Source organism: Nomascus leucogenys, unplaced genomic scaffold (assembly GCF_006542625.1).
Source record: "Nomascus leucogenys isolate Asia unplaced genomic scaffold, Asia_NLE_v1 001012F_73339_qpd_obj, whole genome shotgun sequence".
In the NCBI taxonomy this organism is placed as follows: domain Eukaryota; kingdom Metazoa; phylum Chordata; class Mammalia; order Primates; family Hylobatidae; genus Nomascus; species Nomascus leucogenys.
Genome location: NW_022096598.1, coordinates 8645 through 73650, shown reverse-complemented (window position 1 = coordinate 73650; position 65006 = coordinate 8645). Strand labels below are relative to the sequence as shown.

Below are 65006 nucleotides of genomic sequence, written 5' to 3'. Positions count from 1 at the left end.
GTCACAACACTTCTCAGGATCAATTTTTTTTTTTTGAGACAGGGTCTTGCTCTATCTCCCAGGCTGAAGTCCAGTGATACAATCATAGCTCACTGCAACCTCTCAGGCTGAAATGATCCTCCCACCTCAGCCTCCCTAGTAGCTGGGATTCCTGGCTTATGCCACTACACATGGCTAATTTTTTGTATTTTTTTTTTTGTAGAGATGGGGTATCACCATGTTGCTCAGGCAGACTCAAACTCCTGGACTCAAGCAATCTGCCCACCTTGACCTCCCAAAATGCTGGACTACAGGCATGAGCCACTGCTCCTAGCTGGTCACATTCTTTAGCGACCTAAAAGATCTAGAAGTAGCTTTAACAGTTCAGTTTCAAACTTACTCATCAATTTACTGTCAATTGAATGAAATAACGAACTGACATATGCTAGCACTGACATTAATGGGGTGTCTTAGAAGGCACAAAATCTAACATGCATTGGGATTTTAAACATTATTTGTTTTTTAATCTTAAGATACAAAGCATGCTATTCTATGTAGCTTGGTCTCAATGTGCGCCTCCTTTTCAAGGTTAGTAACTCCTCTGCTGTGTTTCTGCTTCAGAAGGACCTGGGAAAATCCTTCCCTGAAACTTTGTGCATATCCCTACACTCAAATCTCACATTCCTTTTTTTTTCTTTTGGCTTTTGTGTACTTTAAGGAAGAGCCTACTCAAATCCCGAATCCTGTCTCAAAGTCTTGCATCCATTCCCATCTCCTACTGGTTCAACAATGTGAAGGTGTAGAAATGGTACCAACAAGAACAGATTTATTGGGTGGGAAATTTCTGCCCAGATATATGCAGAACTCTGGAGAAGATTAATGAAGTCAGCCCTCCATTCCCTGGGAAGCATCAGTATCTTGGGCATCCAGTTCTCCTGAAATGGACTTCCGGAATCACAGTGAGTTTCAGTGGGGGAAAAAAAAAAGCTGTTTTCTGAGGTACCAAGCCTAGCAATCGATCTTAATGATATGGGTTTATTATCCCATCACAAGATGCTCAGAAGCTTTAAAATTTAAAGTGAAACTAGACAGGCATCTTTTGAACAGTCATCTCAGAAGTGTGGTAAAGTGGTTTACACACCTAACCCCACCTCCTTCACAGGATAGCCCATTGCAATTAAGCTCTAGCTGGCTGTTTGTGAAAATCCAGCTGAGAAGCTCTTCTTTTAAACCTCTTCCCTAGGAACAGGTTAGATGGCAAGTTCCTATTCCCCAGAAGGGCCAGGCCTTCCCTCCCATCTCTCTCTGCTCTCTTGTACCTTGCTCATATATGCTGGCTGCTTGGTGACATTTCACCAAGTCAGAACATGAAGCACGTTAATAGTAAGCTCACATTTTCAAAATGTTAAAATCACACCACTCTCTAGGTACCAATTACTTCTTTCAAAGATAATTTCGAGGTACCTATGAGCCCCATACCTTGTGAAAACCTCACTGTTGCTTTAGATGTTTCCAGTTGTTGCCTCCCTTTCCCATGTTTCCCATGTGTGTCTGTGGAACTCAGCTCTAAAACCGGGACAGTCTGCAGCCATCATAAATGTAACAGTTCCTTATTGCACTTCACTCCAAAGACTAAGATTTCATATATCAGCTATGGGTAAAGCTGCTTCATTTTGTATTATTTTCATTAATTACTCCTGACAGGAATTTATAAACTGAAAAAGAATTTTTTTTTTTTTTTACAAATGAAAGCAAACCATTTTATTCAAAAATAAAGGAAGGAGAGACTGTTTAAAAAGAGTTTTGATGTTCTTTATGTGATATTTTAGCTATCATATTTAAGAACACATTAAACATTCTAAATTAGATTATTTTTGATCTAGCACTTTAGAAACCAGCTTAGCTCTACCAATATAGCATGAAAAGCCCAACTATCTTGAGCACATTTCCCACTATTTTTAGGATTCTAGAGTGATGTTAATTGTGGCTCATGGCAATGCTATTAGTGTACAGAATATTTCTAACTGCTCAGAGTAACATATGTAATAGTCCTGTGTCTGCCATGAGAAGACTTCCGGATCATCTATTTACAAGGCACATGATTGGGTTAGCTGGGAAGACATAGGACTGGGTTAGCAGAAACCAAAACAAGCTGCCTAAAACAAGCACAAAAAATCTGATGACTGGTTCAGCTGGAATTGACCTCAGTGTGAAGGAGTCCCTTTAGACTGTCAGGCTGATGTCTGCTGGCATGAGACAGTCTGGCCAAAGTTTAGTAGACCTTGCTACCTAACCGCCCAGCGTTCCACATTATACCCCTGTGGCCTTATCAGTACTCAACGTCAGGTTTTTAACATTCTGTGTAAATTCAACATATTTATTATATTAGTCACTTTTGGAAACAATTGCGATTTATTTAATTTTATTTTTTTGAGGCAGAGTCTCGCTCTGTTGCCCAGGCTGGAGTGCAGTGGCACAATCTCGGCTCACTGCAACCTATGCTGTCCCGGCTCAAGGGATTCTCCTGCCTCAGCCTCCTGAGTAGCTGAGACTTCAGGCATGTGCCATGATGCCCGGCTAATTTTTGTATTTTCAGTAGAGACAGGGTTCACCATGTTGCCCACACTGGTCTGAAACTCCTGACCTCAGGAGATCCACCTGCCTCAGCCTCCCAAAGTGCTGGGATAACAGGCATGAGCCACCACGCCCAGCCACAGTCACTTTTTAACAATAGAATGTTCACGTAATAATTTGGACATATACACCCTCCCAAGACTAAACCAGGAAGAAGTGGAATCCCTGAATAGACCAATAACAGGCTCTGAAATTGAGGCAATAATTAATAGCCTACCAACCAAAAACAGTCCAGGACCAGATGGATTCACAGACGACTTCTACCAGAGGTACAAGGAGGAGCTGGTACCATTCCTTCTGAAACTATTCCAATCGATAGAAAAAGAGGGAATCCTCCCTAACTCATTTTATGAGGCCAGCATCGTCCTGATACCAAAGCCTGGCAGAGACACAACAAAAAAAGAGAATTTTAGACTAATATCAGTGATGAACATCGATACAAAAATCCTCAATAAAATACTGGCAAACCTAATCCAGCAGCACATCAAAAAGCTTATCCACCATGATCAAGTGGGCTTCATCCCTGGGATGCAAGGCTGGTTCAACATACGCATATCAATAAATGTAATCCAGCATATAAACAGAACCAAAGACAAAAACCACATGATTATCTCAATAGATGTAGAAAAGGCCTTTGACAAAATTCAACAACCCTTCATGCTAAAAATTCTCAATAAATTAGGTATTGATGGGACATATCTCAAAAAAATAAGATCTACGACAAACCCACAGCCAATATCATACTGAATGGGCAAAAACTGGAAGCATTCCCTCTGAAAACTGGCACAAGACAGGGATGCCCTCTCTCACCACTCCTATTCAACATAGTGTTGGAAGTTCTGGCCAGGGCAATCAGGCAGGAGAAGGAAATAAAGGGTATTCAATTAGGAAAAGAGGAAGTCAAATTGCCCTGTTTGCAGATGACATGATTGTATATCTAGAAAACCCTATCGCTCAGCCCAAAATCTCCTTAAGCTGATAGGCAACTTCAGCAAAGTCTCAGGATACAAAATCAATGTGCAAAAATAACAAGCATTCTTATACACCAATAACAGACAAACAGAGAGCCAAATCATGAGTGAACTCCCATTCACAATTGCTTCAAAGAGAATAAAATACCAGGAATCCAACTTACAAGGATGCGAAGGACTTCTTCAAGGAGAACTACAAACCACTGCTCAATGAAATAAGAGGATACAAACAAATGGAAGATCATTCCATGCTCATGGGTAGGAAGAATCAATATCGTGAAAATGGCCATACTGCCCAAGGTAATTTATAATTCAATGCCAACCCATCAAGCTACCAATGACTTCTTCACAGAATTGGAAAAAACTACTTTAAAGTTCATATGGAACCAAAAAGAGCAGCCCGCATTGCCAAGTCAATCTAAGCCAAAAGAACAAAGCTGGAGGCATCACGCTACCTGACTTCAAACTATACTACAAGGCTACAGTAACCAAAACAGCATGGTACTGGTACCAAAACAGAGATATAGACCAATGGAACAGAACAGAGCCCTCAGAAATAATGCTGCATATCTACAACTATCTGATCTTTGACAAAACTGACAAAAACAACAAATGGGGAAAGAATTCCCTATTTAATAAATGGTGCTGGGAAAACTGGCTAGCCATATGTAGAAAGCTGAAACTAGATCCCTTCCTTACACTTTATACAAAAATTAATTCAAGATGGATTAAAGACTTAAATGTTAGACCTATAACTGTAAAAACCCTACAAGAAAACCTAGGCAATACCATTCGGGACATAGGCATGGGCAAGGACTTCATGTCTAAAACACCAAAAGCAATGGCAACAAAAGCCAAAATTGACAAATGGGATCTAATTAAACTAAAGAGCTTCTGCACAGCAAAAGAAACTACCATCAGAGTGAACAGGCAACATACAGAATGAGAGAAAATTTTTGCAATCTACTCATCTGACAAAGGGCTAATATCCAGAATCTACAATGAACTCAAACAAATTTACAAGAAAAAAACAAACAACCCCATCAACAAGTGGGTGATGGAAATGAACAGACACTTCTCAAAAGAAGACGTTTATGCAGCCAAAAAACACATGAAAAAATGCTCATCATCACTGGCCATCAGAGAAATGCAAATCAAAACCACAGTGAGATACCATCTCACACCAGTTAGAATGGCCATCCTTAAAAAGTCAGGAAACAACAGGTGCTGAGAGGATGTGGAGAAATAGGAAACTTTTACACTGTTGGTGGGACTGTAAACTAGTTCAACCATTGTGGAAGTCAGTGTGGCGATTCCTCAGGGATCTAGAACTAGAAATACCATTTGACCCAGCCATCCCATTACTGGGTATATACCCAAAGGATTATAAATCATGCTGCTATAAAGACACATGCACACGTATGTTTACTGCGGCATTATTCACAATAGCAAAGACTTGGAAGCAACCCAAATGTCCAACAATGATAGACTGGATTAAGAAAATGTGGCACATATACACCATGGAATACCACGCAGCCATAAAAAATGATGAGTTCATGTCCTTTATAGGGACATGGATGAAGCTGGAAACCATCATTCTCAGCAAACTATCACAAGGACAAAAAACCAAACACCGCATGTTCTCACTCATAGGTGGGAATTGAACAATGAGAACACATGGACACAGGAAGGGGAACATCACAACCGGGACTGTTGTGGGGTGGGGGAGGGGGGGGATAGCATTAGGAGATATACCTAATGCTAAATGATGAGTTAATGGGTGCAGCACACCAACATGGCACATGTATACATATGTAACAAACCCGCACGCTGTGCACATGTACCCTAAAACTTAAAGTATAATAAAAAAATTAGAATGCTAAAATCCAAAAAAAAAAATTAAAATTATCTTAGGCAATTTAGAAATGGCAACTGAGATGAGAGCTGCAGAGAGGCCTCTTATGGGAAGGTGAGGAGGGGTTACTTAGAATTGTTAAAGGGTGGGGGCAGGGGGAGTTTCAACACAATTTTCTTACTTTCTTGATTCCCTAATGCTCCAGTGTCTTGGACTTCTTGGTCTTCAGGCTATCCGAATGACCCAATTAGACAAGTTTTCCATCTTCCACTGATTCTTCACTGCCTCTCCACTATTTCTCTACCTCCGTTTGTTTCCTACACACTGCCACCTGTGGCCAGCAAGTTGACTAACAATGTACGTCTACTAACTTAATGGTCATGGATGTTAAATACTGTTAAATCCAGGAAACTGGTAAAGATTAAGTCTATAGCTAATGAGTGGCAGAACTAAGTCTAAACATGATCCTTGAGATTCCAAAATCAGTGGTCTCTATACGTATCATGTTGTCTCTAAGGCTCAATTACCATGAATGTATGTTATGGTAAATGGGACCAAATAATGTCACAGAAGAGTTATCAAAAGGAAGGTAAAATGAGGCAAGAAAAAAAGACAATGATAGGAAAAGCAATGCAAGCATCATATCTATTATTAAGGAAGAGCTCACAACATTTCCAGAAAGGCTTTCTAGGAACCAGCCTCGACTGAGGGCAGCACGAACAAGCACCATTTTCCAGGCCACCCCTTGCACCATCTTCATGATTTCCCACCAACCCTTTGAATTACTTTCTGAATCACCCTGATGCTGTCTTACACAGCGCATTTTTCAAAGTTCTCAGAAACAGGCTCTTACAGTTTTATTTCTTCTTTTAAAAAAAGTTCCCGGTTATCATGTTGTGAGTACTATTTAATCAGAATATACTTGAAAACAAAAGATTCTTTGTGGTTTTTTAACTCTTGGTGATTAATCCATTGTAGGCAGTATTTTAAAAAATGATGTAGGACAGGGAAACCAATATGAAATGGGTAGTCTTAAAAGCAGTTACTAGATACTGACCATCATTTTAGGAAAGACAGGCTATTTAACCCACTGTATGCTCCCAGGTAAATTTGTCTTCAATTCATGTTAAGTCAAATATGAAAGACCAAACTTGCCATCTCTCTATAATTGCTATCGTTTAAAAAATTCTGTTGGGAGACACCAAAACATAATATTTCTTATCCCCGTGCAGCATAATAAAAAATAGGATTCCCAGCTTTGGAAGTCCCAGCTTGGTAGAAAATACTTAACGTTTTCAAAGCCTTGATCTCTTCTTTTTCATGTACCTGATGCCTAAAAGGCAAAGAATAGAGTACCTCTGAGGCTTGATGTTGTCTACCGAGTATGTAAAAAAGTCTATAATTGGATACACAATAAAATACTAAAATAAAAAATATTTTAAAAGCAACAGGCATTCTAAAGGGTAATTTGACAACATGCACCAAAAATCTCAAGGCATTGCTCTTTGAGCCACAAAAGCACTTTTAGGACTATTCTAAGAGAACTACTGCACGAGGATATTAACCACAGGATTGTTTTTACTCATGACATTTTTGTCCCAGACAGAAGTTTATGATTTTTGAATGAATTCATTTTATCAGTCTTTTCCTTTCTAGCTTATGATTTTGAATGGATGAAAACGGCCTTGCTTTGCCATGTTGTTTTGATTTATGGGAGTTTATCCTCATAAATGGTATGAAAATATTTTTCCAGATCATTACTCAGTTTTATCAACACCATTTATTGAAAGTCCATCCTAATCTCCTTGATTTCTAATGCCACCTTTATCATGTATTACATTCCCATATATATTAAAGCCTGGTTTAATTTTTATACAGTCTGCTCAAGACTCAGTGTGCTTCTTTAACCTCAAGATTCATGCCATTCATCAACTCTAGAAAACATTCATCCTTTACCCTTTCAAATGTTACTTCTTCCCATTCTCACTGAGCTCAATTTCTAGGGAACACCTACTAGACATATTTTGGACCTTCTCATTCTATCTTCTGCATCTCTTAACCTCTTTCATATTTTCCATTTCTTTATCTGTCTGTACTGACTGTATGCTAGGTAATTTGCTTAGAAACTACCTTCAGCTGTAAATTTAATTTTTTTTTTTTTTGAGACAGAGTTTTGCTCTTGTTGCCCAGGCTGGAGTGCAGTGGCGTGATCTCAGCTCACTGCAACCTCTGTCTCCCAGGTTCAAATGATTCTCCTGCCTCAGCCTCCCAAGTAGCTGGGATTACGAGCACCCACCACCATGCCTGGCTAATTTTTATGTACTTATTTTTTTTTTTAGTAGAGATGGGGTTTCGCCATGTTGGCCAGGCTTGTCTCGAATTCCTGACCTCATGTGATCCACCCACCTCAGCCTCCCAAAGTGCTGGGATTACAGGTTTGAGCCACTGTAATTGGCCAAAATTTTTTTAAGTGTATATATTTTCTTTTACACCTAGCATATCTATGAGTCTTGTGTCTTGGGAAGGAGATTGTATTAACTCAGCCCATCATGCTGCTGGTACCAGGTCAGCATTTTAAAAATATTAATGGAAACAACCTAGATATCATTTGATAGGAGAAAAAAATATACATGTGCATAGATAAATGACTGGGAGACTATTCACCATACGTTAACTTGGTTATTTCTGAGAGGGAGGATAAACAATTTTAATTTTTTTTACTTTCTTCTTTAGATTTCTATGTTGAGTAATTTAATAGTTTTTTTAATTACTGAGATTACTATAAAGGTATCTTCATTTTTTTAAAAAAGAAAATGGGTCTCCAAGAGCATCAGTGGGAATTTAGAACAAAAATGAGATCTAACATTTATTCAACACTTTACAAGTACCAGATACTGTCCTAAGTATATTATATATATATATATATATATATATATATATCAGATCACTTAATCTTCAAAAGCACAAAAGACTGCTTTGTAAGGAAAGGTGGGACTTTAGGAAAAAAGGAGTAATAAAAATATTTTCCTAGAAAAATAGAAAAATGGCTAGGATGCCCTCAGTGGTATTAAATTTAAAAATTGTGTGTTTTGATGTATTATTCATTTTTATTTTTATATGTATTTATATTTCTATTTACTTGTATTTCTTTTTACTTATTTTTATTTATATTTTTACTTATTTCTTTATTTATAGACAAGGTCTCGATCTGTTGCCTAGGTTCGAATGCAGTGGCGCATTCACAGTTCACTGCAGCCTCCAGCAAACCTCCAATGTCAGCCTCCCAGGTAGCTGGGACCACAGGTGTGCACCATCACACCTGGTTAATATTTTATTATTTGTAGAGATGGAGTCTTGCTGTGTTGCCCAGGCTGGTCTCAAACTCCTGGGCTCAAGCAATCCTCCTGCCTTGGCATCCCCAAATGCTGGGATTACAGACATGAGCCACAGTGCCCAACCTATTTATTTATTTATTTATTTATTTATTTAATAAACACAAGGTCTCACTATGTTGCCCAGGCTGGTCTTGAACTCCTGGCCTCAAGCAATTCTCCAACCTTGGCCTCTCAAAATGTTGGGATTACAGGTATTAGCCACCGTGCCTGGCCTAAAAATAGTATTATATTTTTATATTATATAATTTTCAATTATGTAATGTGAGTACTCTGTACAGAAAATATGCCCTTAATTACATAGGAATAAACATTTGTTACACTGAGAAAAATCTAATAGAGCAAAAAATAAGAATTTGGAAAGAACATTACATACCCATGCATTCCTATGTTTATACATTCTTTCATATATTCATATATTCTTTTAACAGTATCCATGGTTCTGAGTTATGTGTACAAAACCATGACCTATATGTAATACAACTAACAACAGGCACTTACAATTCAAGGCATATTATATACAAATCTTTAACTTCTCATCATCAGATTCTGTTGTTTTCTTTCTGTTTTGACACATACTATGAACATAGCACTCAACTCACAGGCACTATGGAACACTTACTAAGCATAAAGTACTGTGAAATGTACTTTAAAAGATTCAGCAAACTACTCTCACTGTATCATCATAGAGTAAGTGTCTAATAATGAGGATATTTTGTTCACAAACTAAATCCCACTAAATGGGATTCAAAACAAATGTCCACAGAAATTTTATAGCAATACTGAAGTAGACTATATTTTCTGAACCTTAATCTAAAACACCGCATGTTCTCACTCATAGGTGGGAATTGAACAATGAGAACACACGGACACAGGAAGGGGAACATCACACTCCGGGGACTGTTGTGGGGTGGGGGGAGGGGGGTGGGATAGCATTAGGAGATATACCTAATGCTAAATGACGAGTTAATGGGTGCAGCACACCAACATGGCACAGGGATACATATGTAACAAACCTGCGCATTGTGCACATGTACCCTAAAACTTCAAATATAATAATAATAAAAAAAGCCATTAACCTTTATGAGGGTTCCAAAAAATGTTATAGTGTAGAAGAAAAGTCCTGCACTTAAAACCAAAAGACCTATGAATCAGGTGTGGGATCTTATGCAAGCCAATCATTCATATTGAGTTGCATTTTCCTTACCTATCATTTGAAAATAATGTTGTCTTCACTCCCTGGTAAGTATTAAATGTGAAAACTTATGAAAGCAAAATGATAAAACATGATTTGTTACTACTGTTATGACAATCAACATAAAAAATAAAACATACCCTGTATATATAAATAATACATAGAATAGGAGAAAAGTCGGATCCCCAAGCATGGCAATGTGATTATCAGATACATCTTTCCTCACAGTCTTCTATCACATCTAACAAGTGGCCTAGTGGTAAACTCTGCTTCTCAACCAAAAAGAAAGCAATCAACATTTTAAGGTGGTACTTTACCTCATCATAAATTCCTCAGACTTTGAACTGATAAGGTTAAGGCTGGACCACAGTGTATCTGCCACAGGCTTGTGCTCTTAAGGATGCAGGTACACAAGAAGCATTGCCATCTTATCAGAAGAAGAAAATGTCGTCTTCTAACAGCTTTATGACCCTTAGATATAGCAAACTACTTAGAAAAAAAGTAGCAGTTCACATTTAGCAGTACACATTTCTTTAGCTTGTAACTGGTTGCTTTTCCTTTTAGTGTCAGCTGGTGGTCCCTGCTGATTTGTAAACAGCAACCAAAAGACCTCAGGCCCATGTCTACTTCAATCCATTAATGATGCATAAAAGATTAAAATGTCCTGTGGTTTAAACTCCCATCTCCCAATTGCTTACCCTTAGCTTCATAGTCCACTACTTTTCCTGTGAACGTGCTAACCATTTTTATTGGCATTTAAAACTAATTTGGGCTCATTTTTCCTTTGTAAGCAGCTCCTCATACATAGGAATTTGGTCCCTTTACAAGGTTATACAACTAGATGGGACAGCAAGTAATTTACGTTACACAAGAGGCTAATAAGAGCTAACGAAACAATGCCCAAATTAGTAATTTTAATTTTTAAATATTTTCATTTTTTTTTTTCCTGAGATGGAGTTTTGTTCTTGTGGCCCAGGCTGGAGTGCAATGGCGTGACCTCAGCTCACTGCAACCTCCACCTCCTGGGTTCAAGCAATTCTCCTGCGTCAGCCTCCCAAGTAGCTAAGATTACAGGCGCCTGACACCATGCTTAGCTAATTTTTGTATTTTTAGTAGAGACGGGGTTTCACCATGTTGACCAGGCTGGTCTTGAACTCCTGACCTCGGATGGTCCACCTGCCTCAGCCTCCCAAAGTGCTGAGATTACAGGCATGAGCCACTGTGCCAGGCCAGTAGTTTCTATATAAAGCTTTATTTGCATATACTTAAGAGTATCACAAACGAGTTTATCATAGAATTGAAACACTGACAATATTTTAATTACTGAATTCCTACGAATTAGCTGTTCTTCAGGTTCAAATGCCAGCACTAATTTGAACTTCTTTGGGTCTATGACAATTTGCAAGCCATACAAACCCAAAGAGCTAATCTGTGATTTCTTAACTTGAGAAAATAATAATAACCACCACTGGAACCTACGTAGGTTTGTTGATTATTTAATATGACTTAATCTTGTGTTTGTATTTTTTTAAAAAAAGAGTCTTTCTCTTTCTAAACTATAATTCTTAGTCCAAGATGCAGCAAAGTAAAAAACACAATTCATGACCAATAATTTTATTAATCTAAATTTAAATGGAGAGTGTTCACTATCCCCATGACTGAGAAATCTTACCTGTTGCTGGAAAGATACTGGCCGATTTTCTCCTGATTGTTCCAGAGTAGACATGTAAAGTGAGCACACTGCCGTCACTGATGAAGGAAAAACTATGATTTAGTGCATCACTGTAGGACAATCAGATGCTCTATCAAGGAAAAACCTTAAAAAACACAGTCATTAGAATTTTCAACACCAGAGACACCCAGACTTAAGTTTGAATTCAATTTATATGACATAACTTTGTGAAGCAACTGAGATTACAATTACAAATACGGAGGGCTTGTTCCTACAAAGTGATTTCTCATTAGACAAAGTAAAAAGGACAAGGAGAAAGTTGGCTTTCCATTTCTGATACCTGGCTTCAGCTTCTGAAGTTAAACAACAACAAAATTGAGATGGATGAAACTTTGGGAAGAGACTAGTATTTTACAGATAAGGAAATGAAGGTCCAGACAAAAGACCTCCCAAAAGATATATAGCCTGTTAGGTCAGAGGCAGGATTAAAACTTTGATCCTTTTAACTTTCTATGGGTACTCGGTATGCCAGAATACGAATCCTATGCTGACATTCACTCTCTTTCCAACATGGCTTGTCATTCAGCAATATATCTTATTTATTTATTTATTTATTTGTTTATTTATTTATTTATTTATTTGTTCGAGACAGAGTCTTGCCCTGTCGCCCAAGCTGGAGTGCAGTGGCGTGATCTTGGCTCACTGCAACCTACGCCTCCCGGGTTCAAGCAATTCTCCCGCCTCAGCCTCCCGACTAGCTGGGACTACAGGTGCCTGCCACCGTGCCTGGCTAATTTTTGTATTTTTAGTAGAGACGGGGTTTCACCAGATTGACCAGGCTTGTCTCAAACTCCTGACCCTGTGATCTGCCCACCTCGGCCTCTCAAAGTGCTGGGATTACAGGCATGAGTCACCATGCTCAGCCAGCAATAATATACCTTTTAAACTCCAATTTCCCTAACAGAAAAAAAGTCGGTAACAACTACAATGATGATAAACTGGAAGAGAGAGTTGTACAAGTCTAGCTTAGATGATGAGGATCAATTAGATTCACACTGGATGAAAAGCAGAATTCGAGACATAAATTTACAAAGCACTTTCTAATGAATTATCTCATTTTTTTCTCTAAAAACAACTCAGGCAAAGAGTTTATCCCCACTTTACAGATAAGCCAATAACTCAGAGAAATAAAGTGAAATACCTGGTTATAGAAATCCAGCAGAAAAGTTTTCTAAAATCATAAAGTTCAGTTACTCATGAACAAATCTTACACGTTTGCATTACTTGGTTTAAAGAATAACAGTTTAGATACAGTTCCAAATTTAAGTATCATAAATATTCTAACATCAAAAAAACCTTATTAAACATTGTTATGCATTATCGATACCAATTTGGTTTTAGTTTTAAACAAAAGGAATTCTACTTCTTCCTTGTCCCCATATTGTACCATCCTCAAATCCTTTAACTAGACATGTCCAAAATCTCTCTTGGTTTTCAAACATGAAAATCACTACCAAATTCTAAAAACATTAATTCCTTTTATGACTGTCTTTATAGTAAAATAAAATAAGACAAGCTATGCCTTGACCTAGAGCAGAAGAGAAAAACCTCCACAGGAACTTCATGTAAAACAGGTACCTGGACTTATGTGAAGCTGAAAATATGCGATTCAAACAGAGCAAGTGAATAAGTGGCAAGTAGCTTACCTTCATGCTGCATCAAAGCTGCTTTCACAAAATCATTCAAAGGCCGCATATGCTCTTCTTTTGTGAAGAGAATATGATTGGCAATACTCTGAAGTATCTACACAATAAAACACGGTTATAAATAATCAGATTATTTATTGTATGAAGTCTATACATTAATATAGTCTTTAAAAAATATGAATTTTCTCATTGATATAATTTCGCTAGTAGTTAAAATCAATCATTCCTCATTCTATAAATTTTTTTAGGTGGTGTTTCTATTCTTCCCAGACATAATTATTATATTTACATGTAAACATACACATTAAAAATGTTCAATGTCTTTTAAAATAAAAAATCCTATAGTCTACATTCTAGTCTGTTTCAGAATGTCTAGAATGATTACAGAAAAAAGTATCTTCATGACACAAGACATCTGCTATAATAAAATGTTTTCTCATGAAAATAAGGTCCATCAGGTACCTAACTAAGGAATCCTTTGTAATATAAACAAAATAAAAACACGTAATTGAAAACCGTAGGGTATTTCAAATATAAATGTAAGAGTAAGTATTATAAGAAAAGCTGAAACTTTAGTTGGAAGGGGAACTTAAGATAGCTAGATTATCAAATAATTCACCTTTGACATTAACTTCAAGCCCCTTTTGATTCTAGGTGGTGGCTTTTTATCTAAAATCCCTGCTTCACATGGTGAGACAATGGCAGGATTGATAATCTGAGCAACATGGCACTTCCTACTGCACCGATGCTGTTCTGAGGGAAACGTTGGGTAACCACCTAAAAACAAAGAGTTGAGAATTGAGCATAAGGTTTGAATTAAAATAAGGACATGGGAACAAAGAGTTCAAAGGTCAAACTTTGCACAAAAACTCTGAATCAGTCAGTCCTAATGAATGACACATTTCTATTTGTTCTTCTCCCAAAACATGTGAAAATAAAGTTTCCTCTCAATTCTAGTCTTGTATATTAAAGTACAATTAAGGAATCTCAGAGGAAAGAAAAACCTCATGGATGATGTTTCATTAAACAAATTATTAGCACAACCCAAATAATTTGAATTAATATGCAGATCCCAGAATACAAAATCATCTCTAATGGGGAGAAGGCAATACTAACTTTCCACAAGGCAAAATGACTACCTTCAATCACAAGCATGTACAATTGGCCCTCTGTCTCAGCGAGTTCTGTGTCCACGGATTCAACCAACCATGGATTGAAAATATTTGCGGGAAAAAAAAGTAGGCTTTCATCTGTACTCAACATGTGCAGATTTTTCTTTGTTGTTATTCCTTAAACAATATGGTACAACAACTATTTATATAACATTTATATTGTATTAGATATTATAAGTAATCTAAAAATAATTTAAAATATATGGGAGGATGTGCATAGTCTATATGCAAATACTATGACATTTTGTATTAGGGACTTGAGTCTGTGGATTTTAGTGTTCATGGGAGTGAGATGCGGGCAAGAGTTTGCGGGTGATTCCTGGAACCAATCCCTGACAGATACTGAGAGACAACCGTATTATAAAGCTAGGTTTGGTCAAAGAAACATATGTAAATGCTTATTATACAGTCCATAGTGTTTAATCACTTTCTGATATGTGTCAATAAGTATTTATCATTAAAGTAGACTTAATTACTTCCTTTTCTTTTCTATCTCTCATGCTTGAATCAGGGAATCAATTGTTTCTTAGACTCAACACAATGAGTTTCTCAAATAATACCTTTATCTACCTAATCATAACATAAATGCAATCTGAGGCTTTATATATCTTATTTCCCAATAACTGTAGACTATTCTTCATAAACTGACAACACTAACTTCCCAAACATACCACTCTCACACATTTATTTTTCCTGAAAGTCTATCGGTCAAGAAAAAGTAGTAATAAAGATTAGTGTCTTTACATATTTCAAACACAAAAGTTTCACATCTAAAAAGTTTAAATACACATAAAATACAAGTACAAAGCTGTAATAAAGTAGTTATAATTCTCACAGTAAAACCCACTAATATTTGAAAGTCATTTTTTTTTTTAACCTTGTAAGACATTTTACATCATCATCTGCTGCTTGGTTTGATGTTCCCATAACCCAGTCTGTCAGGTATTCTACCATCTTATTCCTATAGAATGGTGGAGAAAAGAGAAACAGCAAACAATTTTTTTGAAGTCACACCACCCCCACCACCACCCCTTTAGTCATGTAAGATTACTTAGAGTGCAAATAATTTGGCAGATAACCCAGGTGACATGACACTTTATAAAAGGATACTGCTATCATAATGTAAAAGCCAGAAGGGAACAAGCAACGTGGATATTTATCCTCCATCATGGCCCTTAGTTATGTATCAGATTGGAAACAGAATCAAATTCTTAGCTCAATACAGCACAGTTTTAGAAAAAGGGAGGCTTGCCACAGGCACAAAGCTTATGGAAATTTGAGGAGAGACGTAGACAAAAACAAACGTGTAAACTGCTCTCTTTTTATGTCTTCCTTTCTACCAGTAACCAGATATCTACTCTATTTCTGTACTTCATTCGACGTATTAAGATTGACAAGACCCTACATTGCTCTTTGAGAACTCACCTAAATTTCATCTCTTGGCAAAATGAGAGTCATCTCTCCTTGACATCTTACTTCAACCACTGACGGTTTCGTTTTTATTTGAATTGCATGGACCATATTCCCAAGCACATGAACATACCTATACAGACACAGAGACAATAAAAAAATTATCAGATATAGACATAAGAGAAGGCATTCAAAATACTTTAATCATGAAATAAAATGAACTAAACATAAGTTTGAAAACAGTAAGATATTTATTTATATGAGAGCATATACAATTTCTGGTTACCTTATTGTCACACCCTAGTTTGTGTGCAGTAAAGAATGGCAAATTATTTTATCAATTACTATCAATATCAATGTGTAAGAGGTTTTTCTTATCTCTTAAAGTATGTTTCTGCTACATTTCAGTAGAAGTCTTACCTGACCATATTTAACATCATTGTTTCAATGCTAGTTGCTCTAGATGTTCAGAGCTGCCTTCAGTATGATTATCTAGCAGTTCTTCATTATAGCTAGGGTTTGCTCTACAAATTGAGTATTGGTATCAGTCAATAAAACCTATAGAGAGAACAAATATATTCATGATTTGCCATCAATGCCCAGAAGACAGACCCCTAGAGAGATGAAACTGATGATCTAAACACACAAATAGAGACATGCACCCACAGGCACACAGCCAAACAGGCATAACACAGACACTCATACCCATATACAAGGCACGTATACCCTCAGGACACACACACATCAGAGTTCCTAGAAGCAAGCTGATGTTCATTGAGATGATTCTTCTTTCTACAATTTTTGGACAATTTTTAAAACTGTGAGCACCTAATTTAAATAATCGAAAGAAAAAGGCTTCATTATTTCAAACAAGTCACTCTATTCATAGGGAAAGTGAAAATAAAAAACAGCACACTTTACCTGTCCTTGGGAGTCAAAAAACTTGCTGATAGTCTCCTTAATTTGTTAAATAGCACCAGATAAAGAGCAGGACTCAATTCTAGACCCACCAGGTCCTTATCATTGGTCCATATTTGAAGTACCACTTTCTCATGGTTACACACCATTAACGACAACAGCTGATCCATATATTTGCTGACAGGTGTATCTGCATTTCCCTCCAAGGACATCACGAAATCAGGAACTCTTATGTTCACTGACTGGACCCACGGGTGGGCTATAGGTTGCCAGGCCAGAATTACTTCTCTGCTGGAGGCACACTCCCCCAAGGGCACAAAGGAAGCCAGTCATGTTGATCCATGCCTGTAGGGAGTCTGTGTCAGATAAATCTATGGGTCCTCCTCCACTCACATGGGACATTTCCCTCTTAACAATGGTCTTGGAAGCTTTCAACAGCCTAAACACAAAATTTTTGTGCAAAGCATGCATTAAACCTAAATTAGTTGAGACTTAACAAATTACTCTTTATCGAACATTTCTTCCATGACAAGTATAAAAAATGTAAAAAATACATTAAATCAATCCCCCAAATTACCATATACATTTTTAAAGAGCTACTGATTTATTTTGTCATACCTAATATAATTGCCCAAGTATCAAATTTCTTTTAAAAAGCTTTGATTTCACATGGATGAACCTTGGGAACATTATGCTAAGTGAAAGAAGTAATCATAAAAGCCCACATATTCTAAAATTCCATTTACAGAAAATATCCAGAATAGGCAAATCTACAGAGACAAAGTAGATTACTGGTTGCCTAGGGTTGGAGAAGCGGGGGGAAGAGAGACAAGAAAGTGTGGGAGGGGGTGTTAGAGGCAGAGATAGCTAAAGGATACGGGTTTTTTTTCTCAATTGATGAAATTGTTCTAAAACTGATTGTGGTGATGGTTGCACAACTCTGTGAATATGCTAAAAACAGTCACTGAATTGACATTTAAATGGGTGAATTGTATGGTATGTAATTGTATATTATATCAAACAGTTATCCCCAAAAGCTTTCATTCTAAAGCTACATGTCCCCTCCAAATAAAGGTATTAGGTACACAATTTTGCTTCACAAAAATATAACTTTTTTCTTATTGTAATTAAGCATGACAGAAAAATAACATGGGGGAAAAGCCAGTTTTTATAAATGCCTAATAATGAAGCAATATGAACATTACAAATCATATACACACAAACACCAACTCATCAATTTCCAAAGTAATAGATAATATAGTCAATAGTAATAGTGAATGAACTGTCCACATTTTAAAATTTCATTTAGTCTATGGGTTCAATCTTCTGCCCAAGACATTCCTTAATGAGAATACCTAACAAAATAGCAAAATGAATTGTTTCCATGTTAATTTTTCTCTACTTCTGTTGCTCCTTTTCTGAAAATTCTGTGAAACACCCTGATGAAGGGAGAAAGAGCAAGAAAAGATAAAGAAATGGTCTCTGCAACAAACAGTCTCTAGCAGTGCTGCCCAGTATTTCTGTGATGATGGAAACATTTTCTCTCTATGCTGTCCAACAGATTAAGTAATTGCTATATGTGGCTACCGGGTACTTGCAATGTGGCTACTGTATGACTGAAGAACTAAATTGTATTTAATTTTAATTATGTTAAAATTTAAGTTAAATAGTCACACGTAGCTAGTGGTATCATATTACAAAGTACAGGTCTAGATAAACCACAACTAAATATCAGTCTTCAGACAAGTTTATGCTTACTTTACTGAGTGACTCGTGAACGATTACCAAAGTGAAGTACATATATTTAGCAGATCAGTTAATAGACAAAAGGCAACTGTACAAACTTACCTGGCCATCTTCCATTTGGGCTTTTGGATAGCTAAGGATTAGTTTTGTTGCTGTTCCCATTTTGCATGTGTAGCTTCCCAAGCCTAAAATGAAGACAGTTATCACTTGAAAGCAACTTTAAGTCTAGAGCTAAACATCAATCAGCAACAGCTAAGCTTCAAACTTGATATATATTAAGTACTCAGATATTATACTTGTAATATGCACATATCTTGGATTTACTTCAAAAGCTATTCCTCATCACACATGTGTAACAAGAGGCTTCCAAAATTGAGGGTGGGCGCCTGAGAGGGGTGTTTCTGTTGCTAAGGGCACACCTCAGTGTTTCCTGCAGTGGGATGCTCAGTGCGCCTCAGCAGTGCCATCACTCTTTCTGAAGTGCTGCTGTTCCTAAGCAACTACAACAGCAAATCAAGTTACTGCACTTAGAGCCCTGCCTGCCAATGGAGAACCTGATAAGCCCACCAAAAGGCAGAGTACGAGGAGCAGAGCAAGTGCCTCAAATGATAAAGCCAAAAACTTCCGTTCACTAACCTCACAGGAAAGGTACTTATCTTAGACTCTACAATGTCCACGGCACAAAATAGCTATTCCCACCTGTAATTTACTCATGGAGTTATCCATAACTCCATATGTAAATTACATAGTCATAAATGATAGTAACATATACTGCCAGTTAGTTTTAAAACGTATAGCATATTAAAAACTCAGTGGGAGACTAACAATTATTTCAAATGCTTTTTATTTTCATCTTACTTTGTTCAGAAAAGGATTTCAAGTAAGCTACTTGAATTTCCCCTGTAAACTTACAGAATAGTAACCTTAAATACATTCTCACAATCAGATGCCATGTGCTTTAGGCAGGTTGAGTAAAAAAACCCACTATTCCCATTTACCTGTTGACATAATATTGCTGACAGGCAAACTCCATGAATGTGTTAGAGTTGGGCAAGAGGTTATGCACCGACACTTCATCCACCCCACACCGGGTATCTGCTTCCTCACAGAGGTGGCAGAAACAGGACATGGCAACCAGAACAGCTTCAGTGCCAGGGTTCCGCAGAAACACGTACAGGGCCACTTCTAGTTTGGTCTGCGCTTGTTGGCAAATCGGGGGGTTCCAGTGCATACTGCTGCACTATCCTGAGAGTCAAGGGTGGAAGACATATATTTGCAACTTGGGTAATTTTATGTATAAAACCCAACAATGCAATAAACTGCATATGTGTGTGTGTGTGTGTGTCCGTATCTATCTCAGCATACAATAACTCACAAGAGCTTTCTCCTTTAATCATTATAGGAATTTTTCAAACCCCAAAATATCTTGTCCAAATGAGAAATGAGATTATCTGGACCAATATAAAGCTACTATCTGTCCAATTTCAAATCAAATAGGTATTACCCTATTCCAGATTCCAGAAATGGAAACTGATTGTAACATGGGCAGGTAAAACACTGTAACATAAATCTACTGTAGTAATATATACTGTACTTCCCAGTCAGTTAGAAATGACAAAAACAGAGGAAGTAACAGGAAATTCTATCTACTTGCTATAGGGAAGTAATAAAATAAGTACACTGCGGCACTCATTGAAACAAGGGCATAAACAAGAACTAAATATTGCTGTAGAAGATAGACTTGATTCTGAATTACCTGTTCCCCAGCCATGAAATTGAGAAAATAATTGACAGAATACATGCAAATTCTACAAGTAAAACTGACAATAATAAGTAGCATACTGCTTAGATTTTTTTCTTTAACAAGGTTGTATTAAAAATTAGGGATGAAAAACTTTTGGTTTGGAAAATCAACTCTTCTATAATTATTTGATATTTTCACTTGAAATATGATTTATATTTAAAGGAAATTATACACACAAACGCAAATCACAGAAACACTTATCTTTAATGTGAAGCAAAATACTTTGTTTTTATCCCTGTACGTCTGTACCTTTGTTAGCTGGTACAAATTCTATACTTCTATGGTATGAATGGTTTTTCATGAGGTGGAGGTTATCAGATACAGCTTTTAAGTGTCAAGTGCTATTTACACATTTTTTTTTTTTTTTTTTTGAGACAGAGTCTCACTCTTTTGCCCAAACCGGAGTGCAGTGGCATGATCTCGGCTCACTGCAAGCTCCACCTCCCTGGTTCATGCCATTCTCCTGCCTCAGCCTCTGGAGTAGCTGGGACTACAGGCGCCTTCCACTGCACCTGGCTAATTACACCTTTTTTATTTAACCTTCATAACAACTCTGGAGCAGGAATTATTATTGTCCCCATTTTAAAACTGAGAAATTGAGGAACAAGGATGTTAATAACTTGCCCAAAGTTCCACAAAGAGCAGTGATAGAACTGGAGTCTAAGCAGTTTTTCACCATTACACTATATTACCTGGATGAAATTTATCAAAGTTCATTCAGACAACAAATAGAGCACACAAGATAACACAGGAAAATTACAAAAGAAGCTGACCATAGAGGAGCTCCCTTTTCCCTTCTGGAGAGAGTCTCTAGGAGTTTGCAGTGACTCTTCAAGACCCATGGACATTTGACTGGTATTTCCACTAGAAGGAGTATCACATCCTACTCCATAAAAAAGGAGAAAGTGACAGGAACTTCTATCTGTCTGCTGGAAAAAAGAAATAAGCTTTACTGATGCACTGACAACCAAGAGGAATAAACACTTACATGGGTGGTCTTCCTGTTTGAGACGCTCCTAGAAAACCTCTCCTCTCAATCTCTGTGCCCCACGTTGAAGGAGATTCACTAGAAACCCATTAGAACAAATAATGTTCACTTAATGTCTTTAAAATTTTTCAGTTTCTCATTCTCTAAATAATCAGAAACAGTAGATTCCACAAATATAAATTAAGTCTAACATAAACATAAGTAAAACATCAACAATGTAAATCTACTGTATGAAAACTATAATTTGATCTCATTGACAAAGATTTTTTTTCCACAAGATTTTATCCTGTGCCATGTTGGCATGACTAGAAATTGACTCTTGAGATTAAGTTCTTCTGGACCAGTAATTAACCCTGGTATGTACACCAAGTATGTCACAAGAGTGACTGTGCTGACCAGGGCACTACGTATTCCTCATACTCGTATTCTGGAGATTATACCATAGGCAAGGGCATGAAAGTCTGAAATCTAATCTCGTTCTATATCTTTGGAATAATGCCAAATTCCGCTACATTAACACATCAAACAAGCCAGATGTGAATAAATCCACTTCACCATTAGTCTATTTCTAAACAAAGACAATTTATTAATAACAAGCTGTATAATACTGAAAAGGATATGAGTTTCATACACTTAAGGTTTTTCACAGCTATGCTTCTAGTACCAGATAAAAACTCATTAAATCAAGTACTTCTAAAACTAGGCCATAATAGAATTCCTAAATTGATTAACTATAGAAACTATATATTAAAAGAAAGGTAAGACTCTTCTCTATCCTCCACAACCTCACCATGTTTCAATAGTTCAGAATCAAAAAATTTCACTCCACCCCGAGAAGTGTGAAATTTTCAAGATGTGAAAGAAACCCTTATTGGAGGCATAGAAATAAACCTAGATTGAGGACCCTCGACCTTTTCCCTTTTGCTTCTTGATAGATAATTCTCTGGACTAGTCTAGCCATGACATCTAGGCCTTTATGATTTCTCAGAGCTATGATTCTAGAACTGGACAAAAAACTCATTAAATCAAGTACTCCCAAATCTATGCCATAATAGAATTCTTAGATTAATTATAGAAGCTGTATTTTAAAATAAATTTTATGGATGAATTATGTCTTATGTATGAATTGAGAGTAAAGATAGAATATGCTCCTCAAGCTACTTTGGTTACAGCAGTCACCACTTTTCCTAGGCTTGTCCCATACAGACCTATTTAACTCAACTAGAACTAGAATTCATCAACAGTGTGGTTTTAAGGCCAAAGCTTCACAATAATTTTTAAAATGCTAATTTGCCAGCCCTTGTCCTCTGCACATATATATCCTTTTGAGAACCTTGCGGGGAAGGAGGAGCTGAAATAGAAACTAATTCGGCTATAAAACACTTTCTTAATCTCTCCCCATCACCATTCCAAATATTCTCCCATTTTTTAAAGATATCGTTTTGCTTACCTTATTTTAAAGAAGAAATTTATTCCTGCAGATCATAATTTCCTGCAACCACTTGAGAATTTCTGTGCTACTAAGCATTTGATGACTAATTTCTTGCAGATGTAAAAATACACTTGTGAGCTGCAGTAACATAAAGTTCATTGTTACAAGCATCAATGATAACCTAATGCAGATATAACCAGACCTAAGAATGGCATTCTCCCATAATGAATACCAGCTTAGAGAAGCTTAGTTATGTTAAGTATGTCAGTTGAAAGATAGGGAAATTAAAGAAGAAAGAGAAACGTTAAGAAATGATAAGGGCAATTAAGAATCTGATCTAATTATATCAGTATTCATTATACATTAGGTCTCTTAGAGATGTCCTAGTTTTCAGTTATGATCAGAAAGGATCAATAAGTGCTCTTGAGCTAAAAATTACCCTCAAGGTCTTGGCATTTCAGTTAAACCAAATTAACTTAGTGTGGTAATTTTGGGACATTTCATAAAAAAACACTTACACAAAGCAAGAGCTTTGGATCTGCATGAATTGGTTTCACCAAGGACAAGAGAAGATACTTACAGCTTCTTGTCTCCAGGTCTGTAGGTTTTTCTTTGAATTTAAGGCTTGTTACTTTTTCTTTAAATGTAAGACCCTAGAAACCAAACAAAAACATGGTATCAGACATAAGACTCAGGATAATAGCTATCCAACCTTTTAAAAGAAATTTATTATGAAAAAGCTTTGAAAAAAGCTATTTCTATACTACCAAATGTGTGGTATAAGTAGAAACACTCAATAGTAAGTATAAGGTCAGTATTATTAAGTTTAAAAAAATGGAAATTGTTTTTGCGCCATTTATATTACTTTTTAATCTATCCAATAAAACAATGAATATCTATTACAATACTAAAAGCTTAATATCAGGTTGTAAAAAACTTCCTATGTAAAAAACTATTTTCCAAAATGTAAAAACATAAGGGAAAAAACATTTGGTCTCTAGTTCTCACAAATCTCCACACTGGGTAACTCATTAACAAACATTCCCCACACACATACATACAAGTATTTCACAGACTCTACAGTATTGTCCGTTGTAAGATGCAGCATTATTTGATGTCCCAAAAGGAATGAAAACCCACTGTCAATTGTAAGACACCATTTAAAATAAGATACACTCCCAATTTCAGAGAGGAGTAAAAATAAGTGCTTCTTAGAATTAATGAAATATATTAGCTAGGCAATCTCTGTATTTACTAGTTTAATTGTAAAATTTGCTTTTTCCTTTGATGGCACTCCATCTCTTTCAAGTTACAGAATGCATGCATTTTGCCTGAAAAATATTCATGAAACAGAAAGAATTCTGAGAAAGGCAAACATGGAAAATATGTTTCCATTTCAGAGACATAGGATGAATTAAAATAATCATAGATGTTTCTCAACCAAAAATCCAACAATTATATTCTAGATCTAGTATCACCTATTATATTTCCTTCCTTTTCTTCTTTAAAAGAACACAAAACTATCTGATTTTGACATGAATGCCTTTATGTAAACATATATATAACATAGAAATAGTAGACTGTATACCAACTCTGGACCCATATTACAAATGTCCAAGTAAACAGGCTATCTTTCCAAGTTAAAAAGCAGACATCCTCACTCTAAGTTGAGGTGTTTCACCTTAGATCAAGCTGAGACTTTGATTATACAAATGTATTTACTTTGACGTAACTAAGTGTAACTATCGAATGACTTTTCCCTGATGCAGCCATTGCACAGGAACACAACAGCAGAGAACAAGTAGTAGATATCAGAATTTTTCCTTATTTAAGAATCATTTCCAAAAAAAGTAAATAGAGTCATATGCCACATAACAACATTTCAGTCAGTGAGAGGCCATATGTAAAAGAGCTGAAAAATTCCTGTCACCTAGTGACATAGCCATCTTGATGTCCAAGTACAATGCATTACTTTTTGTTTGTAGCAATGCTGGTGTAAACAAACTTTCACTTCTAGTCATATAAAAAAAGTATAGCACATTCAATTATGTATAGTATACTTGACAATGAGAATAAATAACCGTTACTGGTTTATGTATTTGCTATAATATACTTTTTTTCTGAGATGGAGTCTTACTTTGTTGCCCAGGCTGGAGTGCAGTGGTGTGATCTTGGCTCACTGCAACCTCCGCCTCCTGGGTTCATGCAATTCTCCTGCCTCAGCCTCCCGAGTAGCTGGGACTACAGCTGCAAGCCACCACGCCCGACTTATTCTTTTGTATTTTTAGTAGAGAAGGGCTTTTGCCATGTTGGCCAGCCTGCTCTCAAATTCTGACCTCAGGTGATCCACTTGCCTTGGCCTCCCAAAGTGCTGAGACTACAGGCGTGAGCCACTAGGCCCATCCTACTATGGTATACTTCTTATTGTTATTTTAGAGTATAATCCTACTTAAAGATAAAAAGTTAACTATGAAACACAGCCTCAGAAGGTCCTTCAGGAGGTACTCCAGAAAAAGGCATTGTAACCACAAGAGATGACAGCTGGATCCACGCATTATTTCCCCTAAAAACCTTCCAATGGGAGCAGATGTGGAGGGGGAAGACAGTAACACTGATGATCTTGACCCCATGTAGGCCTAGGCTAATGTATATGTTTGTGTCACAGTTTTTAACAGAGTTTTCAAAATGAAAATTAAAATAGAACATTTTTTGAATAGAAAAAACTTAACAGGCTATAAAGAAAAATATTTTTATACAGCTAGCTGTACAATGTGTTTTAAGCTGTTATTACAAGTCAAAAAGTTAAAAAAATTAGAAGTTTATAAATTTTAAAAGCTACAGTAAATTATCAAAGAAAAAATTTTTTTATAAATTTGGTGTAGCTTAAGGGTACAGTGTTTATAAAGTCTACAGTATAGATCCTGAGTATGAGAAAAAAACAAGCATTAAAAGAGGCAGCCTATGCCCTGGACTCAGGGGCTTTCCTAGGGGGTGCCCCACTTGCCCAAAGCAGCGCAGCCTGAACCCAAAACTGTGAGCAGAGAATCCTATGTGTGTTTGAAGGGTTTCCTATGTCCTCTGTGTTCTCCTATAGAAAGCAGCAGGGGTGTGTCGAGCACACACAAGAAGCTCTAACAACGCCCTGAGTGCACCCTCATGCTGCTGAGATGGACCCGGACCCTGGACAGGCCGTGGTGAGAACAGCCCAAGGATCATGGCTGGGGACCGTGTCTGGCTTCATGGAGGAAGTCACATGGAGTGCCTTCTCCAAGAAGATGGCCAACACCCTGCAGGCAGCCCGCTCCACTGCGCCCATCTCAGTCTGTACAAGTGTGGGATTTCACTTGGCAGATCCCCAAGGCAGGAGAGGAAAGGAGGAAAGCTAACCTAACTCCAGGCTCTCCATGGATGCCAACACCTAGAAATGTCTGACAGGAGGCAGGCGTCCTTGGCCCCAATGAGGCTGTGGGCCATCCCTGCAGTCCTGGCTAGGCAGCCGAGAGGCAGGCCTTGTGGATGCTCCGGGCACAGGTGTTGAGCAAGGTGGTAACCGAGTGCTTGTCCGGGAGCTGCGGCTGCCTGGAGGTCACGCAGTGGTGCACCGACCTGAGGAAGGGGTTGGTGCCTGCAACAGAACAGTGGGCATGAGCCTGCGGCAGCTGGCGCTGCACCCACGCGCCCTGCACACCTGGCAGTGCTCTGGGAAGTGGCAGCCCCAGGACTGGCTGAAGCACCAGGAGGAGCCCTGCACGCTGCCCGCCTGGCCGTCGGGCTCTCCTCCCAGAGCCTCATCGTCAGTGAAGAACTGAATCTGAATGGGACTTGGAGCCCAGGGCTTTGCCTCTGACAACCTTGGGGACCCAGCCCTGGCTCTGCTGTGTGTCAGCTCTGGGCTCAGGGAGACTGACCTCTGCCAGCATGACTCTCTGGAGCCACATCACCCAGATGGGGCCTTGTGTGCCCAAGCTACGGTAGGACCTGTCAGCTCCGCTGAGCTCCCTGGTGGCCTCTGGGAGAGGTGGGGTCTGTCCTTGAGCCGTAGGCTTTCTCACTCCTCAGCCACTGAACACAGCCACCCTGGACAACTGACCTGACACAAGATGAAGGGGCAAAGGGACACAGAAGAAGAGCAGAGACCCCTATCTCTCAGGTGACCAATGGAAAACCCGCTCCTGCCCACACAGGGGGAGCCAGAAGAAGGGAGGAAGGGGCCTGAGCCGGGGAGGGGCACAGAGGCTGTCCCTGCAGCACTGGAAGCCTGGTTTTCCAGAATGACCGCTGCCTGCCCCCGGCCCCCAGACAGCTCCTCTGGGTCTGCCCACTGTACAGCCACTGCCGGTCCATCCACAGTGGACTCTGGGTAGGGTAGTCGGTGGGCACATGGTGGCACACTTGGGAGGTCCTTGTCGTTTGCAACACACAAGGCTGTACCTGTGACCCAGACAAGCCCTGGCCTGCCCTGCCTCACAGCCCTGCTCCCCAACAGGACTCTTCACACCCTGGGAAGTTCTGGTCAGGCTTGTGGTAAAGCCTGGATGTCTCTCTGACTCTCGGACTTCCAGACCTGAAGCCCAGAGTGCCCTGCATCGATGGGTGCCCAGAGGTCCTGCCTACTACCTCCCTAGGGCCCCAGGCAAGCAGAGCCGCATCTGTGTTGGAAGGTGAGGGTGTGTGGGCTCTGGCGGTGGGGGCAGAGGCAATGGCCAGTCTGTCCTGGGCTTGGTGTATGTGAAGACAGAGCAGACAGCCTGCCGGGACGTGAACACAGGATGGGGTCTGGGCACTGTGCCCTCCGGCTTGGACAGCAGAGGCCTGGGGCTGCGGTCGGGGGTTGCTCTCCTGCGCCAGCCTGGCCCTCCTGGACACTCGCCCACCTTGCAGATCAGGTGGACGGTGCCATTGTTGCTGCAGGGAGAAGGGTCCAGGTTTATCATGCACTTGGGGTCCAGCCTGGCCACCAAGCCCTGGAGCATGCTGGGGATGCTCTGCCACTGGTCGTCCTCATGCCTGTGCTTCTGGGTGCATACCACCACGGTCTTGGGGAGGCAGCATGGTGACCACATTGGATACACATGGCCCAGGGCTGGCCAGCTGCCCTCTGCAAAGCCCAGCCCAGCTGGATGTACGTGATGAGTGGGTCGTGGATGGCAGTCATGGCTGGAGCAAATGTGCGGTACAGGGAATGGTTGAAGAGGGTGAGTGGATGTTGGCCAGGACAGCATCCAGGAGCTGCTGGCATAGGTACTGCTGTTTGGTTGGCGGCACCAGGGGCAGTGGGCTGGAGGTAGGATGGACATGGTCAGAAGCCCGGGACCTGAGGGTTCTCCGTTTAGGGGGCCTTCCCACCCCAGGCCAGTCCTCACTCACAGCCAGATTCCCAAGGCCTCTCTCAGAGCCTCCACCCTTGTGCAGACAATGTTGGCCGATCCTGGGTATAATCCCCCATCCCCACAGCCTTGTCCTCCCCAGAGTCCCTGCCCCCTGTGACCCATGGGGGCTGCAGACAGAGGGTGACTTCTCCCACATTCTCACCCAGCACAGCAAACCTGGCCTGGAAGAGGCCTGGTGGGCAGAGTCTCAGGTCAGGCCCAGCCCCTACCCGGCCTGACCGTGAAGGCCCCTCCAGTGGTGCTCCCAGGAGCTCTCAGGGGAGCCCCGGTTCCCCCAGGGGTCCCCAGCATCCCACTCACCACCGCCATGTCATTCTTGAGTTTCTCCAGGGTGATGTCACACTTTGGCAAGGTCTTCAGGGGACCTGCAGAGATAGGGGACTTGGGTTGAGTTCCGTGCTGGAGGGCTGGGAGACATGGCAGGTCTCAGGCTCCGATCTGGGATCCCAACCACTGCCACTGGGCCTCGGCCCTCAGAAACCTCTGCAGGAGCTCCCTTCAGCTGACCAGCTGTTCCCAGACCCAGAGTCTAGGCAGGCGGCCCTCACCCCCAGGAGTGCCCATCCCTGTTGGCAGTGAAGCAATGGGTCAAGAGAAGGGACCGTGGCCAGCCAGGCCCTTGATCAGGCTGGGAAGGGCTCAGTTGGACCTAGGCCAGTCCCTGTCCTGCTCAGTCCTATAACCCTAATGAAGAATCAACTCAAGAAGGCCTGGAGGACCACACAATAGTGACTGGCATTCTCTCTGGACAAGCAGAACAGAGAGACACTTCTAGATGGGGATGGGGGGACAGCCTGAGTTTAGGTGACAGGGAGGTATAGGTCAACGCCCATGCAGTTCTGAGGTGTCGCCCGAGCTCACAGCAGCCCGTGGCCAGTGGCCCTGCCTTCCACCTGCTTCTCACCAGCACCATCTTGTTTCATTTTCATGACAGCACACATGGGCTGCAAATGGGGTAACTGAGATGCAGTCGCCTGCCCACGGTCACCGGGAAGTCAGGGGCAGAGCTCCAGGTCATGCTCAGGCCCGTAACGGCCAGCTGATTGTCAGGCCACTGCAAGCTGGGCCACCAGCTACTGGCTGGATGAGACCCGGCAGTGATGGGCCAGTATGAGGGCCACAGCAGTGGTCAGGAGTAGGGCAAAGGCTGGGCACTGGCCAAGATGAAGCCTGGGCTCAAAGCCCCAGCACACACAAGAGTGGAGCCTTGGAGGCCTCTGTCCAGGGCCCAGAGAGCTGCCTGGGGCCTTTGCTAAACCCACATCATCACCAAATGCCCATCCATGGCTGGGCGACCCACGCCCTTGTGGACCCTATGTTGGCTGTGGGCAAAACTCACTGCTTGGAGTGGTCTGTCACAATGTCCAGAAGGCTCTTCATCTTGCTCAGGCCCTTTTTTCTGTCTGGGACAGCAGAGGGGACCCTAAGACATGAGCCCGGTGGCATTCCCAGGGCACTGGCTCCCACCCTGGCCACAGCCCACCTTCATTCTTCTCGATCTTGTTAACCACGCGGTGCAGGGGCTTGATGCGCTTGGACAGCTGCTTCAGCGTGTCCCGGTATAGCTGCTTCTCGCCTGGCTGGAGCCAGCTGGACTCATGACAGAGCTGGGGTCACTGCAGGACTATGGGTGGGTGAGGCCACAGCCCTAGACCCTCAGGTGGGGAGCTTGGGCTCTGAGGGCTCCAGAGCTCGCATGAGTGGTACTACCTGAGGCCTTGTAAAGGTGAGGGGTGACCTAGCACCTCAACCCGCCAGGCCGTGTACAGCTCACACGATGGAGCTGTGGGTCCCATGCCTGGCTTACCAGGTGTGTGTAAAGGCCTAGGGGAGGGGACACTGGAGTTCTGTGGGGTTTGTGCTGTTTCTGGGTGCTGGGAAGGCTGCGGTGTGGGGCTGGGCGGGAAGCTACGGGGGATGGGGCAGGGCTGGAGCTGCAGCCAAGTGGGAGAAACATGGGAGCTGGGCCCAGGCAGGGCAGCCACCAAACTCACTCTGCAACAAACCACATTGGTGACCATTCCCCATCCTCCTTCCCAGGCCAGCTGGGCGGGGACCTCACCCGAAACAAAGGGTGGGAAAACTGGCAAGACCAGCACCACAGCACAGGCCCAGCATGGGCCAAGAGCACACATAGCTGGTGTCCTGCGTCTGGAAGGTGGTGGGATGGCAGCGAGACTGCAGGGCGGACACTTCCTTCAGCTAGAAGCCTCATGAGCACACCAGCTGGGTCTGCACCAGCTGAACACACCAGCTGTTCCGTGGCTGCTCACTTTCCAAATACCAAGAAATGGAAAGAAAAGGGAAGTTCGGCCGGGCACAGTGGCTCATGCTTGTAATCCCAGCACTTTGGGAGGCTGAGGCAGGTGGATCAGTTGAGGTCAGGAGTTAAAGACTAGCCTGGCCTGTCTCTACTAAAAATACAAAAGAAAAATTAGCTGGGCATAGTGGCACGTGCCTGTAATCCCAGCTACTTGGGAGACTAAGGCAGGAGAATAGTTTGAGCCTGGGAGGTGGAGGTTGCTGTGAGATGAGATCACACCACTGCATTCCGGCCTGGGTGACAGAATAAGACTGTGTCAAAAGAAAAAAGAAAAGGGAAGTTCTAGGCTGGGCGTGATAGCTCACGCTTGTAATCCCAGCACTTTCGGAGGCCAAGGTGGGCAGATCTCTTGAGGCCAGGAGTTTGAGACGAGCCTGGCCAACGTGGTGAAACCCTGTCTTTACTAAAAATACAAAAATTAGCCGGACATGGTGGCACGTGCCTGTAATCCCAGCTCCTTGGGAGGCTGAGGCAGAATAATCACTTGAACCTGTGAGGCAGGGGTTGCGGTGAGCCGAGATCTCGCCACTGCACTCCAGCCTTGACAACAGAATGAGACTGCATCAAGAAAGAAAAGAAGAAAAGAAAGAAAAAAAGGAAAGAAAGGAAAGAAAGGAAAACAAAGGAAAGAAAGGAAAAGAAAGGAAAAAAAAGAAAGAAAGAAAGGAAAGGAAAGAAAAAAGAAAGAAAGAAAGAAAGGAAAAGAGCATCTCATTTTCCTGCTGGGCTCGACCTGCGGTGTTTAGATGAAGTGAGGTCCTGGACAGGGGAGGGATGGTCCGAAGAGGCAAGAGGAGCAGCTTCCACCGGCTGGGCAGTCACCAGGTATCACCACCAGGCTGGCTCTCAACACACACCACGTCTTTCCTCTGCATGAGAGACCAGGACAAGGGAGGCCCCAGCAGGCCTGAGGACATGTGGAGACACACAGGGAGGTGTGGCAGACAGGCTCCAACCTTGTCACACAAGGTGGTCAGCCTCCCCCAGCTGTAAGTGAACATAACTTCTGTGGTGTGTTTCACACAAGACTCCATCTAAGAAAGAAGGTGACTGCTGGGCACGGTAGCTCACACCTGTAATCCCAGCACTTTGGGAGGCTGAGGAGGGCAGATCACCTGAGGTCAGGAGTTCGAGATCAGCCTGGCAAACATGATGAAACCCAGTCTCTACTATACTTTTACTGATAAAGCAGACAATGAACATAATGTACAGAAATCTTGAGAACGAATAGACATCAAAAGCACAAACAACAAAACCAAAGTTGTAATTACATTAAACTTGTCAAAAGCACAAGCACCAAAGGCAAAGATGTAATTATATTAAACTTAAAACCTTCTGCAAAGCAGAGGAAGCAATCAGTAGAAGAAACAACTCAGAATGGAAGAAAATATTTGCAAACTATGCATCAGCCAAGGGGTTAATACACAAAATATATAAAGAACTCAAACTACACAAAATCAAAAATACAAATAATCTGATTTTAAAAAATCTGCCCAAAACCTTTGTCTCCCACCATTATTTCCCCACCTTTTCCCGACTGCCTTTGGCCCCACTCCCCCTCGCCATCCATCTTCTTCCTCCATCTACCCCAAAACTTTTTCCCCACCATTTCTTCCCCCACCATCATTTTGCAAAGCCTTCTCTACTCTCCCGCTCACCACCCTTTTCCCCATCCATCTACCCAAACACTTTCCCCAGTTTTCTCCCACCGTCTTTTCCCCTTCTCCCTGGCCACCTTCTTTTTCCCCGTCCCACTCTCATCACCATCTTTTGCTCCTTCATCTAAGCAAAAATACTTTTCCCCATCTTTTCCCAAAGCCTTCTCCCCACTCCTGCTGCTCACTCTTTTCCCCCTTCATCTACCCAAAAACTCATCGTTTTTCCCCCTGCTCCTCCTTGCCACCCTCTCCCTTCCCCATCTACCCGAAAACATTTCCCCATAGCCTTTTCGCAAAGCCTTCTCCCCACTCCTGCTCACCTCCTTCTTTTCCCCCTCCATCTACCCCTCAAAGTTTTCCCCACCGTCTTTTCAGTCTTTCCCCCTTCCCACTCGTCCTCTTCTTTGCCCTATCCTGCTTGCCACTCTTTTTTGCCCTCCATCTACCCCAAACTATTTTTCCATTTTTTTCCCAACCCTCTTTCCCCACTACCTCTCGCCACCGTCTTTTCTCCTTCTCGTCACCCTTCTTCCCCCCTCCATCTACCCAAACACTTTTTACCTATCGTCTTTTCTTTCTCCACCGTCTTTCTTTTCTGCCCACTTCTTTCTGCAAAACCTTGTCTTCCTCCCGCTGGCTACCCTTTTCCCTTCCCCCACTTGTTACCCTCTTTCCCCCTCTGTCTACCCAAAAACTTTTCTCCCCACTGTCTTTTCACGAAACCTTCTCTCCCTACTGCTCACCCCCGTTTTCCCCCACCCTCTTTCCTCCTCCCCCTTGCCACCCTCTTTTCCTCCTCCATCTACCCATAAACTTTTTACCCACTGTCTTTCTGCAAAACCTTCCCTCCCTCCGGCTCCCCACCCTGTTTCTCCCCATCTACCCAAAAACTTTTTTTCCCACCATCTTTTCCCCACTGTCTTTTTGCAACGCCTTCTCCTGCTCGCTATTCTCTTTTCCCTTTGTCACGAACCACCCTCTTTACCCCCCTCCATCTATCCCAAAACTATTTTCCTCCTCCTACCGCTGACGCCGCACTGCTTTCTCCGTCGCCATCACCACCAACCGCAGCGAGGCGAGCCACGCTGCTGCGGCTCCAGCCTCCAGCGTACGGCCAGTGATTACCGATTCCCAGTCCTCTAATTCGGGCACTGAGCAGCTCTACAGGAAGATACGGGAACCTGGAAGGACCTGCCTTCCCTTCAGGATCATTCATATACTGAGGTTATATATATATGCGGGTTCCTGGACTGCATGTTCTGATTGGATGAGAAAAACCCTCCAGGGTTACTCGGATTGGACTTTATTATCATGTTCTGATTGGATGAGAGCAAGTCTTAAGATGACCAATCACAGCATGAAAATAAAGTCCAATCAGAGTAGGCCTAGAGGTTTTTCTCTCATCCAATCAGAACATGTAGTCCAGGAACGCATGTGCTCAACCTCCATATATAAAACACGGTGAGGCCGGCTTCAGGTCATTTCGGGTGCTTTGGTGGCGGTGTTGTGTGCTTTGCTTAGAGGACTAGGAGAGGGGGCCACCGTCTGCTGCCGGCTGGAGCCTGGGCGCTGGCTGCCTCTGGTTGGTGGTGGCGACAGAGCAGTAGGAGGGCGGCCGGCAGCGGGAGCTTCTCTTGCCGGGCAGGAGGAAGAGTAGAAGTCAGAGGCACCCACGAATGCTGGAGGCTGGAGCCTTCGCCATGTCGGCTCGCCTTGCTGCGATTGGTGGTGAAGTCAGACACTGCACCTCGGCCAGAGTGGTAGACATGTCGTTGGGTAAGTGAGTTTTTTGCGGCTGCACTGCCCGCCTCTGGGGGCAGGGCTTGGGTGTCATTTTGGGGCTCACTGCCCGAGGCTGCACTGCCTGTGGCAGGCGGCTGGTTGGGGGTGCACTCTGGGGTTGTATTGCTGGCGGTGGGGGGGTTGGCTGGCTATCGGGGGCTACACTGGCCGCGGTGGTGGGGGTGGTGGGGGGAGGCAGGTTGTGTGCACTAACGTGTACTGCTGGTGGTGGGTGACAGGTTAGGGGTGCTATTTTCTGTTCTACTGTCTGCGGCAGCGGTTGGGTTGGGTGGTTATCTGGAGCTACAACGCTGGCAGTGGGCGGTGGTTTAGGGGTGTTAGAGTGCTCCACTGACCTCACTTGGGGTGTACTATCAGGAGTTGCACTGCCTGTGGTGGGGTGGGGGGTGCTGTGTAGTGCAGCAACACCTGTGGCTGGGTCAGGCTGTGGGCACTGTAATGTGCTACATTGCCTGTGGGGGGGTGGCTTGGGAGGGGTACTGGGGTTATACTGCCTGCAACTGGCACAGGATGTGTTAGGCGTGCTAACCGGGGGCTACGCTGCTGGTGGCAAGGAGCAGGTTAGGGGTGCTGTCAGGGGCTACGCTGCATGGCATTGATGGGCTGCAGAGGTGGCAGCAACAGCAATCGTGGTGCCGCCTCCTTTCTCCTTCCAGTGACCATTCTTCTTTTCCCAGATTCCAGACTCTAGAGGGTGATCTCCTCCTGCTCATGCAATTGTGAGCATGGCAGGGCCCCCACACGCACTGTGGTTCTGTGGCCCGCGCCTCACGCTGTGTGTTTCGGAGACCACCTGGGACTGCTGGGCAGGGAGGGATTGGTGGGCATCATGGGGCACTGTGGGGCCAGGGCACTGTGGGTGGAGGTGTCAGGAACAGGAACCAGCACTTGGGTGGGGAGGGCTGGCTGGGTCTGAGTTTCTCCTACTCCTGCTGTTGGAGGAGTGCAGCCCGGGTGGGCCCAGCAGTTTCTGGCCAGCTGCACCTGGATGGGAGCGGTTTTGGCGAAGGCCCTCACACCCACTCCAGGCCCCAGTTCCTGGCCAGCTTTTGCCAGAAGGAGAGGCTGGACTTTGGAGGGTGGGTGTGAGTGCCTTCGCTGAAACTGGTCCTTGCCACCCAGTGGCCAGCGTGACAAGGTGAGGCTCTAACACTACCACTCCCTGCATCCCATTCTAGGCTTTTCTGGCTTTGCCCTCCCAGCTGCTCCAAGCCAGGCTGGAGGAGGAGGAGAAGGAAGAGTCACCTGTGGTAAACTGGAGCCTGCATATGGTGTGGCTCTGCAGCTGGTCTCATGAGATTGGTGGCAGTGACAGACTGCAGCTCGACTGGAGTGGTAGGAGGGTGCCCGCGGGGGCAAGGTGGTAGGAACCTTGTAGGGTGGGCTGCTGCATTGAGGGCGGCAGCAGTTGTATTGGCATCGGTGCTAGTGGTGGTAGCAGCAGCAAGTCTGTGGGTTGGGAAGGGGGCGTAGGAGCATTGCAAGGCCCAGCCCAACCTGGGGGTGGGGAGGAACCTGCGGGTACTGTACTGGGCCTCGGTGGCAGTGGTGGAGGCGCACCTAGGGAAAGGAGGAGTCCTCCCCCTTCTCCTGCAATCTCTGGAGGGTGCCCTCCTCCTGCTGGTGACCGAGCCAGGTGTGAGGGGCAGAATTGTCTCATTCTTAACAAAACTTAAGGGGTGACTATTTGTGTATTTTTTTTGTTCCTTTTTTGTTGTGATAGTCTCGGACTTTTTCAAATTTCATGAATTGGGGAAGGGGATAAAAGGTATCGTGATAGGCCTTCTAATTCCCACACTTGCTCTTTTTTCTAGTCTGTATTGCCTTCTCGTCTTCTTGTTTCTCTTCATTTTCTTTTGATGCTGCTTCTATTTCGTGTTTCTATTGTGGTTTATTCTTCTCTTTTTGTTTTCTTTATGCCAAGCAATGGCCTTAACAAACAACAAACCGAAACTGAGTTAAAAAGAAACTGCTAGTTTCTGTGTTGTATTTTTAAAATAACTGGTCTCTTACTATGTTTTAGAGGTGAGGAAAAAAATCAGTTGTATTAGTTACTTGAATAGGTATGCTTTCATGATCGTGTTAACCCACTTATGCCTAGTGTTCCGTTATTAGAATGCTGAGCATGAGGAAGTTACTTAACATCTTACTGCTCAGGGTCATCGACAAGGTCTGATTTTTCACTCATGCAAAAATTCAAAAAATTGCATCCTCTGGCATTAAGTGGGCTAATGGGTTGTAAGTAGTTACTCAAGGAATCAAAAAATGAAGCATCACATAAAATACTGGTAGCAAACAGCCATTTCATCTCACATTTGTCTGGAGCTATGCAAGAGTCATGGGGGTAATAAGTTCCAATTTATGAGATTATTAAGTGAACTGTATTCTCTTCATTTCATGTCTTTGCCACCATTTTCTTTTTTTCTTTCTTTCCTTTTTTTTTTTTTTTTTGAGACGGAGTTTCACTCTTGTTGCCCAGGCTGGAGTGCAATGGGGTGATCTCAGCTCACAGCAACCTCTGTCTCCTGGGTTCAAGTGATTCTCCTGCCTCAGTCTCCCGAGTAGCTGGGATTACAGGCATGTGCCACCATGCCCAGCTAATTTTGTATTTTTGGTAGAGACGGGGTTTCTCCATGTTGTTCAGGCTGGTCTTGAACTCCTGACCTCAGGTGATCCACTTGCCTCAGCCTCCCAAAGTGCTGGGATTACAGGTGTGAGCCACCACACCAGGCTCGCTGCCACCATTTTCAAGAGTATTGTCACCTGCATGAGCAAACCTGGTTCATCACCACCTCTTTGCAAGAGAAAAAGGAAGGGGGGAGAATCTCGTGTAACTTTTTTTTTTTTTTTTGAGATGAAGTCTAGCTCTTGTCCCCAGGTTGGAGTATGATGGCGTGATCTTGGCTCACTGCAACCCCCACCTCCTGGGTTCAAGCAATTCTGCCTTGGCCCCCTGAGTAGCTGGGATTACAGGTACCTGCCACCACTCCCGGCTAATTTTTGTATTTTTAGTAGAGACGGGGTTTCACCATGTTGGTCAGGCTGGTCTAGAACACCTGACCTTAGGTGATCCACCCTCCTTGGGGAACAGATGGTGTTTGATTATATGAGTAAGTTCTTTAGAGGTGATTCATGAGATTTTGGTACACCCAACACCTGTGCAGTATACACTCCATTTGTAGTCTTTTATTCCTCACCCCCCCACCTTTTCTCCCAAGTCCCCAAAGTCCGTTGTAGTATCCTAATGCCCTTGCATCCTCATAGCTTAGCTCCTTCTTACTAGCGAGAGCATACGATGTGTGCTTTTCCATTCTTACGTTACTTCACTTAGAATGATAGTCTCTGATCGGCTGGGAGCGGTGGCTCACGCCTGTAATCCCAGCAGTTTGGGAGGCTGAGTCAGGTGGCTCACAAGGTCAGGAGATCAAGACCATCCTGGCTAACATGGTGAAACCCTGTCTGTACTAAAAATACGAAAAATTAGCTGGGCATGGTGGCGGGCTCCTGTAGTCCCAGCTACTTGGGAGGCTGAGGCAGGAGAATGGCATGAACCTGAGAGGCAGAGGTTGCAGTGAGCTGAGATCATGCCACTGCACTCCAGCCTGGGCGACAAAGCGAGACTCCGTCTCAAGGAAGAAAAAAAGAATAATAATAGTCTCTGATCCCATCCAGGTTGCTGTGAATCCTGTTATTTTTTTCCCTTTTTATGGCTGAATAGTATTCCATGATGTATATCACAATTTCTTAATCTGCTCATTGATGAGCATTTGGGCTGGTTACATACTTTTGCTATTGTGAATTGTGCTGTTACAAACTTGCGTGTGCTGGCATCTTTTTTATATAATGACTTCTTTTCTTCTCTGAGTAGATACCCAGTAATGGAATTGCTGGATTAAATGGTAGTTCTACTTTTAGTTCTTTAAGAAATCTCCACACTGTTTACTATAGTGGTTGTACTAGTTTACATTCCCACTAGCAGTATAACAGTGTTCCCTTTTCACCAAATACCCACCAGTATTTTTTATTTTTTGATGTTTTGATTGTGGCCATTCTTGCTGGAGTAGGCTGGCATGGCATTGTGGGTTTTTTTTTTTTTTTTGAGATGGAGTCTGCTCTGTCGCCAAGCTGGAGTGCCGTGGTGTAACCTTGGCTCACTGCAACTTCCGCTTCCTGGGTTCAAGGGATTCTCCTGCCTCAGCCTCCTAAGTAGCTGGGACTACAGGTGCCCGCCACCACTCCTGGCTAATTTTTGTATTTTTAGGACAGACGGGGTTTCACCATGTTGGCCAGGGTGATCTCCATCTGTTGACCTTGTGATCCACCCACTTCAGCCTCCCAAACTGCTGGGATTTCAGGTGTGAGCCACCACTCCTGGCCTGACATTGTGGTTTTGATTTGTATTTCCCTGATTATTAGTGATGATGAGCATTTTTTCATGTTTGTTGGCCATTTTTTATATCTCCTTTTGAGAATTGTCTATTCAAGTCCTTAGCCCATTGTTTGAAGGGATTGTTTTTTTTTCCTGTTAATTTGAGTACCTTGTAGATTCTGGATATTAGTCCTTTCTCAGATGTATAGATTGTGAAGATTTTCTCCCATTCCGTGGGTTGTCTGTTTATTCTGCTAATTGTTCTTTTGCTGTGCAGAAACTTTTTGGCTTAAGTAAGTCTCACCTGTCTATCTTCATATTGTTGTTGCACTTGCTTTTGGGTTCTTGGTCATGAAGTCTCTGCCTAAGCCAATGGGGTTTTCCAGTGTTACCTTCTAGAATTCTTACGGTTTCAGGTCTCAGATTTAAGTTGACTTTTGTTTAAGGTAGGAGATGGGGATCCAGTTTCATTTCTTGGGATGTGGCTTGCCAATTATCCAAGCAGCATATATTGAGTAGGGCGTCCTTTCCCCACTTTGTTTTTGTTTGCTTTGTCAAAGACCAGTTGGCTGTAAGTATTTGGATTTACTTCTGTGTTCTCTATTCTATTCCATTGGTCTATGTGTTTATTTTTATACCAGTATCATGCTGTTTTGCTGACGATGGCCTTGTAGTATAGATTGAAGTCAGGTAATGTAATGTGTCCAAATTTGTTCTTTCTCCTTAGTCTTGTTTTGGCTGTGCCGGCTGTTTTTTGATTCCATATGAATTTTAGAATTATCAGGAGTCACCGGGCGCTGCGGCAGCTTCGGGGTAACTTGAGGGCGCATCCTGGGGAAGAAACACCTCCTGTCCATGGCACTGGCTGCTGAGGACAGCGCTTTGGTGTGGCTTCTCCATGGCCCAGCTTCTTTGGAGCGTTTTTCTTTCATGGTGAGTACAGAAACTTTCGTTTTCTGGAATGTTCTGTGTATTTCTGCTAGATTCTCACTCCTTGTTTCTCTCTTGATATCTTACCATTAATTTTACAGTAGTACTCATTCCCTGAGGGCTTTTGAGGTTGGACCGTGTAGGAGGCTTTAGGGCTGTTTCTGAGGGAGACTCCCCCTGTAGACAGACAGAGAGGAAAGCTCTGGCTGTGGGAGGAAGGGGAAGCCCAGCCCAGGTGGGGTGTAGGGGCCAGGCCCCTGTTTGGCTGCCTTGCTTTCAAAAAGCCTCAGATGGAAAGGATCCAACTTAACCTCCAGGGTTTGCTGATTTTTTAAATTGTTTTTTTTTTTTGGAGATACAGTCTTGCCCTGTTGCCCAGGCTGGAGTGCAGTGGTGGATCTCAGCTCATTGCAACCTCCATTTTCTGGGCTCAAGGGATTCTCCAGCCTCAGCCCCAACAGTATCTGGGCCTGTGCCACCATGCCCGGCTATCTTTTTTTTTTTGTATTTTTGGTAGCGGCAGGGTTTCGCCATGTTGCTTGGGCTTGTCTCAAACTTCTGAGCTCATAGCAATTCTTGTGCCTCAACTTCCCAAAGTGCTGGGATTACAGGCATTAACTACTGCTCCCGGTCTGGTGAATTTTTAAGTCTGTGTCTCTGCCGTCGGGACATAGGGGGTTGCATTTCTCCACTCCCTGCAGTGCTTGCCTAACTCTGTTCCTCTAGTCATGGCCACCTGACCGGGGGAAGGGACCCTTTGTGTGGTTTACTGTCCTGTGCAGAAATGTCTATTCAGAGTCCCTGCTCAGTTTTGGGTGGATCATTGGTTTTTTGGTTGCTACTTAGTACTGGTAATGTGTTGCATATTTGCTATAACAACCCCTTAGTTAATGTTATTAATGTGATTCCTCAAAACGTTCTCCCAGCCTTTCTTTTTGGGTTCATTGCTGCCTTTTCCTTGGAAAAACTTTTCACTTTGATATAGCCATGCGTGTTTTTTTATGGCCAGGCATGATGGCTCATGCCTGTAATCCAAGCACTCTGCAAGGCCAAGGTGGGCAGATCACTTGAGCCAAAGAGACCAACCTAGGCAACATGGCAAAACTTCATCTCTACAAAAAATACAAAAAAATTAGCCAAGCATGGTGGTGTGTGCCTGTAGTTCCTTCCAGCTATTCAGGAGGCAGAGGTGGGAGGATCACTTGTGCTGGAGAGGTCAAGACTGCAGTGAGCCATGATCATGCCACTGCACTCCAGCCCGAGTGACAGAGTCCATATAGTTATCACTTCTATGTTTCCCTCAAATTTTCCAACTTTTTTTTTGAGAGAGTCTCATTCTCTCACCCAGGCTGCAGCACAGCGGCGTATCAGGGATTGTGAGTCCTACAACTTAGTTTCTATTTCTCAGGATTCCTTAGACATTCAGGGCCATTTGTGGTTCCATGTGAGATCATCAGCATTGTGTATTCACATTTCTTAAATTTCTGTGCATCATAAAGTATATAATTAGAGAGTCTGCTGGGACTGTTGTTCCTCTGGGACGTTTCTATTCATGTATATTTTTAGTAATGATCAAATCAGGGTACTTGGCATATCTGTTCTCTCATACAGGTATTATTATTCTTCTGTGAAAACATTGGAATTGCTCCCTGTAGCTTTTTTGAAAAATACAGTATTAACCAGAATCACCGAGCTGTGGTATAGAGCACAAGAATGTATCTGTCCCAACTAACTGCAACTTTATTTCCACAACCAATCCTCCCATTCCCTCCTTCCCCTCTCCTCAGAAAACCAATACTTATCGAAGGCAAAGCTTTATGGATTCCATATAAGTGAGATGAATCTGTGCTTGTTTTTCTATGTCTGGTTTATTTTATTTAACATATTTTCCAGGTTCATCCATGTGGCTCCAAATGAAAATTACATTACTTTGTTATGGATGAAGAGTATTGCGTTGTGGAGATACACTGCAGTTTCCTCATCCCCTCATCTGGGTGGACAGGTAGGTTGATTCCATATCTTCTATATTGTGAATACTGTCATGAAACATGGGAAGGCAGGTAACTCCTTAAGGTACCGGTTTCCTTTGCTTTAAATGCAGTGTGAGGAACATCCCAACTTTTTCACAGTGTATTCGCTAATTCACATTGGCATCAATAGCGTATAAGAGTTTCCCTTTCTGTAAGTCTACACTGGCTGCTACCTTCCAAAAATGTTAATTGCTGTTTTGGGTAATATTCATTCTCAGTGGAGTTTGATGGTATCTGATATTGGAGTGTGATTCTGACTTACATGTTTGGAGTGATTAGTGATGTGGAGAATCTTTTTTTTTCACCTATGAATCAGTTTCATGTGCTTGGCGGAAGCGATTGTGCAGGTCCTTTGGATATTTTTAGCTTGTGTATTTTTTTAATCTTTCCCCCACTTAGTAGCTTTAGTGCTTGAATATGTTAGATAACAACCCCTTCCAAAATTACGATTTTCCACAATTTTAACCCAGTCATCCTTTCCGCCAAGGTAAGATGCTTTCTTTTTGGGTTCATTGTTTTCTCCCCCATGCAGAAGCTCTAAAGTGTTGGTCTCACAGTTTTTTATTTGCTTTTGTCAGCAGGGATTTCAGTGTCCAATCAGAGAGAGAAAAAAGGGATCACAAAGTCATTGTATGGTGTATAGGTATTTTGCTTGTAAGCGAGACCATGTGGTGTTTGGTTTTCTGTTAGATTGTGTTAGTTTGCTTAGCATAGTGACCTTCAGGTCCATCCTTGTTGCTGCCAAGGGCATGAATTTTTTTTAAGCTATGTAGGATGTTGTGGTATCCATGTACAGCAGTTTTAAAACATGTAATCAACTGTTAAGGGGGACATAGGTCAATGTTATTTTATATTTCCATGTGAACAGCACTTCCAAGAACATACCCATGCCTGTGTCATTTTGAAAGGAGGATTTATGATTTATTTTCCTTTGTGTAGATACCCAGTTATGCGATTGCTCGTTTGGATGGTAGTAGTTAAATTCTTTGAGGAACCTCCAAACCACTTCTCATAGTGTGAGAACGTTTTTATTCCCACCAAGAGTGTAGCAGTGTTTGCTTTCCTCCACTGCCTTGCCAGCATGTGAATGCTTGGACTCAGGACAAATGGCCATGCTGACCGGTGTGAGATGGTATCTCAGTGTGCGTGAGAGTTGCATTTCTCTGATGATGAGTAACGTTGAGGTGTGTGTTCATGTTCTCTACCCATTGTTTGAATGGTTTGTTTTTCTGCCTCTTGATTTTTTTAAGGTCATGTTAGAGTCTGGCTATCAGACCTTGGTGAGAAGCATAGTTTGGGAACATTGTCTCCCATCCTGTAGCCTGTGTGTTTACTGTGCCGGTGATTTATTTCGCTATCTGGCAGTATTATTGTTTCTTAGGCCTAGCTTGTCCTCTTGGTTTTTCTTGCTGTTGCTTTTTGTTTAAATGCTTTTCCAAAGCCCGTATTGAGAAAGATACGTCCTAGGTTTCCTTGTAGGGCATTCATAGTTTGAGGTCTTCTGCTGAAATCTCCCATTCATCTTGGGTTAGTTTTTGCATCTAATGAGAGTTAAGGCTCCAGTGTTGTTCATCTGCATGTGGCTAGCCACCTAGCCCAGGGCCCTTCATTGCATAGGGAGCCTTTTGTCCATCTGACCTTTGGTGTTTCGGCATGGCTTTGGAGTTTCAGGGCGTTTTGTGGTCCCACGGGAATTTTAGCATTGTTGCTTTATGTTGTTTTTAAGAAACAAAATTAGCCCTGTCCTAAAGATGTACAACTAGACGGTAGAGTGGGACATTTGGTTCCATGCATGCATCATATAGGGATGAAATCAGGGTATTTAGCGTCATTTTTTGCCTTGTAGAGTTTTCATGTCTTTGAGTGAGGAGAGCGAGAACCCTCCTTTCTGGCTGTCTTGAAAACTACACTTTGGTAAAGTTTTCGCTAATCATCCTGCTGAGGAATAGAACAGCAGGTTTCATTCCTCTTACGCAACGTGTCACTTGGTACCTGTTTCCTATGCCCACCCATGCCCAGCCTTCTGTTCCAACCCTGGCAAGCACGATGGTGCTTTGTAGGTCTGTGTGAGATAAAGTTTCCTAGATTCCTCATGAGTGAGATGATGCGAGGTTTGTCTTTCTCTGCCTAGTGTGTTTCATTTAACATAATGTTCTCCAGGTTCCACAGTGTTGCCACGGATGACCTGATTTCAGTACCCGTGTCTGGCTGAAGGGTATCTGGTTGTGACTGGATACTGCAGTTTCTGGATCTCATCCTCTGTGGGTGGACAGGTAGGTTGATTCCTTATCTTGGCTATTGCGACTGGATCCACAGTCAGCGTGGGAAGGCAGCTGTGTCTTCTGTGTACTGATTTCATATGATTCCAGTAGCAGCACAGCTCAGTGAAATGGTAGTTGTAATTTTAGTTGTCTGAGGAACCTCCAGGTGGCCTCTGTAGTGTGCATACTAATTTACCTGTTAACAGATGTGGATAAGAAAGCTCACTTCTCTGGAAATTCAGAGCAGCTTCTTTTAAGATACACGAAGGTCTTTGTAATACTCATTCCACCAAGAGAAACACAGTATCTGAGTCTTGTTCTGATTTTCATTTTTGCCATGATTAGTGATGTTAACCAGGTGTTAACAAGCATGCTTGTTTTCAGTTTTATGTGTTCTTTGCAGAAAAGCCTCTTTGGTTTCTTTATCCAGTTTTGGTTTGGTAATTAATTTCTGTTTTCTGGTGTTTTTTGCTAGTTAGTAATGTTAGTTACTTTTACACGTTTTCCAAAAAATGCCTCATCAGCTGTGTTTTTCTCCAAACGCTTTTTATCATCCTTTGTATGTTTCTTTCTTTTCATTCATTCGTATTTTTCATTCTTTCTTGCCCACAAGCCATGTAGTCTGATGCAGTTTCAGGTGTGTGCAGTGTTCTGGTTTTCCTTTACGTTGGTGACTGATGAAGTTAAAGAAATTCACTAGCTTATCAATCTGTTGCCAGTGAGTTTTGGTTGTTGCTTGTTTGTATTCTTTTTTGTCTTCATTTTTTTGTTTTAATTTTTGCAAACCATGAGCATAGATCCAAGTTGACCCTGGTATCTGCACACTATATGCTTTCTTCTTAGAGAGTGACTTTATCAAGTTATGGGTATAGGTCTTTCATTCATGTTTAATGAATTGTTGCGAATTTCGCACAATAAGGACCCTGTGTTATTTTGCCTAGGGATATCCAGTTCCCCCAACACTGTATTGGACAGACTCTCCCTTCCCAGGGTGACTTGTGGTTCTTTCCAAACATGTGCTTTCTGTTGTGTTGTGAAAGGAAAATATCTTGGTCCCCTAAAATCACTAAGGAAAACTCAGGCTGGGAACTGCTTAGGGCCAACCTGCCTCCCATTCTATTCAAAGTCAGCCCTCTGCTCACTGAGATAGATGCATATCTGATTGCCTCCTTTGGAGAAGCTAACCAAAAACTCTAAATAATGTAATTATTTGTGTATCACTTATCCGTGACCTTGAAGCTCCCTCCCTGCTTCCAGTCTTCCTGCCTTTGCTTAAAGTTGTTCCACCTTTCCAGAACGAACCTATGTACTTCTTAACATGTATTGATTGTTGTCTTATGTCTCCATACAATGTATAAAACAAAGCTGTGCCCTGACCACCTTGGGCACATGTTTTCATGACTTTCTGAGGCTTTGTCATGAGTGTGTCCTCAACCTTGGCAAAATAAACTTTCTAAATTAACTGAGACCTGTTTCAGATTTTCTGGGTTCACCTTTTGGTAACCACAGGGGGATTCTGAGTGGAGATGCTCCTGACCTTTGGCAAATCTCCTGTCAGTGCTTGGGACCAGTGTGAGCCCACTTTATGACCCAAACCAATAGGACAATTTGCTGAGGTCTGAGAGCACCCCCCTCCAGAGAATCCCTCATCTCCAAAACTTTGGTCAAGATCTAGAGTTTTACTTGCGTCCAACAAGACAAGTTTTCATACCTCCATGATGTTGGCAGGCAGGTACTGTATGGAGTTTGAGCTCACTTTTTCTAATAGGCAAATTTGTTTTGTTTGTTTCTGCTTCTAGGATAGTAGAGAGCAGTTTACAGCCTGAGACCCATCACTAGGTAAGAAACCAGTTTTGGATTCTGTCTTGCAAATTCCTTTTCAAGAATAAAGTTAACATTTAACAACCAGCCGGTGTTAGAGTGCTCAGAAATCATATGATTTGTGTGACCATTGTTAGTTTAGCAGCATTTTGTCCTCGCTGAAATATGGTAATAAGATTAAGAGTTTTGTTTAAAGGAGCACAATTGTGTAAAAGTCAGCTTAATTAAAAGGGTAACATCCAGATGTGTGTGCATGTGTGTGTGTTTGTATTTGGAAGACCTTCATGGTTTTGGTTTTTTTGTTTTTTTGACTCTCCTAAGACCTTGTCTTTTTGTTGTTGTTGTTGAGCAAATGTGTTTTTTTTTTTTTGTCTTTTTTTTCTCAGTTGAGAAAATACTACTCTGTTTTCACCTGATTTTTCTTGACTAAAGTAGTTATTGCAACAGAGGCTACTCTTGGGTTTTTAAGGAAGAGTGTAGTTTAATTTTATGTTTAATTTGGCTCAAAGAAAAATATTAGTGTCTCCCTCTAGCAGCACCAGACTCTTTCTGTGCTTTATGAAGTAAATTTTGCTATTTGATTTTCACATGAGTTGTTTCCCTTAACGTTCAAATTTAAGGCTGTTTAGTTGACAGCTGCCTAGGGTTGTGAAACAAGTTATCAAGAATCTGAAAGTCTAAGACAGAAAAAAAGGGGGAGGTCTTTAAATCTGTAGAATGTACTGTGACAGCCCAATGCGTTCACCTTGCCCTCTGCCTAGAGAGAAGCGATTTATCAAGATAGAGGAATTGCAGTGGAGAAGGAGTAACTCACGCAGAGCTGGCTGTGTGACAGACCAAAGTTTATTACTCAAATTGGTCTCCCCAAGCATTCGGGGATATCAGAGTTTTTAAAGATCTTTGGTGGGTAGGGGCTTGGGAAGTGGGGAGTGCTGATTAGTAGTCAGGTTGGAGATGGAATCATAGGGGGTCGAAATGAGGTTTTCTTGCTGTCTTCTATTCATGGGTATGACGGCACAACTGGTTGGGCCAGATTACCGGCCTGGGCAGGGTCTGCAACACATGTCAAGCCCTGATCTTAGGTTTTCCAGGAGTGATGTGATGTCACATGTCAAGCCCTGATCTTAGGTTTTCCAGGAGTGATGTGATGTTACCTGCAGGAGCAGTTTGGGGAGGTTCAGACTTTCGGAGCCGGAGACTGCATGACCTCTAAACTGTACATTCTAATCTTGTAGCTAATATGTTAGTCCTGCAAAGGCAGACTGCTCCCCAGGCAAGAAGGGATTCTTTTCAGAAAACGGCTGTTATCAATCTGCTTTCAGAGTCAAACCATGAACTAAATTCCTTCTCAAAGTTAGTTGAGCTTACACCAAGGAAAGAGCAAGGACAGCTTAAGGGTTAGAAGCAAGATAGTTGGTTAAGTCTGATTTCTTTCAGTGTCATAATGTCCTTAGTTACAGTTTTGCAAAGGTGGTTTCAGTACTTCCATAGATATGCCTGATAGATTTTTAGATGTATTTTATGTATTGTGTGCAGAATGTTAAACTACTAAAAATATATAAAAGCTCTAATTAATTGGCTTAAAGAAAAATAAAAGCACTTAAGTTAGATACTAAGAAAGACTTGTCAAATGCTTTTTCAACTTTATGTAACTTAAGCAAAATCTTTAATAAGCTAGCTTTAAAATTATTGGTAAAATAACATTAGAAATATCTTAAAAATTGGCAGCATACATTTTTGTTTACCTTTAGTTATCAACCAATTTCATACATATTCCTGCCAAATTCTATAAGGTGTCAAAATTTGGCATTGGGGTTTCAAAAGTATAAACCCAGCCCAAAACAGAATGATCTTTACTTGTGTAATTTTTAATAAGTAAGACATTGATAGGAGTTTAATAAAAACAGCTGCATGTTGAATTTAGTAAGATTACCAGCACTTCTAATCCTGTGGCGTTTGGCAGTCTAGTCCACAGACAATAAGGAAACGACTGTGACTGCCTTTGTTTCAAAGCTAAACTATAAACCAGTTTCCTCCCAGTGTCAGTTCGGCCTATGTGGAGGAATGAACAAGGACGGTTTGGAGGTTATGAGCAAGACGGAGCCAGTTAGGCCAAATCTTTTTTCACTGTCCCAGTTATAATTTTGCAATGGCGGTTTCATAACTTTAAATCATGACTATCACAGATTTCATAAATCTAGGTAAACAATTAAAATAGGTAAATGTAATGGGATAAATACTTGTAGACAAACTGGTCATAATTTAGAATATAAAGTTAAATAATAGATATTTCATTATTTGGGTATTTTCCAATAAACATATATTGTAGGAAAACATTCTTGCTAAAAAAGTCTTTTTTTCTAAAAAAAAAAAAGAACAAGTTTTGTCTAATTCAAAGCTTATTTAAAGTTATGTATAAAACAAGGTAAAAGGAACCAGGAAATAAAAAAATGTAAAGAAAATTATAAAGAGGTAGTTTTTGAGGTAAAAAGAGCTTAAAGAGAAATACTATGATATAAGAAAGAATCCTGTATAGTAAGTTTAGTCCTAAAATAAAATAACTGGTTGTTTAAAAAGAAGGGATATTCAGAACAAATCAGAAAGTCTGACCATGTCATGAACAGTGTAAGTCACAATGAGGATTTACATATTTAAAAAATCCAAAACCTTTTATATAATAAAGTTGTCATATTAAATTTTGGTTTACTTAGGAAAAAAACTGAGATTTTTTAAAATTGAGGTTATTACATCCATGCATCTTCCTGTACATGCTTTCAAAATCCTTGCAACACTGTTACAGGGCTTTTTAATTCCTATGTCTAAAAACGAAAACCAAGTCCTGCTAAACCTTAAACACCCACTGCAATTAAAGCCTCATCTTCAGGCCTGATAGAAGACGCCAATTTAAATAAATGCTGCATTCCTGAGACACAGGGCAAGAAATGAAAGCTATTCAACGCCTCAAGACCCAGGGACTATTGTAAAAGAGGTGGGAGCATAAGATTGTAAGGGCCGATTTTGAAAGATAAAGTTGGTTCAGTTTCTCTATACATTAATTATTAATGTCAAAGGCACACTGATGCAAAACCAGTAAATGGACGCCTGTGTCAGATTAACAAGGTTTTCTTGAAGCATTTACCAACTCCTTAGTACAGGTTATAAAAGGCTTATGGAAGTTATATTTTATAATCAAGATTACATTTTATAGATTGTTTAGAAAATTTTTAAAAACAAATGTAATTGGCTTCATGCTGTTTTTATTAGGGCTTCTTGTTTAGAAAATTAAGTCTCCTGTCTCAAAGGATGAAGGTTTTCACTTTAAAAAAATCCTTGAATTATCACTTTGGTTAAGTAAATGACTTTACAATGACCTGTAGTCCTATTTTTTAATATCAAGTGTTTTAAACATTTTATATTTGACAAAGTTTCCAAAATCAAATTTATATATTGTGTCTTTTTCTATCCTAAATAGAACATTAGTTTTTCTAAAGTCTAAAAATGACATAATTTGGCTTATCTGGTATAAAATTTATACAGGAAGTATTGTCAAACAAGAAATGGTGTTTGGCTTTCTTTCATATCCATTTGTATAAATATGTTATTGGTATGTGTTCCAAAATGATGGGAAACTCCTGTAATTCTGATATAACTTAGTGTACATTATTCATAATAATCATAATTGTTATGTTAAAATTATTGTGTGCCACGGAGGTAACAAATTCACTTGTCAATTGTATCTTTTAACTACAGCTGCCTTTACTTTTTTTTCATCCACAGACAGTTGTCTTGTTTTGTCTTGTTTCAAACCCTCTTTATAAGGTGGGTTTATAATCAGCTGTAGGACTCTAACAGGTGCACTTAAATTCAGGTTTTCTGATAATTTTGGAAATTGTTACATTGGAATAAAGCAAAAAATTTTGGAACTCTCATGGAGAGCTGAAATGTTCATGACTATCAAACAGAACAGGAGCTAATTGAAATAACTGAACCAATAGAAAACTGAAGTAATCTTTGCCTTTTTGCTTAAAACATTGCCGATCCTTTTAGTTTTTCAGAGTTAAGAAAACTTTTAAGTTAGTTGCAGCTTTTAACAATAAAGTATACTCCTGTGAACAAAATTTGGAGCATATTTGTTTTTCTCTACCTAATTTCTCCAGAATTTGGAAATGGGGGGTATTCTTAATTTATGGCAATAGAGTTATTTGCGTAAGTGCAATAAAAATCTGTTTTATTTTGCGATAGGACACAGTTGGAGAATTTGGTTATTTTATCAAGGGTTTGACTGAAATGGTGTGCTTTCCTTCAAGGAATCAAACCTGACTTACAGAAGCCAATAAAGCCATTGGAAAAACTGGCCTCATATTTTGTGTACACAGTCCCTGTACAGGGTTTCTGACCTGTGGTATATAAAGAATGTCACTTTCTGACAGGTGCAGAAGCCCCAGGTTTATCTTGGAACCTCAAGAGGAGAGGAAATTCACTGAAATCATAGGTATTTGATGGCAGAAATCCATGGCTGGGCTTGGCTTTAAAAAAGTCTTGTCTAAGATTCTTCCCATGGAACAAAGTTCCATCAAAGCCAATTTAAAAGCCTGTGTAAAAAATAATTATTGTTGCACTGTATGCAAATAATTAGGCCAAGAATAATAAAGCAAATCAGTTCTAACATGATTTATCTTTAGTAAAAATGGAAAACTGCAGAGAGAAAAAATTATGTTTCAAAACTACAGTAGACCTGTTTTTAGGTTCTAGTCTTGCCTAATGTTTTTTCAATTTTTATTATTTTCTACAATTGGGACCGAATTCTAATTTTTCTTGGCCACAAGTCTTTAATGTTTTCAATTTTTTTTTCAATTATTCCTAACGTGGAGTCACTGAAAACTAAGCTGTGCTTTCTTAAAACCCTGCGAACTGAAGCCAGACAACTTAAACTTCAGAAGAAAATAACAACAACCTATTTACATACATAAGCCACTTTCATACCTGCCTACTGAGGTATGGACTGCAGAGTAATGTGGCTTACATTGATTTTTCCAGGATTGTTCTTTTGTTGTTGTTGTTGTTTTCTCCCTTCCTCCCCCCTATTTTAACTTCACAGGATGTGAGACTTCACAACTTGCTAAAAAATGAGGTTTTGGGACCTACCTATCTAGGAATAAACCCTCCTAGCCATGAGAGATCAGATGAAACCCAAGACCAGAGACTCATTTGCTTGTAAAATGCTTTTTCCAAACGATTTTTTAAAAAGAAAAGGGGGGAAATGTGAAAGGAAAATATCTTGGATCCCTGAAGTCACTAAGGAAAACTCAGGCTGGAAACTGCTTAGGGCCAACCTGCCTCCCATTCTATTCAAAGTCACCCTTCTGCTCCCTGAGGTAGATGCATATCTGATTGGAGATGAATCAGAAACTCAGAAGAATATAACCATTTGTGTATCAGTGATCTGTGACCTGGAAGCTCCCTCCCTGCTTCCAGTCTTCCTGAGTTCGCTTCAAGTTGTCACACCTTTCTAGACCAAAGCAATGTACTTTTTACATATATTGATTGATGTCTCATGTCTCCCTAAAATGTATAAAACCAAGCTGTGCCCTGACCACCTTGGTCATGTGTCATCATGACCCTGAGGCTGTGTCACGAGTGTGTTCTCAACCTTGGCATAATAAACTTTCTAAATTAACTGAGACCTTCATTTGAGTTTGCTGCCGGACACCCTCACTGTGTTCGTTGGCCTGTGTTTCTCTGTTAATGCCTATCACGAATCGCTTGGGTAACTAAAGCTTTGGGAAGTAGTTTAAAGTGGAAGAGTGTGATGGCGCTCCACCGACTTTGTATGTGTAGGAACTGTTTTGGGAATGCGGGGCATTGCATTGTCCCACGGGATTTTTAGTAGTGTGTTGTGATCCTATTTGGAAAACAACAATAGCACATGGTATATGTTTTTATTTGAAGGGTGCAATGGACCTTTTTACATGAATCAATGAAACTGCAGGACTTAGCATCTCTGTTTCATGCTACAGTGAGGATTTCTTGAGGGAGAGAGCATTCCAAATCCTTTCCAGCAATATTGAGTATTATGCTACGATATTGTTAAGCCTAGTCACAATGCTGTGCTGTAGAACACCAGAGTACCGCAGCCATAAAAAATGATGAGTTCGTGTCCTTTGTAGGGACATGGATGAAACTGGAAAACATCATTCTCAGTAAACTATCGCAAGGACAAAAAACCAAACACCGCATGTTCTCTCTCATAGGTGGGAATTGAACAATGAACTCATGGACACAGGAAGGGGAACATCACACTCCGGGGACTGTTGTGGGGTGGGGGGAGGGGGAGGGACAGCATTAGGAGATACACCTAATGCTAAATGACGAGTTAATGGGTGCAGGAAATCAACATGGCACATGGATACATATGTAACAAACCTGCACATTGTGCACATGTACCCTAAAACCCTAAAGTATAATAATTAAAAAAAAAAAAAAAGGAACACCAGAGTACCCACGTCTCCCCTGAGCATCCCTTTGTAGCCATTTCCAATCCTCCCCCGAGCCTCTGGTACCCACTGTTGACATTGCTACTGTATGAGATTGGCAGTATTTGTGTTTGTCTTCTTCTGCCTGGCTCTTGTTTTTTAACTTAATGTCCTCCAGGTTTCTCCATCTTGCTGGTAGTGAACTGATGTCCGGAAGTTTGATGGCTGAAGAGTGTACCATTGTGTATATATCCTTCAATTCCTGCATTTTTTCATCTGTAGAAAGACAAGTAGGTTGATTCCCCACCTTGGTTATTGTCCAGAGTACTTCATGAAACATGGGAAGGGAGATACCTCCTTGAGGTAGGTTTCCTTGGCTTTGCAGGTATACCCAGTGTTGGGATGGCTAGAGGAACTGGTGGTTGTGTCGTTAATTGTTTCAGAAACCTCCAGCTGTCTCACAGTGGGTATACGAGTTTGCATTCAAAACAGTAGTATGTAATAGTTCCTCTGTCTGCAAATCTGCACTGCCCTTATCTTCAAAAAGTTTTATTGCTCTTTCTGGTCATACTCGTTCTCTGGGGAGAAACTCTCCTGATGTGGAGAGACTTTTCTATTACCTGAGAGTCTGTTTCAGGTTTTTTCAGAAATGCCTCTGCCAGTCTTTTGGGCATTTTTAGCGTGTGTATTGGTTTTTGTGTTTGTCCACTTAGGACCATTAGTTTCTTGAATATGTTAGATAAGAAGCCCTTCTAGATCCACAGTTTTCCATAATTTTCTCTCAGTCTGTGGGATGTCTTCTGTAGGGTTCACTGTTTTCTCTCCAGTGTTGAAGCTGTGTGAAGCTCTGAAGTTGTCCTTAGTCTCACATGGACACATTCACTTTTCTTAGCGGTGATTTCTGTGTCCCTTTGAGAAGAAAAGCGAGATGGTGAAGCCATTGTATGGTCTATGGGTATTTGAGTCCTGTGTGTTTTCTGTTTGTAGTTTAGGTGCACAGGTTCAAGTTTCCCCACAGTAGACACACACCCTATGTGTTTTCCTTGGAGGTTTTGGTTTCACAATTGCCCTTTGGTATTCAGTGGATTTTGTATCGCTTTTTGTCTCTTGTGTAAGGGAAGGGTTTATTTCAGTCCTTTGCACGTGACCCCCCAGTTTCTTCAACCATTGTGCCTTTGGTGTGCTTTTAGGGGAAAAGCAAGAATCCCATGGGTTCAGTGTTTATAATTGTGGGTTGATTATTTGGCTCCTTCGTTGTGTCCATTTGGTTATCTTTCAGTGTTCATGCCGCTAATGGATGGATTGGGCCACTGTAGGCTTTTTTTGTTTTGTGTGTTTTCTTGTATTTTCTTCCTTTTTTTCTATTTCTATTTCTATTTCCAAAGCTGGGTTTTCTAAAATGATAGCTACTTTTATTGTGATCGAGGGGTGTACGCCTGCAAGTTCATTTCACTACATGGCTATACAGCAGACTTTTGATGCTTGAGGTCCTAACATACCCGTCACCCAGGTGGTGAACACAGCACCTGTTGGATCATTCTTCCTCCAAGGCTTCCTGTCTCCCTCCTTTTTTTGTCTGGTAGTACCCAGCATCTGTTGATTTCATCTTTATGTTCATGTGTATTCAGTGTTGAGTTTCTGCCTATAAGTGAAAACCTGCGGTGTTCGGTCTTTTGTTCTTGCCTGAGTTCGCTTAGCAGAGTGGCCTGCAGTTCCATCTATGTTGCTGCTGAGGGCATGATTTTGTTTCTGTGTTTGATTTTCCTTGGTGGCTTCTTAGTATTCTGTGGTGCATAGGTATCACATCTGATTTTCTGTTGGTGGGCATCTAGGTCAGGTCCACGTCTTTATTCCTGTGAGTAGCACTCCTGTGAACTTGCAGATGTCTGTCTTTTTGATAGACACATGTATTTTTCCCTTGGGTAGATACAACCAAAGATCGTATTGGATTGCTGGGTCAAAGCAATCCAAAGAGGGTTGGATTGCTGGGTGGAAGGGTAGCTCTGCTTGCTTTCCCTCTTTGTTGTTGTTGTTGAGAAATCTTGAAACTGCTCTCCGCAGTTTGAGACCTAGTTTGCATTACCCCAAGAGTGTAGCCGTGTTCGCTTTTATCTACTGCTACACAAATATGTTTTGTGTTTGGACAAATGGCCATTCTGACTGGTGTGTGATGGCACCGGTACCTCATCTCTGATGATTAGTGATGTTGAGCATTTTCTCGTGTCTTTTGGTCTTTTTTAGGTCTTGTTTTGACTAGTGTGTTTGTGTCATTTGCCCATTTTTTACTTGGGTTATTTTTCTGCTTCTTGATTTAGGTAAGGTCTTCTAGATTCTGGCTGTTAGAACTTGGTCAGATGCTTGGTTTGGGAACATTTTCTCCCATCATGTAGGCTGTGTGTTTACTGTGTTGGCAGTTGCTTTGCTGTGCAGCAGGTCTGTAGTTTCTTAGGCCAGACTTGTACTTTTGGTTTCTTGTTGCATTTCTTTTGGGTACTAATTGTCTAAGTGGTTTGCAAAAGCCTATGTTGAGAAAGGTGTTTGATAGGTTGTCTCTTAGGACTTTCACATTTGAAGTCTTCTATTTCAATCTTTGGTTGATCTTGAGTTAATTTTCCGTATGATGAGAAGCAGGGCTGCAGTGTTAATTCTTCTGCACATGGCTAGTCATGTATCCCAGTGCCATTCGTCGCATAGTGAGCCTTTTCTTTATTATTTCTGTGGTTTTGTCAAAGGTCAGATGGTTGTAGTTCTGCCAGGCTACTTCTGCATTTTCTAACTTGTCTAGGTGAAAGCTAGGTCATTTCTTTCTGTTATGATCTATTCTGATTTCTTGGGTTCAAAAACTGATAAATGAATTTTAGAAACTGAAGAATCCACTTACATTCTCAAGGTTAGAAACCATCACCATCACCCTATTCTGTGATGTTATGGACTTTATTGAGTTACATCTTTACCCTTTTCCCTCAAGTCTCTCCTCTGGATTTATTTTGTGAAATTAGATTCTGAATCACATTTTGTTGCATAAACTGTGCTTGAGCAAAAAAAAGTTGTTTTTTTTTTTTCTAAAAACATCATTAGTATGCATGGGGTGAAGAACAACAAACATATCTTCTTTTTCTACTAATCACACCATTACACTCTTTTCCAGCCTCTTTGATGCTACATATGGCCATCCAAATGAGCCCTGGCTAAGTACATGTGGATAGAAGTTAATGTTTGCTTCTTGCAAGCCTGGCCCGTGATTCTATGTTCTGATTTAGAACATAAAAAAGAAGTGAGACTTGCTGAATGAGACAGAAAGCACTCTTGAACGCTTCCTCTGACAAGCTCCAAGGCACACTAGTTGCCTTGCACTGCTTTGGACAGCTACTCATTTGTTGGACAATAATTTCCCAACATGGGGACAACCCAGAGCATTTTCCACGTTGATATTCTGCTTCAGTTGCTCATAGTTTTGATCAAAGCTAGACAGTGACTAATCCAGGAGACTCAGACCCCAGGCCAGCGTGGAGTCCTGTGGTTGAAGACAGGCTGGACCATCAGAGGAAGAAAACAAGTAGGCCTTTTTTCTGGATTTTCACCTGCTCTGTTTTCAGGAAACCTGAAGCCAGTTAATGTTATTCAGGCATGACTGAAAAGAGATTATTTTGAGTTGTTTTGGTGGCACCAAGAAATGTGCCAATGTGACAGCCAACAAAGCAGAAAGACCAAGGCATTGAGAGTGGTAGAGCCACTGATGATGCTGGGTCTGGTAGGCTTTTGGAGATCTCCCAGCCCCAAAACAGCCAAGCAACTCTGTCCTGGGTTGTGAGTGGGCTCAGCCCCTGTGTACACCCATGCTTGGATTCTGGCACACATGGCACCCACAGGAGGCAGCGCCCCCTCCAGGAGACCGGTTGGCAGGACCCTGTCTCCACACGCGAAGACAGCAGGCAGAACCCACACATTCTCTACTTCTCCCAGTGCCAGTTGCCCGTGGGGGTTCACGATGAGACCGACGGGTCCAACCTGCAGGCAGAGTTGCCACCCCAGCCTGTGGCAAAGTGGACCTTTTTCTGCCAGAGGGGTCTGCTTTCCCATTGGCCAAAAAGGCCTCAAATGACAGGGACAGAACAAGGCACAAGTGCCCATTAGAGTGTCTGAGGCCACCTGGTGTCTGCTCCCACACATCTCCTGGGAGGTCCCAGCAGGTACCCAGGCCTGGGCCACAGCTCACCCCATATTCAGAGGTGGGTAGCACAGCTGCCCTGTGCAGGCCTCGGAGGAAAGGGAGAAAGATGACAAAAGCAAGACACAAGAAATGCAGCAAAAGCACACTAACATACACGCTTGACACTCATCTGGGGCAGGCCATCCTCTCACTCATGACCAGCAGTGCAGGCAGCCAAGAGCCGGGCAGGAGGCGGTACCACCATCCTCTGAGTTAGGGTCTGGATCCAGGGAAGAACATAGAGTCAACGGCCACTGACCTCAGGATCTGCAGTTTGCAGGGAGGGGATGCTGTAAGAAGAACTGTTCCAGGTCACAGCTAAATATGTCTGACTTCAAGAAAATACTTCAAACCAAAGTACATTTATGGAAGACTCTCAATGATATAAAAAAGCAGTTTAGAGAATGTGAAAGCAATCACCGAACATACTCATATATTTTCATCTAAATTTAGCTACAGAGTTTTTCTAAAACTGGGATCAGGCCAGGTATGGTGGCTCAGGCTTGTAATCCTAGCACTTTGGGAGCCTGAGGCAGGAGGATAGCTTGAGGCCAGGAGTGGGAGACCAGCCTGGGCAACATGGTGAGACCCCTCATCTCTACCGAATATGCAGAACTTGGCCAGTCATGGTAGCACACCCCTGTAGTCCCAGCTACTCAGAAGGCTGAGGTGGGAGGACTGCTTGAGCCTGGGAGGTTGGGGCTGCAGTTATACAAGATTGCACCACTGCGTTCCAGCCTGAGTGACAGCCCATCTCAAAAAATAACAGTAATTCCCGATTTTCATAACTATTCTGGAGTTGTGCAGGTTCTCACTCACGTGGGAGCTAAAAAAACTTGATCCCATGGACACAGAGAATACAATGGCAGTACCAGAGGCCGGGAAGACTGGGTATGTGGAAGGGAGAATGAAGAGAGGTTGGCTATTGGGTACAAACCTACAGTTAGAAGAAATAAGCTGTAATGTCTGACAGCAGGCTGTGGTGACTAAGTAACATTATTATGAGTAAATATTCAAAGTAACCAGACTACACGTTTTATGCATGTAACAAGTATTTGTATCTATCCTACAAAGAGGTAAAATATTGTGTCAATAAGATGGAGAGGTTATGCCCAAGCCTCCAGAGAGGGGCTCCTTGGATCCGCACAGCACATCCTGCCCACCTGCATCCACTGCTGCACTATGCTCCTCGTATCTGGGCCTTCATGCTCTGGTCCCCAAAGCAGGTGGTGCTGACTCAGGTGGCCACACTGTGGACCTGGGCGTTGGTGGCCCAGAGGGTGGGTGCTAGAGGCTTCCTGCCCTTCATGTTCCACTGGGACCAGATGGAGCCAGGCAGTGACAGGGTATCACCTTCTTGACCAGATCCTGGAACACAGGAGTGTCACCTGGCCCATTGTCATCCCAACTTAGCACCCAAAGTACCCTCGGGCCTGGGCCATGGCTGGGCTGGAACTCAGGATGGTTAGGATGCAGCTCAAGCCTTGTGGCATCTCTGGGTTCTCTGTCCACTGAGGGTGCCCTGGGATGCAGAGCTGGTGGGAAGAAATTGGCATTTCCCCAGCCTATCCTCATTCATGCCAAGCACCCCAGACTGTCCTTCCTGGTGCATCGCCCTGGTCACATTCCCCAGGGCAGGTCAGGGCTTTGTTCAGGGATTTCCCATAGTCAGGTGCCTAATAAGTGCTGAGACGTGCAAGGCCAGTTGGGCAATTGGGTAGGTGCTCTTTGGTGAGCACCCCCAGAAGGGCAGTCCCCCACCCAGGTGTCTGTGTGCTCCTGCTTGTGTTTGACTGTTACGGTGCTTCATGCCAGGGCCACCACTCCCATCCCTTCTGTCAGGAATGACACAGACAGCAAGTGCTTGGGGGTAAGGCATTTGCCAGGTAACACAGGTGGCGAGTGCCGGAGCTGGGATTTGAACCCGGATCATGGCACTCTGTATGGGGCAATGGAAGGTTTGAGGATGCCCATGTAGGAAGGAAGGGCAGCCTGGCCCCACTGAGCCCAGCTGCTCCCTGTGACCCTGGAGGAAACTCCTCAGCCCCCAGCTGGGGAGAGAGTCCAGGAGGCCAGGCTTCCTTTTGCTTCCTGGCTCGGGATCACAGAGGAACAAGGAAATTTAGTGTGTATGTCTTCTTTTTGTTTCATTCAAAATTTAATTTAGTATCAAGCAAGAGGAGCTTTAGCTTAACCCTGCATATCCAGGCAAGACTTCAGTTACAAAATAGTACTTTTTTTTTTTTTGCACTTGTGATTGGCTTCCCCTCTACTTCTTTTGGGAAGAGCAGGTTGGTGTCCAGGCTCAGAATCCATTTTTCCTCCCACACCAAAGCACCTGTGGTTTGGGTGAAGCAGCCTGGCTGCGTAAAGCTTCACAGCAGAAGGGTCCCGGTAGGATGGTCGAGGTGGTCCAGCTGAGAGGCCAGCACCAGGGAGGCTCAGTGTCCTGTTCCCAGGATCTGCACATGGGGTTGCCTTTCTGCATCTCCCCATCAGTGGTAGGTGCTCCTCCAAGCCCCCTCTTGCTGGCCTGGACACAACGTCCTGACCTTGACCCTATTGCATGCCAGTGGAGCAGAGCCCCCCAGGCCAGGTGTTGGCCCTGGCTTGGACAGGCAGGGGGCACCAGGACAGGAGCTGAGTGCGATCCTGTGGCCCCAAATGCCTCCTCGCTGATGGCCTCGTGTTCTGGGTGCGGAGCAAAGAGGAGCAGGTGTCGAAGGCACCTCAGACAGGCGCTGGGCTCTGGCGTCTTGTGCTCCATGATTTTTTTTTTATTATACTTTAATTTTTAGGGTACATGTGTACAACGTGCAGGTTTGTTACATATGTATACATGTGCCATGTTGGTGTGCTGCACCCATTAACTCATTTAGCATTAGGTATATCTCCGAATGCTATCCCTCCCCCCACCCCACAACAGGCCCCGGTGTGTGATGTTCCCCTTCCCGTGTCCGTGTGTTCTCATTGTTCAGTTCCCACCTATGAGTGAGAACATGCTCCGTGATTTCGAGACCATTTGTAGCCAGCTCCGCCGGCCCGTGCTCCGAGCTGCAGCAGCTGCCATGCACAACAGCACCGCCAGGAGTGTCCTGGGGGCTTTCTTCAGAGGAGGCTGTCAGCATCCTCAAGTTCCAGCCGCTTAGCCCCAGTCCTGCTTCAAGAGGTTTTTTCACCAGAGGCTTCTCAATGGCTTGAAAGCTCGGCTGACTCCCAGGAAGTTTGCCGGGAACACCAAGCTGTCAGTGACATTCGTGGCGCCAAGACTTACGCGGGTTGCACGCATCGGCCACTGTCTGTGCCACGTGCACTGACCCCACCTGAGATGTGCACGCCGCACGCGCACGCGCACGCCGCATGCGCAGCAGCGGCTTGGCTGGCTTGTAATGGCTTGCACGCGCACGCCGCGCGCGCATAATGGTTTGGCTGGTGTGTAACTGCACGCGCGTGCCGCACGTGTGTAACGGCTTGGCTGGCCTGTAACGGCTTGCACGCGCACGCTGCACGTGCGTAACGGTTTGGCTGGCGTGTAACTGCACGCGCATGCCGCACGCGCGTAGCGGCTTGGCTGGCCTGTAGCGGCTTGGCTTTGCGTTGGTCGCTTGGATTGACCTTTCCTCCTTGGATTGACGGTTTCTCCTTGGATTGACCTTTCCTCCTTGGATTGACGGTTTCTCCTTGGGTTGACGTTTCCTCTCTCACGTTCTTTTACTGGGCTTGATCTTTTCTCTGCTGGGTTTGGCATTCCCTTGGGTGGGCCGGGTGTTTTCTTGGGGGGGGTGGCCCTTGCTGGGGTGGGCGTGGGGTCACCCTGGGTGGGTGTGGGTTTTCCCTGAGTGGGGTGGGCTGGCCTCCCCTGCTGGGGTTGGCAGGTTTTGGCTGGGATTCACTTTTCAAACAGATTGGAAACCCGGAGTTACCTGCTAGTTGGTGAAACTGGTTGGTAGATGCGATCTGCTCGCTACTACTGGCCTCTCCTGGCTGTTAAAAGCAGATGATGGCTGAGGTTGGTTCAATGCCGGCTGCCTCCTCTGTGAAGAAGCCATTTGGTCTCAGAAGCAAGATGGGCAAGTGGTGCTGCCACTGCTTCCCCTGCTGCAGGGGGAGAGGCAAGGGCAACGTGAGCACTTCTGGAGACCACGACGACTCTGCTATGAAGACGCTCAGAAGCAAGATGGGCAAGTGGTGCTGCCATTGCTTCCCCTGCTGCAGGGGGAGAGGCAAGGCAACGTGAGCACTTCTGGAGACCACGAGACTCTGCTATGAAGACGCTCAGAAGCAAACGTGGGCGCTGCTTCCCTGCGAGACAGCACCCTGGATGACTCCGCTATGAAGACGCTCAGAAGCAACATGGGCGCTTCTGGAGACCACGATGACTCCACTGTGAAGACGCTCAGAAGCAATGTGGGCGCTTCTGGAGACCACGATGACTCGCTGTGAAGACGCTCAGAAGCAACGTGGGCGCTTCTGGAGACCACGATGAGTCCTCTGTGAAGACACTCAGAAGCAACGTGGGCGCTTGGGGAGACTACGATGACAGTGCCTTCATGGAGCCCAGGTACCACGTCCATCGAGAAGATCTGGACAAGCTCCACAAAGCTGCCTGGTGGGGTAAAGTCCCCAGAAAGGATCTCATCGTCATGCTCAGGGACACTGACGTGAACGAGAAGGACAAGCAAAAGAGGTAACCAGGCCTGGGCTGGGAGGAGGTGGGACGTGGGGGGATGATGGAGACATACCCTCCTGGCGGGGGAGGAAGGGGACCTGGCTTTCTCGCCTCCGCAGGCCTCACACCACCCTGGATGTGGAAACCTCAGAGAGGTCAGGGCCCAGGCCCCTTTATGAGCTGCAACGCAAAAACAAAACTTTAGCTGATTTCCAATCAAATTATAATTTTCCTCGTAGAACACTAATAGACTGTTTTAAAGTGATTTAACTCGCAAAATTGTTGATGCAGCAGATTATTTTTAATCTACAGATTTTAAAACAATGTTCTATACGTTATAGAAAAGTGTATATTGAGAACTAAGAAGGAAGCCCCATAACACATCAACTTCAGGGCTAAATATTCTTCAAATAAAATCCAGTATGGGTTTTATATAAATGTACACTGTGTAAATATGTTCTTTACTGAGGAATCTTAGAAGGAAACTGAAATGGGAAGATGGTTCCTGTGCTCGAATAGGAAGATCGAATTTTCTTAAGATGTGAGCTTTTTGGCTGGGCGGGGTGGCTCATGCCTGTAATCCCAGCACTTTGCGAGGCCTAGGTGGGCGGATCACGAGGTCAGGAGATCGAGACCATCCTGGCTAACATGGTGAAACCCCGTCTCTACTAAAAAATATAAAAAAATTAGTTAGGCGCAGTGGCAGGTGCCTGCAGTCCCAGCTACTCAGGAGGCTGAGGCAGGAGAATGGCGTGAACCTGGGACGCGGAGCTTGCAGTGAGCCAAGATAGCGCCACTGCACTCCAGCCTGGGAGACAGAGCGAGACTCCGTCTCAAAAAAAAAAAAAAAGATGTGAGCTTTTTCTATTTATCACTTTCACCTAAGCCAAATAAAAATAGCAGTTTTAGCGTTTTTAAATTCCACATGCTGTCTTTTATTATTGTGATAATTTTTTTTGTAACAGAATGGTAAAAGGCTTGCTTTTCCAGATATCAAAATGTGCATGTTATTTATTTCCACAAATTGTTTGCTAACGGCTGAAAAGACATCAATGAATAAAACAGAATAGGAAATTTAGAAATACCCAAATATATGTAAGAATTTAGCACTTGATAATGGTGATGTTTTTTATTATTTAAAAAAGATGGATTGTTCATAATTCATTTTTGGAGAAAACTATCTAGATGTTTATATCACAAAAATAAGAGTATAGATTAAAAATTTTAAATATTTGAAAAGAGAAACATACCAGAAGAAAACACAAATGCCTATTTATATATTTTTTTGATGGAGTCTCTCTCTGTTGCCCAGGCTGGAGTGCAGTGGTGCAATCTTGGCTCACTGCCACCTCTGCCTCCTAGCTTCAAGCAATTCTCTGCTTCAGCCTACTGAGTGGCTGGGATTACAGGCACCTGCCACCACGCCTGGCTAATTGTTTTGTATTTTTAGTAGAGATGGGGTTTCACCATCTTGGCCAGGCTGGTCTTGAACTCCTGTCCTCGTGATCCACCCATCTTGGCTTCCTGAAGTGCTGGGGTTACAGGCGTGAGCCACCGTGCCTGGCCTATATATGCAGATATAATAAAATAAGCACATTTTAAAATTGGGCAAAGTACTTTTTTGCATATCTACCAGTGACCTATGCGCATAGGAAAAGATAGCGTTCCTGGTAGAAGAAGGAATTAAGTTAGAAGAGGAATGAAATACTGTTTTCTATTTAAGTTAGAGGAGGAATGAAAGGCCGGGTGCAGTGGCTTATGCCTGTTATCCCAGCACTTTAGGAGGCTGAGGCAGGTGGATCATGAAGTCAGGAGTTTGAGACCAGCCTCGCCAGTGTGGTGAGCTCCCATCTCTACTAAAAATACAAAAAATTAGCTGGGCATGGTGGCACACACCTGTAATCTCAGCTACTCAGGAGGCTGAAGCAAGAGAATTGCTTGAACCAGGGAGGTGGAGGTTGCAGTGAGCCGAGATCATGCCACTACATTCCAGCATGGGTGACAGAGTGAGACTCCATCTCAAAAAAAAAAAAAAAGAAATACTGTTTTCTATCCACAAAGTTTGTGAGGATGAAGAACAGTGGTACTTATATAGTTGTTTAAAGTTTAAATTGCTGCAGGTTTTCAAACAGACACTTTAGTGGTAAGAATCACATTTTAAAAATGTTATGCTTTTTACTCATCAATTCCATTATACTGAAATATCTTTACCAAATAGATGTCTGTTTTTCTTAGTATTGTTTAAAATAGCAGTGTGTTTAGAAGAACCCATATAAAGATTTCATGAACAAATTTCAGTGCATCCATAGGATGGAATAATATGTAACTATTGAGGATGTCAGTAGATACAGAGATATGTCGACATGCAAAGATGTACTTTGCTATATCAAGTGAGAAAAAAACCAGTTTGTTACACATATACACGAACAGAATCTGCTCTTGTGTTAGCTGAAAATATGTAGAAAATATAATCAAACTTGTTTCTGGGGATTTGTAAGTGAAGTTTTTCCCTTTCTTTTTATCTGTGATTTCTGCAGTGAACATCTGAAGTTTTAGTTAAGGTTCATTAGTAATGAAATAATCCTTGGGAAGAGAAGGAATATGCTTCTTGCATAGATGCAAATAATTTCTCACATTCTATTATTTATTTTTATTTCTGTGGTTAGGTATTTTCTGTGAACTTTTACCCTCTTCAGAAGTAAAGGGATTGTGTTTACCTGTTCCTGTAGATTTTATTGTATATACATTTTATTACATAATTACCTTTTCATTATATATAGATTAACATGTAAAAAGTATGAATTAATCATTTTACTTGAGTTATATATTTATGAAAATTAAAATAGCAAATATAAAAGATTATTACTATTGCACATGTATTGCCCTACTTTACAGGAGTTTTCTTTAAAAATATTGAACTCCCAAGCTGTGTTCTTCCATTTTTTCAATCCATTTAGTCATCAGACATAAGCCAGACACCTATTATGGGGCAGGCATATTCTACTATCTCTCAGGATCCTTCCATCTTTGAAAACTTCATGTTTACCTGCTAGGCTTAAGCAAGCTGAGAGATTTAAAATTGGGGCATTAGGACTTAATCTCAATTGAAGCTTTTCCTCCCTCCTTTCAAACAGAAGCATTTCTGAAGGTAGAAAATAGTAAAAGGCAACCCTTAACTGCCCTTTTGAAAATTTATAAGTCTTGGGTAAAGACTGTTTTAGTTGTTTTAAGTACTAAAATGTGGTACATACACAGCATGGAATACTATGCAGCCATGAAAGAAGGAACGAGAGCATGTCCTTTGCAGGGACATGGATGGTGTTGAAAGCCATTATCCTTAGAAAACTAACATAGGAAGAGAAAACCCAATACTGCATGTTCTCACTTATAGGTGGGAGCTACATGATGAGAACACGCAGATACCTAGAGGGAAGCAACACACACTGGGGCCTATCAGAGGGTGGAGGGTGGGAGGAGGGAAAGAAGCAGGAAATAGAACGAACAGGTACTGGGCTTAACACCTGGGTAATGAAATAGTCTGTACAACCAACCCCTTGGTGCACGTTTACCTATGTAACAAACCTGCACATCCTGCACATGTACCCCTGAATGTAAAAGTTGAAAAAAGCTCCACAAATAGTTTCATAAATCCTTTGTAAAAAGAGAAAATTTATAAGTCTTGAATCCAATATGAATCATTGGAAATATCTGATGTACATACATTGTATAAATCTAAGTATTGAAAAAAATAAGCCCATGCTATGCATTTCAATTCCAAGTTTTCTTTGGCTTAAAGTTTATTGAAAACCAAAGTAAAAATTGGTTTATTTTAGAAATTTGTTGTTGTTTTCACCTCAGCTCTCTTATTCCATAGTACTTAAAAACTAAAATTTATCTAAATGCTGGTCATCTGAGTGGAACCGCCCCAGACCTGTTATAACATATTCTACTTAATGTAAGGCACCAGGGATTGTATGATGCCCCATTATTTTATATCTCAATAAGAGAATTATTTAAATGCCGCCAATTATAGTAAATCATGAATTGTAAGTGGTATTTCAGTGGAGACAACATGGAGACAATGATCATCTTAGAATCACTAAAATACAATGTTACCTGCAATATTTAAAACATACCTGAAAGTGTAGGTATAATTGTATCATCTCACTTAATTCTTTAGTGGTATTAGTAAAAA

At 42.3% G+C, this 65006-nt stretch overlaps 2 pseudogenes; one reads left to right on the top strand and one right to left on the bottom strand.

The window, feature by feature from the left end:
• Window positions 1-26362: 26362 nt before the first annotated feature.
• Window positions 26363-39349, bottom strand: LOC115830467 (annotated as a pseudogene).
• A 20790-nt stretch (window positions 39350-60139) lies between these two features.
• The window catches only part of LOC115833998, a 12576-nt pseudogene continuing 7709 nt past the window's right edge, over window positions 60140-65006 (top strand).